We start from the raw sequence: 72,089 nt of genomic DNA on the forward strand, positions 1-72,089 counted from the left end.
TAAATGTTGGGTACTTGTTTACCTTCTACCAGTAAACAATAGTACTTTTACTTTAACAAAGATTCTCAATACCCGTCGGCCGAAGAATTGCCTGCAGCCTATACGGAGGGAATAGCAACCGTGTCAATGTCTCCATTGTAATGCTGTTGCCATGGAAACAAGGGCAAAAACCTAGCGTCAACAAATCCAAATGTTTGACTGATTTAAGTAAAATGTTAAACATCACCAGTGTTAGCATGTTTGTTGTACTACAACTCATGTTAAAGTGGCAATCTCTGAATATTTTCATCAAAACAAATGTCTGTTAAGTAAGTAGTTATCTATCACCAAAGGAGGAAACACGATGGCAATTGAGTCTAAGGCCCACTGATTAAAGTTTTGCAATATTTATATATATATTTGCAAACAGGATGTCTGTGGAATAGCGCTGCATTACAGTTTCTCTCCATTGTACACACAAATTGAACTATGCACACAATTATGAAAACGCCATCAAACAGGACTGGAAATGCCACTTTAGATTCAACGAGTCGTCTCAATTTTGTTAGTTTATGTATAGGCTACTTATTATCGATCTATCCGTTTATGGATTGACTCATCGTTTTAGTATCGTGTGATTAGACTTCACAAGGGGGCAGCGTTTCCCCCTTCTTTTGTTTGATTCTCTCAAAAAGTTGCTGCTCTACCTGATGTTTAAACCTGTAGGGCGGTAGGCCCCCTCCTTTACTGAAGTAAAAGCATCCTTCCACACTGAAAATACTCCACTATACTAACGAGCAAAGCCTGCATTCAAAACCTTGTGTAAGTAAAATTATAGGTGTATAAGTATTATCAGCTAAATGTAAAAAGTAAAAGTATTCATTATGCAGCAAAATGGTCCCTGTCAGTGTTTTATAGTATATATAATGTCTTTGGATTAATATTATTGATGCATTAATGGCTAGTTTTATATTCAGCAATGCATCAATTTCTATCAGGACATTATGTTTGTAGCGTTGCTGTCCTGTGAGAACAACGTGTCTTTTCATGAGCACCAGCTTTCAGCTTTGTGATCCAGCTGATCTGGGGAGGGTTTTGAATAGTTTTTCGAGAATAAAACGTAGGAGTTTTTTTTTTAACACACAGAGGAACACTTTGTCCCTTCAGTTTATCACAATCATTCAACATGTACAGTACTTACTCGACACATCTAGGGATACATGGTTTCCACTGGACAGGAAGGGGTTGGAAAACTAATCTGAAAAGTATAAAGCTGCCAAACTAAAAAATAGAGTAAAAAGTATATTATTTGCATTTGAGATGTAGTGAAGTAAGAGTAAAAAGTTGTATACAGTGGAAATAGTAGGTGAGTAAATAAAGTACCTAAAATGTGTACTTTACAATACATTAGATACATTAGCCTACAATAGATTGAGTAACGTTATAGTTACATTTCACCATTGCCTGCTTCCCTGTTAATTTGTATTTATAAGTTTATGCGTATGTATTTATATCAACAAAGCTAGGCACAACGCATGAAACAAATATTTAGCAAATGTAAACAACAAGGAACAAGGATATGTCCAGTAGCTGAATATGTTTTCAGTATTTACACACCTTTAGCTCAATGTTTCTATGAACAGCCAAATCAATATAACACTGAATACAATCAGCTGTTCTAACAATTATAATGTGATTTCCTCCTTTAAGGGTCTCTGTTAAGTACTTTGAGACGTGACAAAAGGCTATCAAGTGTAATAAGAAAGTCTAAACCAAACATAGGTATTTTAATCTTTAAGTCTTTAATAGTGTCTGGTATAAATTATACATTTTCTGGTGTTTTACATATTAGCCCAATCTTACTCTGTAATATTTTATATTGATATAGAATGGCGGGATGACAGATGACTGTTGTTCAGACCTCACTTTAGCTAACTACTTTGATGTAAGTAACCTCAAGCGTTTTGTAAAAAGATGTACATACTGAACAGTGAACCGTACATTAATAGGCTCACTATATTTACGCTGCACTTCAGGAAATGTTCTCACAGATGGATACTTTTTATCCGAGATGTTTGCTGAGGATAATAGGTCGTCCAATGTTTGGCCTAAAGGAAGTAGATAGCTAAGTTTGAGATATTGCTATTGTTGTTTATCTAAAACAGCAAATGTAGACAAATGATGCACACTATTACAAGATAGATAAAATACTGTTCGTGCAGTTTAGTTAAGTAAATAGGTTAAATCAATAGTGTTTATATTTAGATGCAGAGAGATATAACTGTTTATATAAATGCCGCTGAGGAAAGTTAATTTATTCTCGGAGATTGTTGACAGATTCTATTTTATGTGTCTATTCCGAGGACCAAATGTGAATACATTCCGCGTATTCACTGAGTGTCAGTGCCAAAACAAATAATGAAATGTCCTCGTACTTAACCTGAGGATTTCCATTTTATGTTACTTAATACTACTTCTCCACTACAATATTGTGCATTTTAGCCGACTACATTTATTTGACAGCTTTAGTAACTTTGTAGACTCAGATTATTGATGCAAAATGTTTTTTTACTTTTACTCAAGCAAGAATTTGCATGCAGAATGTTTCACTTGTAACAAAGTATTTCCAAACTGTGGTATTACAACTTTTACTTAAATAGAAGTCTGAGAACTTCTTCCACCGTTGCATATTTCTTCTTAAAATGCATAACAGTGTTATTGAGTGTAAGGTTCATAACGACCAGGCAGCCACAGTGCAGTGAGCTAGGTCATCCGTGACAGGTCAACAAACAGGTATCCAGGTAACAGACAGGTTGGGTATTATTAAAATATTTTTCCTAGCAGATGCCATTTACACCTCAATGCTAACTAGTTTCCACTGAGATAATCATACCAAATTGTTCATAGATTCAAATATATTTTTTCAAGGTGATTCGGTCTTCAGGTACGCCTGACGTCATACCAAGCTTTCCTTGCCTTGTCCCAGGATGTCTCAAACATCTCCCAACGACACTTTAGAAGGAAGTCCCGCCTTCCCACGTCACCGATTGGCTCAAAAGTAACAAAGCCGCGTACGCTTCGGTTTGATTGGTTCCACCGGTCGTCAATCAAAGGGCGAGTAGAAGTTGCGGTTAGGCGTCAGGTGAAACTCGCTCCGTAAAAAAAAGGGGGAAAAGATCAACTTCTCCTGAACTTTCTGGGAAGTTTTTTAATGCTATTTATGAACTTATTAACCAAAGGAAACTTTTAATACTGGAAACCAACGCGTCACAAGATGAAGAGCCTCAAGTATCGATTGAAAAAGCACGAAGTTACCATCACAGTAAGTTGTCTTTTTTTATTATATTTTCTGTACCGACTAGCGAACGTTTAGCGACCATCCCCGGCTCCTACCGCGGAAATTAAAATGTGGCGTTGTGCCCGTAGCCCTCTTGTCCCGAACAGCCACGCTAACCGCAGTCTTGTTCCCACGGCTGTGCGGGGAGGTTGTACGTTTAGGCACCTGCCCCTCCGCTGTGAGAGAGCGGTGGATGTGGCCCGACACCGTTTTATTGCGCCGCATCCGTTCAGTTCGTTGTGGCCTCCATCAGAAGCAGCTGACGGTGTTGTTGTTATATTCACATAACGGGGGGCGGGGGGCAAGAAAGTTAACTAATCAAATCAGTGCAGCAAAGAGCCTCTTCCCTTGCTTGTTATCACACACAAAAACAACCGAGAGTTGGAGTTTCAAATGGGGAATTTTCTTGAATGCAGCATCTCCACCATAGATGTGAGATGCTTGCTGCTTATTTAGGGAAACCGAGCTCAAACTAATACATCATAATACTTCAGTAGTGGAAGCAGTACTACCATCTTTTACTTAAGTACAAGTTGTAATACCACAGTGTAGAAATATACTCTTGATACGAGTAAAAGTTAAGCATAAACATTCAAAAGTACAAAAGTGTTGGCATCCAGAATACACTTAAAGTACCAACAGTAAGTACAGTAAACAGTAAAGTACACATTATACACATTAGCCCATTCATTAATGAGTTAATGTTGCACCTTGTTAAAGGCTGATTTGAATGACTGAATATACATTTCCCAGAGCCTAAAGTGATTTCTTCATATACAACCCAAAAATATGTAGTTCACCATCATACATGTCAGAGAAAAGAAGCAAATCCTCACATTTGTGAAGCTTAAAGCAAAGACTGCATGGCATTTGTGCTTGAAAAATTACTAAATCAATTATAATAATGCTTCCTAATCGATTAATCAGTGAATAATTTCAGCTCAATAATGACCTCAAAGTATATCAACGTCTATCTTCCACCAAAATCTGACCTCAATGAAAGTCAGATTTACTGCATGTTATGTGAGACTAAATTGGTTTTAGCAAGGTGTACCTAATAAACTGACAACTGTATATAAGAGTGTATATCTTCTTTCAAAAAAAATGCAGCTACCCTGCCACAAAACACAAAAGACTTTGAAATATGTCATCCAAACCTCACATTTGTATAGAATGTATTGTGGGTAGCCATCATGGCTCCGTAGATACACCGTAAGTCCCCTCAGGAATGTGACGGTACTTTTGTTGTCAAGATAAGTCTGCATTTGTTGCAGACCAGAATATTGAACGAATAACACAGTATAATCACTTTTTATAATATCCATCAGGTCTATGCTTCTCAGCTCGAGTAACCAGACCATGGACCATAATTGTATATTCATTCTTCACTCCCCAGCAACAGCCTATGAACTTTGCTCAATAGACAGTCATTACAATTCTACACAGTTCTACATGCTGTGGGTGTTTGGCACTTCACTCTGTTTTCAGCTCCTAGCAATTACCATGAGAAAGGCACATAGCCAGAGGAGGAGGAGGAGGAGGTGGTGGTGGGGGAGGAGGTGGAGTTGGAGGTGGTGGTGGTGTGTGTGTGTGTGTGTGTGTGTGTGTGTGTGTGTGTGTGTGTGTGTGTGTGTGTGTGTGTGTGTGTGTGTGTGTGTGTGTGTGTGTGTGTGGTAAACTAAACTAAACTATCTTGCCCTTTTTTTAAAGGGAGAGAAAAAAAGCCATTTGACAATGAAATGGTATTTTAACCAGGATGATGGTTGTCTCACTCCGTCCGTCAGGGGCAGACATTTCAAATTCAAGCTGTTTTTGTTGCCCTGCAGCTTTTGTCTATCCTACTTTGTTGTATAGTTACCTCAAAAGGAGGATGAGGTAAGCCGTGTTGAGGAAACATCCATGACATTTACGCAGGTCTGTCTGAGTGATGATTCTATAACATTCCCATTGCATTCCTCTGTGCAGGCAGTTATACCAATGGGAAAACCTTTGGCGGTCCCTGTGGATGAAAGTTGTAGCGTTTCCGAGCTCATTTTACTGCAGCAGGTTTTGACTCTGCTCCGCTCAGTCCTGGTTTCTCTCCTCCTCCCGCCGGCGCTTCCGACTGCAGGTCGAAGGCGGCAGCAAAGCCAGATCTGGGTCTGTCTGCGGTGGGCTGGTAGCTGCCGAGTCTGAGTTGAAGGACTGTCTGGTGAACTTGCGTGATTTCATCTGATTTCACTCAGAATCCAACCAGGTGCACTGATGACAAACATTGAGAATGACTATACAGAAATAGCAAATCCTCTTGCTGATGGTCTCGTTTACTCATGTGGGTCCTATAGAGGCAGGCAGCAGTATTCAATTGAGACAGTAATAACCAGTTAATAGTTCCTCACAGTAACTTCGGAAGATGGTAGTCCCCTTAAAAACATCACTATAGGTTTAATTTAATTTTATAATTTTGTGCTGCTTAATGTAAAGACGTGGTTAATCATTTGTTCCATATCGGATCATCACCGCCTGAAACTTTTTATGTTCATAAAAAAGATAAATAATATCAGCAACGAGGCATTAGACCGACAGCATCACATCGTACTGTAATGCTTTCCTCATTGCAACATATTGCGCGGGAAGTGAACTCAATCAACTTCCTGGTGGGGTGACTATTAATTAAGAAAAAAACATCAATGTTTTACTTGCTTTTAGTATTTGAACAAACTGTAAGTGAGTTCTGGCCTCTTCCACTCCTTGTATTATCTTTTCTACAACTCCTCAAGTAATAATATATGGATTTAATTTTATTTCCTCAAACAAAGAAGCCCTAAACTGCCTAAACATAGAAGCCAGGAACTGCCTCTTCAGACAGGATATTTTCTTTTTTATGGATTTCTGTCATTATTCATCAATCCAGTGTACCCATCACATATTGATAAGAACTTATTTCAGCCAAGGAATGCAAACTGAACCATTTTAAGGGAGCTGCAAAACAAACTCAGTGACCAGGATACAAGATGCCAAGACATTCCCTCAATACCAGCTGAAGACTAAAGGCAGGCTAAGGTCTTAGTTTTGGCTCAGGGTTGCAGGCAGGGCTCCAGTTTCAGTCATTCTCTTCTCTTCTCTTGAAAACTGGATTCCAAGGCTTCTCATGACGAGCATTATCACGTTGGCTTATAATTACCATTTGTTCTCAATGGCAGGAATACAAATATTTTTTAAGTTTGAAGTCAGAGACATAAATGTATGACTTGGACTTTAAGTAATTATTAATGCATTTGTCATTCAATCTGTTTATTTTCACAAAGAACAAGTAAAGTGTAGATTCCCACAGCCCAAGGAGACTTCCTCAAATCTCTTGTTTTGTTCGACCAGCACTTCAAAACCCGAAGATATACAAATTATAAAACATAAAAGCAAATCTTCACATTAGAGAAGTTGATGTTGAAGTTGAAGCAGATTATTTCCCCATGTTTTTGTTTCACAACGATTAATTGATTATTGAAATAGACACTGATGTATTTTCGATCAACTTATTAATTAACCGTTGCAGCGCTAACATCCCTATTCAACCATCATTAGTTTTTCATACATGTCCTCAAAGATTTTGGCAATAACATATATTGACAGGCTCTATTGACTCTATTGACAGGCAGATCCTTGTCGAAATAAAAGCAATCAAATAAGAAAGCAGAAGTAATTGTCTAAATAAGGATGTCCTCGGCGAGATTAAGATCAAATGCTCGAGTGGATCTAACATTCCGCAAACGCCTTAGCTGGCCACAAATGCAGTTTTTTTAAAAAAGAAATTATGTTGGATAAAAAAAGTTTCAGCTTCAGCAAAATGGTTTGACGGGAGCAGATAAGAGAGCTCCTGGAGGAAAATACGAAACTGGATTTCCAGGTTAGTTTTGAGATTAGCCTAAACTGTCACAGCTTCTTGTCACAGCAAACATCTGCTCTGTAAATTGCAGAACAATACGCTGTGTTTTGTGCGTATTCCCAAAAGACAGTAAAAGGCTGGTTCCTACAATGAAGGAGAGAAACAATGTAGCTTTCATCGACTCTGCAGCCCACATGAACTTTCCGAGGAAGGTTCATCTCTAGCCTTGCCAGACCACAGTGAGAAGAAACCCTGTGGTCTGGCTTTTGCAAAGGCTTGTTATGTCATTTCAGAATGTTTTTCTCATTCTCAAGAGCTTTAGTTGCATTTAGCTCGCTGGAACATGGAAAAGCAGTTCTGTCATGATGTGTTCGGCATCGATTTCCTATGCAGTATTGATTTTGCTCTGTTTGTGTCCTCCTATTTAGGTAATACTCATTTTAAAGTCTAGCTATATATGAGTAGGGTTGGGTACCGAGACACGTCCGGTACCGACCGGACCGAAAAGCAACGCAGATTTCGGTGCTTCCTTCCGGTGCCTGAGCCGATTTAAATACTTTTTTTTTTACACTACTCTGTAAAGTTGCACGGTATATAGATACTAAAAAGTTAGCGCGGTGCCCGCACGCTAAAAACGATTATTAAAATAGCGCGGATCAGAGCACACTCGCTGCTCTGCTCTCTGTCTGCCTGCATGCAGAGCGGGGCTCGAGGGGGCGGGGCTTCCAGCGCTCACACACACACACACACACACACACACACACACACACACACACACACACACACACACACACACACACACACACACACACACACACACACACACACAGTGCGCGCACACAGAGTTCGCTGGAGACACGAGCACGAGCTTTTGAACGTCCGTCCTTGGCTTGATGGAACAAATCTCTCCAGTTGATATTAATGATGACGTGTAGTCCAGTAAAGCAGCAGTTTTAGGATCCAACAGTGTCTGAGTTCTGTTGCACACGGTCCCATCAGGCCACCTGATTGGACTGGTGTCTGTTCTTTTTTTAAATATATATTTTTATATTTTGAAGTTAAAAGGTTTGAAGCTGTAGTTTGAAGTGTGTTTTGTATGTACTTATTTATTTATATCTATAGTATACTTTAAACAGTTAATAATATTGTTCAATTTGAAGAAAAAAAATTGCCTTGGCAATAAAAAAGTATCGGTTCAGGCACCGTTTAGGCACCGGTATCGTTTTAAAAGTATCGGTTTTATGACCGGTATCGGAAAAAACCCAAACGATACCCATCCCTATATATGAGTGGGTTTTGTTTCATTTGTTGCTCATGCACTAATGGAATACACGTTTTACCGCTGGTTAATTTCACTGCCCCAAAATATTTTAGTAAAAAGAAATGTACTCAACATGTTTGTTGGACCTTAAGGATGCTCACAATGCATTTTGGGGCATAACAATGAATGCAAACAAACGTACTTTGTTTACAATAGAACTGCACAACTATGTTATATTATGCTATTATCCTGTAACGTAGTGAAAGTGTAGGGACATTTGTTGACAAAGTCGGCTAATAACGTTGGACGATATGATGACCCGCCGAGAAAATATGAATTTGCATAACATTAATTACTAAACTTAAATTATCTTTTTATTTAACCAGAAAGGTCCCATTTAAATACAATATCTCTTCTGCCTGTGGGCAGATTAAAATTGTTGGAAATATTGCTATAATACTGAATCTTAACAATATTAGGCCTATGGTATATTTATTGAGCTCTGGGTACTTTGGGTCCTGGTTTAATGTTTGGATAAAAGTTGAGTATGTAATGGAAACTATTATCAGGCTAAAATGAAAGTCACAATGTCACACCCCTTATGAACCGCTGGCATTTGAGTTAATCATCAAAGACATGTTTGCTGTAGAGCAAAAAAAACTATTTTTTGTCAGTTGACGTTTTCACACACACGGTGTTTCTGATTATGTTAAACTCACAAAACAAGAAACATTTTATGACATGTTTAATACCTTGGAAATAGCCTGGTATACTGTAAATCTATTTCTATATTATATTAATGCCGAAGCACTTTGCCTGCCAGATGTTTTGTATTAAATTAGCCTGTTAATTGTTGCTCACTGCTTTAATTATTGTCTTCAACAGAGTTGGAGGCGACTGTGTTTTGTAGTAGCGGCTCACAGTGGTGTTGGTTGTTAGGTGTGACTTCTTCATACCACATTCATTTTACCTTTTGGTAAATTACTAGTGGCGTTGTAAATTGTGCCACTGGTATATATTATGGTTCTGTTGCTGTAACTCAATGTGTGTTTTCCATCCCATCGTGTTGTGATATTTTGGGGGAGACAAAGAGCTTGTCGGTATTCTTCTGCAAAAAACCTCTTATATAGTCTGGACACACTTTAAAAGGCAGATTAAGGCTGATCATCAAAGCAACTCGGAAGCCTTCGTCGGTGTCGTGTTGAACCATCACCTAATGAGACGCTTCCTTCAGGCAGACTCAGAAAAGTATGAAGAAGGCGGTGAATCAAGGATAAAGCATGCAGTGAAGTATTCGCAGCCTCTTAGACCGCTTTGTGCTCGTCCGTTGTTATTATATAGCACGTATGACTCACAGCCTTAATGGCAGCAGGGCTGTTTAATATTAAAGGGAGCAGCAAAAATATCAATGTTCATTTATGATACCGATTTAATAGTCAATTGTCAGCTTGTCATTATTTCTGCCTCAATGAGTATTATTATTATTATTATTATTATTATTATTATTATTATTATTATTATTATTATTATCAGCATCCACTTGCATGGTGTCAGGACACAAGATTTGGGATTTATAACTCCCTTTTCATTTGTACAAGAAGTTTGCTCCATATTTTCCTGCTTCATTGGGTACCTGATCACACCTTGTCTTTATTTTGTCTTCACCCCAGTAGGCATCCTTAAGGATGAAACCAGAGAGCCTCCCTCGCCCTTGAAGTGTTGTTATGGGAGTGGTTTATGATGGCATAGTGGAGCCAGATGACGTTCGGCTGTATTGTCGGGAAGTCGTAACAAAAGGAGAGTTGTATGGGGCTGTGAAAAGGGAATATGATTGTTCCAATCCTTTGGCTGAGCTGTTTTGGTTGCGTCTCAGGTGTCAGCCACACTACTACCATTTCATTTTAAAATGGTGCTTTAAAACAAAAATTAACCCCGTCCATACGAGCGTTTTAATGCTATTTCAGAAATAATCCCTGTCCATTCTACCACACCTGAAAACGCACATCACATGACCAGGACTGACAATGCTGCTCGGCACGGGAATTGTTGCAAAGCCCTCAAATTATAGCTTCCCTGCTTCGCATGTAGGCAGTAGTAGAACTGTGACTGATGAGACCCAATCAAGAAGCTTATATGGTTTTCTGCATCATCGTTTTCAGAGGTCTCTAAATACCCCGGGGTGTTCGAACTAAAACAGCTACCATTAAAAAGGTGTGGACGCGAGGGGTAAACATAGCAAAAGTTATGCATTTTTAAACGAGAATTTAGTAGTGTGGATGTAGCCTTTGAGATAAGATCATTAAGTTGCTGAAATATTCCTAAAATGAGCTCAACAAAAGTTTGTTCTTACATCTCTTTTTTTATTTTTTATTATGCTAACGTGTTGTAGAATAAATTACATTGATATCACATGGTTGAAAGTAGGGATGCACTGATCTTGTTTCAGTCCCAATACCAATTACAATACCCAGGTATTGATTCAGTGCCCGTGTTAAATTAATAAGCTGTGTGCCTCACTGTGTGGAAGTGACTGGTATCGTTCCATTATGTGTAAAAAGGCAGCATCAGACTTGACCTAAACACTTTTTTAATTAACTAATTCCCCCCCTAATTCATTAATTCAATTCACATTTCTTAATAAAATAATAATTTATTTAATGCAGCAATACATTTTTCAAAAACTAAAACAGGAATTATAATTCCACTTTATAAACCTAGAACCCTAACCTTAAGTCATAAAAAGTTAAAACATTATGAAAATTAAAAGATTGGGTTCCATGTCCCACTTCCCTGCTATCACATGGTAAGGCTTTTAGTATGTGTGATCTACTGCAGCCCTTTGGAGATGGCCGACTGCTGTAATTTCAACCCCAGGAGTGTACGCTGCCCCAGTTTTCCTGTAAATCCTATTAGAAAAAGGACAGCAGCATAGTAAAAGATATAGTGTGTTCTATCATGTGATTGTTGTCGGACTGCACCAATGTCTGCAGAGACAGAGATTCAGTCTCATTGACATTCATTTTGAACATCGTCACCTTTCAAAAAATAATGGCCTAAGTCATTTTGTGACAAAAAATATTTTCTTGCCTAAATCATCTCCTCATGATACTGGTCACCTCTGGTAAAATCGCCTACATCCTCAGTTGAACAGATCATGTAGTTCTACCCCTTTAGTATAACTATGTATATCTATGTCAAGAGTGTGACTTAGGCCATTTTACAAGCTTTTTAAAAATGCATTTTGAACCTAGTATTTAGCTTTATTTAGTTAGCATTTTTGAGAGCACGTTTGTCAATGAAAATCTCACGCAAACATAATATTAGTAATCATAACATAGCTTGACCGGTATTACAGTGGTTGTTGTGCAGTGTCTAGAGGCAGCTTGTGCACCCCGGTCAAGTTTTTTTGTGTTTTCTGAAAAACCTGAAAAAATGACCATTATTTTAGGAAGGTGACGACATGGATATTGTAACACGTCTATCAGTGTCACACCGATGTCAACCGATGCAGTGATTATATTCTGCTGCATGTAAGACTGCTTTCACATCATCAGAGAAACGACATCTGAACAAGAAGCAGAAGCAGTGTTCTCAAAATTGCAGTGTTATAGAAAGATGAGAAGTTTGTTGATTTTATAATAATAATAACAAACATTCTACCCTGGTGAGGGGACTTGCAGTCTGCTGAACCCCGAAGGAATCTTTCACAAGCCGTTGAGCAGCGTATAAAGCCCAGAGTACCTACTTAACATGATCAAGTAGAAGCCTCCTTCAGCAACTGTAGGCTCCAAATTGGTAAGAACACCCAGCAGGCGTTCTGACCCCTCTGCTGGTGGGGGTGAGAAGGTCTGGGATTTAAGAAAGAAAAAAATCCTCTTTTCCTCGCTCATTTCCAAAGTATGTGTTTAGCTGGCTTTTAGACTGAAGGTTTCATTGTAGTTATTCCTCGGTCAGATGACGAGGCTTTTCAAATCTTCCACTGACAGGCGCCTGTCAGACTAAATTGCTGGTCTGCTGTGCTGCCCTGTCAGGAAGATGTTCAAGCTATACAATGGAGCAAAAGACTACTGTCACACATGAACACAAGGGATCACACACTGTACCCAGTTTGTCATTCAAAAACATTTTCCTATTCATCCACAACAAACAGAAAATTGCTCTTACGTCATGGTACAGAAGCTCAAGATTTAATTTCTGAAATGGCATTACCCAGAATACTTGTGTTGTACTTTTATACCATTTTAATGAGATTTATACTGTCCCTAGTAAACCAAACACTTGAAATAAAGAGAAATTACTGGCTGAGGTGGTGGTAATGCCCCTGTTGCACTACTTGCCTGCTCGCTTGGTAATTACTCCTGACGCGTTTCATTAATGACAATGTCCAGTTGTAGCGTCCATCATGTTTATTCTTTGCAAAACATAAATCATAACCTAATCGGTAGAACTTAGGTGCGTATATTTTAGGTGCGTAAATCATAAAATAAACCATAAACATTTGCCTTACTCTGTGATGGTACTTTCACGTAAAACGGTCAAAAAACAGTTTGCTTCCCAAAACGAGCAACACCTGGCCCTAATGCCACTCCTGATTATATACCAACAGTGGTGGGAGGTCCAACATAAATCAAACACCATACAATGGCTCTTACAGTGGTAAATGATGTTGTCTTAGTATGAATTTGACTACTAGTTCAAAGCTCCACTGGTGGCTCATAGAGGCTGCAATGTTAGTTATACCCCAAAATAACATAGGAAAGACATATTGTTAGGGTTTATTCCTTTCAATGTTTTTTATCTCGTATGAGAAATTGACATTTTGGCCAGATGGTAGTGACAGAGGAAAGCTTGTGGAGTGTCCACATTGAAACTGGTTCATCCTCTAGGGAGCATGAATGTGCTCAGTGAAGCTTGTTTTACTCTTCACCCAAGGGGTTAATAGGAGTCCAACATATCAGTCTGGGTCGTGCTTTTCTTTTATTCCCCACAATGACTATTTATATTCCTTCATTTACGTTGTAATTGGAGCAATTATGGGAAGATTCACCCGGAGACCATTCCATACTGCAGGGGTGGCCAACCAGTCAGAGACTAAGAGCCACATTTTTTACTGTGTTACTGCAAAGAGCCACATCATACCCCCCCGTATTTGCAAAATCAATAAAAAGAAAAAAAAAAAAAAAACTTCAATATGAACGCAAGAGCCGCATGAAACCAGGCAAAGAGCCGCATGCGGCTCGGGAGCCGCGGGTTGGCCAGGCCTGCCATACTGTCACTGTATTGTGTTTCATTCACTCTGATAAAGTAAACAGAATTGGTTGTGGCAGAAATGGCTTTGCTAAATGTGTGTCACTGAAAAAGAGAAGGTAATGAAGACTCTTTTTTTTCAAATTGCTTATGTTTTATTTACTCTGAACAAAACAGCAGGGAGCCTACAGAACCCACGCCTTAGTACAAATAGAGTTTTAATGTCATGGCAATCTGGCTGCGACAGTTGATTTGGATTGTTTTGGGAAATCTTGGCCAGATGAAGGGTTTGATGAATACTTATAATATTCAATTTCATAGCCGTCTGTATAGTACTAGTTGATATGTTCGGAACAGAAGGACCAACGGATATCTCCATTCTTTCAGTTTGTATTTTTCTGTAAAAATAAACGGTCGTCTTCCTTGGTGTTCAGCAGGTTTTCCTGTAATATCTATTGGTTCACGTGGCCATTGTACTTATATTCACAGTTGGAGGCCAACTCTCAGACAGGATCAGCAGAAGTTTGTTTTAGGCTGGACGCTGTGTTGGCTGAAGAGTAGGTGGTAGCGTGACAGTCTGTGTTTTTAGGATTAAAGTCTGGCTCCATAGGGGCAGCCATGAGGTCATCCCAGCAGTGTTACCCGCCTGTGTTCCCATGCAGAGAGGCTCACTCTGTGAAAGACCCCAAGTGTGTGTGGTGGCAATGCATGTCAGTGTTTGTTTGCATCTTGTGCTTTCATCATGTGGGATTACAGGGGGACCATGCAGTCGGCTGACTGTATGTGTGGAATATGAACTGTGTAGGGCAGGCCTGGCCAACCCGCATGCGGCTCTTTGCCTGGTTTCATATACGTTCATATCGAAGTTTATGTTTGTGTTTTTTCTTCTTTTAAAATCTTTTTATTGATTTTGCAAATACTTTAGACAGAGAGGTAGGACAGGATTACCCCTCCAAAAAATTGGGATATACAGAATAGTACATTCAGTTGTAAGTCTCTTGGAGGTAGTGTTTGTGTTTTTGTTTTTTTTATGTGCATGTTCGCATTAGGGAACACGCACATATACGGTCAATACGGTCCAGTTCGCTCTCAAAATGGCAGGGAAAAAATGCACAGCGTGGTCGTCCCGTAACCGAAAGGCAGCCGGTTCGATTCCCAGTCCCCCCATAGCTCACATGTCGAAGTGTCCCTGAGCAAGACACTGAACCCCCAGCTGCTCCCCGGGCGCCCCAAAGGGCAGCCCACTGCTCCCCAACCAGGGATGGGTCAAATGCAGAGAAGAATTTCCCCAAGGGGATTAATAAAGGATAATTTCTTTTTTTATATTTCTAAAATATGAAGATGAACACAGGACGTTTTTAACAGAGTGGGAGAGTTTATATATTTTTTTGTTTAACATAATGGCAGGCCATTCTGCCTTATATGTCAGGCGTCATTAGTGCTTTTCAAAACTTCAAATCTTCAGCGCCACTACAACTCACTCCATGCTAACATCGACCAGGAATTTCCAAAAGGGACTGAACTTTGCAAGCACAAGTTGGTAACTTTGAAAAGTCAGGCAGAAAAGCAGATACAGTTTTTCCAAAAATTTACGAAGCACTCAGAGACCGTAACACTTGCATCGTATCAACTGGCTTGGAACATTGCACGGGCTAAAAAGCCATACAATGAAGGGGAGTTCGTTAAAAAATGCCTCAGTGACGTTGTTGAAATCTTGTCTCCTGAAAACGACAAACTAAAACGAATATGTGTGTGTGTGTGTGTGTGTGTGTGTGTGTGTGTGTGTGTGTGTGTGTGTGTGTGTGTGAGGAAGGGATGGGGTGATGTTCATGTGTGCCCATGTGTATGATGTGACTATTTGCGGTAACACAGTAAAACATGACTGGTTGGCCACCCCTGGTTTAGGGTTAGTGATGGAGAGATTAGCAATGGGGAGGAAGGTTGTCATGTGAGAGTGGGCTGAGCGAACTTTGGGTGGGCTGTAGCTGATTATACACACACACACACACACACACACACACACACACACACACACACACACACACACACACACACACATTAGATTCTGCTGATAAGACAAACTGCTGCGAAACGGCTCAGACTAAGCTTCATCAAGCTGTACTCCGTGTGTGGTTGTATTTGCCTCTCTCTGCAGAATGGACAAATGCCTCGGCTTGATCAGAAAGTAGAAGTCAGTCAAATAAAAGAAAAAACATTTTTGCGAACGTCACAGTGCCCCCAGCGTAATGGTGGAGCTAATGAATTCCTTTTTTTCTTTTTCAACACCACTGCCGGCTTCCACTGTCGAGTGAGTTTTGCCGAGAAACTCAAAGGTCAGCGAACTGTTATAAAGAGGGTGATGTGACTTCTAAGTGTCGAGTTAACCCATTTTGAAGGCATTTTGAGAAGTGGTTTTACAGGGAGACCTGCTCGGTCACAGGAAAGACTGGGTAGAGCGTTTGACTTATCGACGGGGCAAGTCACTACCTGCTCTGCCTCTACCTGATTGTTATCTCTCTCTCTCTTCTTAATCCTTATTACATACATGTAATCCTCTACATATAAGATTTGGCAGATGTGGTCTTATGGACCATATTTACCGATACATGGTGTTGCATAACTAAAGGCACGCTTAGTGGCCTGTGGTTTATTCTTACCACATAGAAAATGAAAGTAGCTTTCAGACGTTGAGCAACCATTGTTTTAACACATTCCATAAAACTATGGGGAAATGTTTTTTTTTGTTGTATTTACATGTTTTTGTGAAGTCTAGTCCATTTGACCAACCCTCCAGTAACATTCCTTGTATGAGGGTGTGTGATGACTTGCGAGTGCCGGCCAAACAAGCATCACCACCACTATTTATGCCCAAGTACCAGCATGCCTAAAGAGCTCCTCAGTTAACCAAATATGGCCATGGAAGACAAAAGACTCCTGCGGTAATTTCCCTAATGTTGCCTCATTTTTATTATTATTTTGAAACAGTCCTCATTCCTTTACAATATTCCCTTCGGCCATATTAACATTAAAGTGCCACTGTCACATGTATAAAAAAGGGTGGTAGACGCACACATTTCTTTGTCTCTTTCACCATAATGTGTATTCTCTTACCGTCTCTCATAGCACTGAAAATGCAGATTTTATTGGTGTTTTTTTTTTTTAGAAAATGACCTTGTTAATCTACACTAGTATTTCTACATTAGTGCTCTAAATGGTTCCTGACAAGCTGATTGGAAATCATTTCATAGCCCCATGGCTCTCTGTCCGCCCTGCTCTCTTCTTTTATCTCTACTTCGTCAGACCAGCTGCAATAATATCAGCCACACTAGCAGCCATCTACAGCCAAAGCCCACAACCCTGCTTGTTTTTAATTCTCTTGCTTTTTGTTGGACATTGTTGTTTCAATGATGGCTATTAAAATATGTCGGCTAAGCTGCTGACATTTGAGAGGAAATTGGTATTTTAAACCGATACAGAACAGGTACAGAGCTGTTGCCTTCAACATTATGTTTGGATGTTTTTGAATTAATACATTTCTTTGAAAAATGCTTCTAGCTTAATGCTAATGACAGAGTGCTAACATGCTCACTTTGGCAACGGTAACATGCTGGAGTTTAACTGGTCTAATGTTGACCATCTTCACCATCTTAGTTGCATCTAACATCTAATGTTTATTTATTTATTCTGTGTTTCTTTTTCATTTCCTGTATATGTTTACTGTTAATTGTATTGGTTATTATTCTTAGGTTTTCTTATTTGTAAGGTTACATGTTCCAAATAAATCTGATCTGATTATTTTTAGAAACTTAACAGCATTCTTCAATAAGCTTTAAAGGTCTGAAAAGCACATCCGTGGTACATCATAATCCTCCAAATCCATTTGGGATAAAGGCAGTAGAGATGAGAAAGCATTACCGTAAGAGGGGCTTTGTCCAGATTCAATAATAGTTTGAGATTTCTGGCATCAATAACACCAATGTCTTTCTAAAACTGTCTTTCAGAAACTATTTTATGGCCTTCTTGTTTTTCATGATCTTTCCTGGGGAGTTGATAGGGGCAAAGTTCACAGGGTTTGGGCAACTGGAAAGCCGCTCTGCCAGCGCGTGTCGGAAGTAGAAGAAAATAGCGAGGAAAGGCTTTGCCCTCTGGGTCATAAGTCATCTAAAATGGTGTGACCCAGCAGCTGAACCAACTATTCTCCATTTTGAATCTCTGGGCAACACAAGTGAAGATATCTTAAGGGGGTCACCAGGAAACTCCCCCTAATCCACTTTACACATGGGTTTTATTGTGTTTTAAACTGGCTCAGGCTTCACTCAAGTGTCATAAAACAGATCTATGTTATCAGTTTTTATCAGTTTTTGAGGGCAGCCTGCTCTTTCTCTACTTCTTTGGAATCAACCTTACTTTACTGTGAGACGTATTCAATGCCTTATATATCTGTATTCTTCTCTAATTGGCACTCTTCAGCAGACTTCTATCATTCATATTAAGCGACAGCATGAAATAGTTGTTTACACTAATGGGGATGATTGAAATTGTTCAAAGTACAGAGACTCTATTCTGGTGCAATCAGTGAATGTGTGCTCTACATATGTACTCATACAATACAATAAATGCACATTTATTGAGATTAATTGCAAGGCATAACACAAGTTTCAGGCGTTAATGCTTTTTTATAGGCGCTTGTCACGAATCACATGATGGATACTTGTTTGTAATTTGTGCCTGCTTTCAGCAGTGGCATTCCCGTGTGTTTGCTGTAGATTTCTTTCAACAGCTCCCACTACATTGTCAGTGAGCAATTAATGGCATCTCCTGCAAGTATTTGCACAGTAATTTGGGCTGGAAGACAAAGCTGCAGAGAGAATAGGACATGCGGACCCCTTAAACTTCATTTTCTTTTTTCATCTTACAAATTTACACTGAACCTGCAAAATACATTTAAAAGTAGGGTTGGGCCGGTGTGAACATTTTCAAGTTTGATATTGAGCTAGACAGCAGATCAGACCATTCTACCGAGTTGTACTTAGGTGCGTATATTTTAGGTGCGTAAATCATAAAATAAACCATAAACATTTGCCTTACTCTGTGATGGTACTTTCACGTAAAACGGTCAAAAAACAGTTTGCTTCCCAAAACGAGCAACACCTGGCCCTAATGCCACTCCTGATTATATACCAACAGTGGTGGGAGGTCCAACATAAATCAAACACCATACAATGGCTCTTACAGTGGTAAATGATGTTGTCTTAGTATGAATTTGACTACTAGTTCAAAGCTCCACTGGTGGCTCATAGAGGCTGCAATGTTAGTTATACCCCAAAATAACATAGGAAAGACATATTGTTAGGGTTTATTCCTTTCAATGTTTTTTATCTCGTATGAGAAATTGACATTTTGGCCAGATGGTAGTGACAGAGGAAAGCTTGTGGAGTGTCCACATTGAAACTGGTTCATCCTCTAGGGAGCATGAATGTGCTCAGTGAAGCTTGTTTTACTCTTCACCCAAGGGGTTAATAGGAGTCCAACATATCAGTCTGGGTCGTGCTTTTCTTTTATTCCCCACAATAACTATTTATATTCCTTCATTTACGTTGTAATTGGAGCAATTATGGGAAGATTCACCCGGAGACCATTCCATACTGCAGGGGTGGCCAACCAGTCAGAGACTAAGAGCCACATTTTTTACTGTGTTACTGCAAAGAGCCACATCATACCCCCCCGTATTTGCAAAATCAATAAAAAGAAAAAAAAAAAAAAAAACTTCAATATGAACGCAAGAGCCGCATGAAACCAGGCAAAGAGCCGCATGCGGCTCGGGAGCCGCGGGTTGGCCAGGCCTGCCATACTGTCACTGTATTGTGTTTCATTCACTCTGATAAAGTAAACAGAATTGGTTGTGGCAGAAATGGCTTTGCTAAATGTGTGTCACTGAAAAAGAGAAGGTAATGAAGACTCTTTTTTTTCAAATTGCTTATGTTTTATTTACTCTGAACAAAACAGCAGGGAGCCTACAGAACCCACGCCTTAGTACAAATAGAGTTTTAATGTCATGGCAATCTGGCTGCGACAGTTGATTTGGATTGTTTTGGGAAATCTTGGCCAGATGAAGGGTTTGATGAATACTTATAATATTCAATTTCATAGCCGTCTGTATAGTACTAGTTGATATGTTCGGAACAGAAGGACCAACGGATATCTCCATTCTTTCAGTTTGTATTTTTCTGTAAAAATAAACGGTCGTCTTCCTTGGTGTTCAGCAGGTTTTCCTGTAATATCTATTGGTTCACGTGGCCATTGTACTTATATTCACAGTTGGAGGCCAACTCTCAGACAGGATCAGCAGAAGTTTGTTTTAGGCTGGACGCTGTGTTGGCTGAAGAGTAGGTGGTAGCGTGACAGTCTGTGTTTTTAGGATTAAAGTCTGGCTCCATAGGGGCAGCCATGAGGTCATCCCAGCAGTGTTACCCGCCTGTGTTCCCATGCAGAGAGGCTCACTCTGTGAAAGACCCCAAGTGTGTGTGGTGGCAATGCATGTCAGTGTTTGTTTGCATCTTGTGCTTTCATCATGTGGGATTACAGGGGGACCATGCAGTCGGCTGACTGTATGTGTGGAATATGAACTGTGTAGGGCAGGCCTGGCCAACCCGCATGCGGCTCTTTGCCTGGTTTCATATACGTTCATATCGAAGTTTATGTTTGTGTTTTTTCTTCTTTTAAAATCTTTTTATTGATTTTGCAAATACTTTAGACAGAGAGGTAGGACAGGATTACCCCTCCAAAAAATTGGGATATACAGAATAGTACATTCAGTTGTAAGTCTCTTGGAGGTAGTGTTTGTGTTTTTGTTTTTTTTATGTGCATGTTCGCATTAGGGAACACGCACATATACGGTCAATACGGTCCAGTTCGCTCTCAAAATGGCAGGGAAAAAATGCACAGCGTGGTCGTCCCGTAACCGAAAGGCAGCCGGTTCGATTCCCAGTCCCCCCATAGCTCACATGTCGAAGTGTCCCTGAGCAAGACACTGAACCCCCAGCTGCTCCCCGGGCGCCCCAAAGGGCAGCCCACTGCTCCCCAACCAGGGATGGGTCAAATGCAGAGAAGAATTTCCCCAAGGGGATTAATAAAGGATAATTTCTTTTTTTATATTTCTAAAATATGAAGATGAACACAGGACGTTTTTAACAGAGTGGGAGAGTTTATATATTTTTTTGTTTAACATAATGGCAGGCCATTCTGCCTTATATGTCAGGCGTCATTAGTGCTTTTCAAAACTTCAAATCTTCAGCGCCACTACAACTCACTCCATGCTAACATCGACCAGGAATTTCCAAAAGGGACTGAACTTTGCAAGCACAAGTTGGTAACTTTGAAAAGTCAGGCAGAAAAGCAGATACAGTTTTTCCAAAAATTTACGAAGCACTCAGAGACCGTAACACTTGCATCGTATCAACTGGCTTGGAACATTGCACGGGCTAAAAAGCCATACAATGAAGGGGAGTTCGTTAAAAAATGCCTCAGTGACGTTGTTGAAATCTTGTCTCCTGAAAACGACAAACTAAAACGAATATGTGTGTGTGTGTGTGTGTGTGTGTGTGTGTGTGTGTGTGTGTGTGTGTGTGTGTGTGAGGAAGGGATGGGGTGATGTTCATGTGTGCCCATGTGTATGATGTGACTATTTGCGGTAACACAGTAAAACATGACTGGTTGGCCACCCCTGGTTTAGGGTTAGTGATGGAGAGATTAGCAATGGGGAGGAAGGTTGTCATGTGAGAGTGGGCTGAGCGAACTTTGGGTGGGCTGTAGCTGATTATACACACACACACACACACACACACACACACACACACACACACACACACACACACACACACACACATTAGATTCTGCTGATAAGACAAACTGCTGCGAAACGGCTCAGACTAAGCTTCATCAAGCTGTACTCCGTGTGTGGTTGTATTTGCCTCTCTCTGCAGAATGGACAAATGCCTCGGCTTGATCAGAAAGTAGAAGTCAGTCAAATAAAAGAAAAAACATTTTTGCGAACGTCACAGTGCCCCCAGCGTAATGGTGGAGCTAATGAATTCCTTTTTTTCTTTTTCAACACCACTGCCGGCTTCCACTGTCGAGTGAGTTTTGCCGAGAAACTCAAAGGTCAGCGAACTGTTATAAAGAGGGTGATGTGACTTCTAAGTGTCGAGTTAACCCATTTTGAAGGCATTTTGAGAAGTGGTTTTACAGGGAGACCTGCTCGGTCACAGGAAAGACTGGGTAGAGCGTTTGACTTATCGACGGGGCAAGTCACTACCTGCTCTGCCTCTACCTGATTGTTATCTCTCTCTCTCTTCTTAATCCTTATTACATACATGTAATCCTCTACATATAAGATTTGGCAGATGTGGTCTTATGGACCATATTTACCGATACATGGTGTTGCATAACTAAAGGCACGCTTAGTGGCCTGTGGTTTATTCTTACCACATAGAAAATGAAAGTAGCTTTCAGACGTTGAGCAACCATTGTTTTAACACATTCCATAAAACTATGGGGAAATGTTTTTTTTTGTTGTATTTACATGTTTTTGTGAAGTCTAGTCCATTTGACCAACCCTCCAGTAACATTCCTTGTATGAGGGTGTGTGATGACTTGCGAGTGCCGGCCAAACAAGCATCACCACCACTATTTATGCCCAAGTACCAGCATGCCTAAAGAGCTCCTCAGTTAACCAAATATGGCCATGGAAGACAAAAGACTCCTGCGGTAATTTCCCTAATGTTGCCTCATTTTTATTATTATTTTGAAACAGTCCTCATTCCTTTACAATATTCCCTTCGGCCATATTAACATTAAAGTGCCACTGTCACATGTATAAAAAAGGGTGGTAGACGCACACATTTCTTTGTCTCTTTCACCATAATGTGTATTCTCTTACCGTCTCTCATAGCACTGAAAATGCAGATTTTATTGGTGTTTTTTTTTTTTAGAAAATGACCTTGTTAATCTACACTAGTATTTCTACATTAGTGCTCTAAATGGTTCCTGACAAGCTGATTGGAAATCATTTCATAGCCCCATGGCTCTCTGTCCGCCCTGCTCTCTTCTTTTATCTCTACTTCGTCAGACCAGCTGCAATAATATCAGCCACACTAGCAGCCATCTACAGCCAAAGCCCACAACCCTGCTTGTTTTTAATTCTCTTGCTTTTTGTTGGACATTGTTGTTTCAATGATGGCTATTAAAATATGTCGGCTAAGCTGCTGACATTTGAGAGGAAATTGGTATTTTAAACCGATACAGAACAGGTACAGAGCTGTTGCCTTCAACATTATGTTTGGATGTTTTTGAATTAATACATTTCTTTGAAAAATGCTTCTAGCTTAATGCTAATGACAGAGTGCTAACATGCTCACTTTGGCAACGGTAACATGCTGGAGTTTAACTGGTCTAATGTTGACCATCTTCACCATCTTAGTTGCATCTAACATCTAATGTTTATTTATTTATTCTGTGTTTCTTTTTCATTTCCTGTATATGTTTACTGTTAATTGTATTGGTTATTATTCTTAGGTTTTCTTATTTGTAAGGTTACATGTTCCAAATAAATCTGATCTGATTATTTTTAGAAACTTAACAGCATTCTTCAATAAGCTTTAAAGGTCTGAAAAGCACATCCGTGGTACATCATAATCCTCCAAATCCATTTGGGATAAAGGCAGTAGAGATGAGAAAGCATTACCGTAAGAGGGGCTTTGTCCAGATTCAATAATAGTTTGAGATTTCTGGCATCAATAACACCAATGTCTTTCTAAAACTGTCTTTCAGAAACTATTTTATGGCCTTCTTGTTTTTCATGATCTTTCCTGGGGAGTTGATAGGGGCAAAGTTCACAGGGTTTGGGCAACTGGAAAGCCGCTCTGCCAGCGCGTGTCGGAAGTAGAAGAAAATAGCGAGGAAAGGCTTTGCCCTCTGGGTCATAAGTCATCTAAAATGGTGTGACCCAGCAGCTGAACCAACTATTCTCCATTTTGAATCTCTGGGCAACACAAGTGAAGATATCTTAAGGGGGTCACCAGGAAACTCCCCCTAATCCACTTTACACATGGGTTTTATTGTGTTTTAAACTGGCTCAGGCTTCACTCAAGTGTCATAAAACAGATCTATGTTATCAGTTTTTATCAGTTTTTGAGGGCAGCCTGCTCTTTCTCTACTTCTTTGGAATCAACCTTACTTTACTGTGAGACGTATTCAATGCCTTATATATCTGTATTCTTCTCTAATTGGCACTCTTCAGCAGACTTCTATCATTCATATTAAGCGACAGCATGAAATAGTTGTTTACACTAATGGGGATGATTGAAATTGTTCAAAGTACAGAGACTCTATTCTGGTGCAATCAGTGAATGTGTGCTCTACATATGTACTCATACAATACAATAAATGCACATTTATTGAGATTAATTGCAAGGCATAACACAAGTTTCAGGCGTTAATGCTTTTTTATAGGCGCTTGTCACGAATCACATGATGGATACTTGTTTGTAATTTGTGCCTGCTTTCAGCAGTGGCATTCCCGTGTGTTTGCTGTAGATTTCTTTCAACAGCTCCCACTACATTGTCAGTGAGCAATTAATGGCATCTCCTGCAAGTATTTGCACAGTAATTTGGGCTGGAAGACAAAGCTGCAGAGAGAATAGGACATGCGGACCCCTTAAACTTCATTTTCTTTTTTCATCTTACAAATTTACACTGAACCTGCAAAATACATTTAAAAGTAGGGTTGGGCCGGTGTGAACATTTTCAAGTTTGATATTGAGCTAGACAGCAGATCAGACCATTCTACCGAGTTGTTTCTCAGCAGCCGCTCCCGAGTGAAGTGATACTGAGCATTCTTTCAGACTAACTATGTCCGTCTGTCTCGTCACCCCAAAATACACATGAGCCTTTGAGTTAACAACACGACGTTCCCCATGTGTGTCCTCATGTGTGCTCATAGTAGCCAGCATTATTCATGATGCGTATCACTCGTTTTTGTAACAAAACTGTTGAATTTATAGATGTTTTAAAAGTTGACCCCCACACCTCCACACAATAAGATGAATATGGAAGTATAAGTCAGCAATCAATTATATACAAGGCCTTAGAAGTTATTACATTTATACAGTATTGCTATCGACTTTAACATTTTACTATTTATATATTCAATATGTTGTCTCCATGTTACTTTATGATCAATCACAACCCTGAGGAATTTTGTCTCAAAAACTCTTTTAATTTTGTCATCACAGAATTTTAGTTCAGTATCCCCCTCTAATTCCATTTGATTTCTAAAAAAACATGAATTTTGTTTTCTTTATATTAAGAGATAATGTATTAACGTCGAACCATCATGAATAATGCTGGCTACTATGAGCGCACACATCCTTTGTTTTACAGATCACATGTTATGAAATTTAATGATTTGGTATATTATAAAATAATGCAGACAATGTACAGAGCTAAAGCAAAGTCTCTGCCAGACTGTGTACAAAGGTTGTTTTCAATACATGAGTGTTAATATGATTTGAGAGCTGTTTGTAAGTTTATTGTACAAAAAGCTAAAAAGGGGATTAAAAGAAGATTTACTGTAGGAGTTCAGTTATGGAAAAAATGGATGTAAGAACGGTCAACTCATTTTTGGTTTTCAAAAGGATTATTTATTTAAAAAAAAAGTAGGGTTACAAGTGTGAATGAAATGTATGTATATGGAAGATGTATGTATATATTTATGTAATTCTTTCTTTATTTCAAATTAATTATCTGATTTAATTGATGATAATAATTTAGGATAGGAATATATATATAAGCATTTTTTGCTTCTACCTATACTTTTTCAGTCTTTCTGTTTTGTATATTATATAGAGTATTGTAATGATTGACTGAATAAAACACACAAACAAACATGTGCGTCCTCACCCTCCTCTCTTTGCTCACTGCCTGTCAGACACCAGAGGCTCCTGTTTATCACGTTGTCGTATGTTTTTATTACTAATGCAATACAAGTTTGATTTAAAGCCGTCAGCACAGGTTGCTGATACAGGTTACTCTTGAATATGGGGACAAATGCCGGTTCGGCTGGTTTGCAGAAAAACAAATCGGTTTCAGCTGAGATACCTGGCCAGACCAGAAAAACACAAGTCAACCCAACTCTATTCATCAGAAACATTGGCTTCAAACCCTTTTGATATCATAAGGCAGTTTGACTACTACAGTATTGACAATGCTTAGAGACAAAGGATTACCTTGTATAGCAAGCATCAACAGTGAAGGTGAACATTAGTCACCCTTTCCTCTGTGTCCAGGATACGAATAGACTTTAGTGAATTGTTTTTCTGTACACCACCAGGGGGCGTATTTGTCTGTCTGTCCTGCTGCATCCAGTCCATACTCTGCCCAGCAAGAGTGGTCCTGTGTTTAGCAGCTACGCAGATATGCAGCGAGTGCCTCGTGTACATACCAAAAACAGAGCGCCGCTTTCCTCTTGACACCTGGCCTGAACCATCAGCGGGGGTCTTGGCTCGATTCAAGCGGGGCTTTCCATCTGAAGCACGAGTTTACCTGTCCCATAACGACAGATCGACTGCAAGCATGCCACATTTCTGCTCCCTGAGGTTTCTTTGTACTTGCACTCGTGATGATTTGTTCGTCGTGGTTGAATTAATCTCCATTCTTGTGAAACGGTTCTGACTCCCGTAACTTCGACATATTTCCATGGCAGAGTTTCTGGAATTTGAGCTCTGTTCTCATTGATGCAGCTCAAGTTTTGACTTTTCACTGCCAGGGTATGTTAGACCAATAGATCAGCTTGTCACTGAGATATTCACACAGCATGCAATTGTAATGTCACAAACGGTTATCTCTGGGGATAAATGGTAAATAAATACAAAAAAAAAAACATCAGTATGTTAGCAAGCTGTGGTTAGCATTTAGCTCAAAGCACTAATATATCCAAGTACAGAGTGTGGCTGCAGACTCTTATTCGTCTCTGGTTAAACAGGTAATATTGTTTGTATTGCCTCACTATCTCACACTATGAACACGGGTAAACTCTGCTAAGAGAGGCTAACAGATAACAGTTATCTGCCGTGTTCTGCACCTGATTTCGTAGTTTTACAGTAGGAGGATACAAGATATGAATTGAATTAGATAGTAGTAGCATGCTTTGTCATTTGCAGTTCTGAGAATTTTGATTTTAGATTTATTCCATATTAGCTTTAGATTTGTGTATGCATGTTTGTTCACAGGAGCAGGACTTGTTTTTCTCCTGTTATCTCAGAAAGCATTCCTTAATAGCTAGTATTAACTGAAGGAATGAGTTCTGCAACCAATTACATAACTTGTCCTTCAGGCAACTAGGGTTTCATCCCTAATTTAAAATACTAATAGATTAGAAAATGTTAGGTCTGTACTTCCAGATAGCTATCCACTTCGCCCCTAAAATGTCAACGGTTTACATTTCATGACATAACGTCTCTGCACAGATGTCTACTGCGATCACGATCATCCCCATAATCACAATCCTATAAAACCACTCGAGTAACTGCCGTTTGGCATCTGACACCACTATCGCTTGACATATTGGCATACAGCTTTATGTTTTGCTCTTGGCTTCGGTCTGTTATCAGATGACCAGTTAGATATTTCTTGCTCGTGATTTCATCTGTGAGGACATCAGAGACCCATTAGTCCGGCAGGGAGCCGAGAGGCAGGAAACCGAGGTGTTGGAAGGAATTACAGTCTGGAGACAGTGATGGAAAACCTAAAATGAAGATGACAACAGCCTCCAACTGACACCCAGAATAATCTGTGTGGACAGGTAGAAGGCTGAACTGGCTCGTCCACTGTTTTGTCCTCAAGGTCACTGTGTTTAAATAGAAGCTTTAGCTAATGTGTTTGTTTCAGTTGCATGCAACACGGGTTGAATATCGTTTCAGCAACAACATCACAGTGAACGAAGCAATCAGGGGACGCAAACAGTTCAATCCAGTTTCTCCTTTTTGCCTCTTAGTGCCAGCATGAGTGCACAAATTGAGAGTATTACATATTATAAGGTAATACTTTACTGTATGTTGCCCATCAGTGGTGTGCTTCAACGGATGGAAATGTTAGTCGGTTGGTCGTTCCACCACTTTGAACATTTTAAATGTTTCTATCGGATGGATTCTCATGAAATCTGGTACAATAATTGTTTTCCCTCTCAGGATGAATTATAATCCCACAAGTTTTCATCATCAATACTTTGGTTTATGACCAAATACTCGCAAGATCAATACCATTTCCATAAACCTCAGCTGTACTCGGCTGAAAAAAAAGAGTCTTATGTCTGATATGACATATATTTCTTTCTAATTGTGACATTTATAAAATTATAAACATGACATGTTATTTCTTCTTTTTTAATTAACATGACATGGAGCAAAACTGGATATTTTTTTTCTATTTTACCAAATGATTACAATTTTTTTTTATATTTTATATGTACAGCTTAAGAAATCTCTAGAAACATTTTTTGTTTTTATAAAATGTTCCCCCCAATATCTTTGATCCCTAACCACACAGCCCTCAGATCAAATGTCGTCGAGCTCAGTCGTTTAAAAATAACCATTTCACATATTCATATGCTTGACTTCGTCGTCACCATTCCAACGTATGAAAGTAAAGCAGGGACATAACATTGACATCATATTCACGACATGATATGAAACTAGATATTGTCATGCGCTCTTCCGTCGTCATCTTTCCCAGGTCTTTAAAGGCTGCAGTCAAGTGATTCAAGTTTAGGTAATTTCACTGCTCTGGGTGAAAAGAAAACGGGCATTCTATTGCATAAAACGTTTAACTTTTTAAACTACTTTAATTAAGACGGCACCAACAATAAAAATACCTTTAAAACATCAAGCCATGCTTTTAAAGCCAATCATGTAAGTAGTCAGTAAGTGAGTGACTAATGCAGTGGCAATTTTAGCTTGCTAACCGCCCTATCATTAACTAGTACATTAACAGATTCACACACACACACACACACACACACACACACACACACACACACACACACACACACACACACACACACACACACACACCAGCACGCCCATGTAAGATATTTACGTCACCAGTATGCTGCGGGGCCGGGTGCCATTTTGGCGCCTTTGTCTCTATGCTAGGCTGAGCAGCTTTCGTAAGTTGACACCTACTTCTTCATATGACATGTCATGCGGAGGAGGTTATTTTGCATGTTTGTGGACATCAGCGCCGCTCTGTTAACGCCAGTCTGGCAGTGGGCAGTAACACGAGGCCACAAGGAGCTGATGCAGTGTGTAAATTAAACGGGTCCTTAGGTTGCCGTCTCTGTACCCTCTCTGCTTTTTACCTAGTAACAGTGAAGCTTATGTTTTTGCTGTGTTTTTTTTTTTTTTTTTAGTGTGAGTGAAGAGGCAATGTAGTTGTGGTTGGGGCTGCAGTCTCAGGCAGTTGGTTGTAAAAAAGGCTGACATCTAACCTCGCCACCGTGCAGCTCGGTTCAGAGGGCTTTGGAGCCACACCACCCTCTTTAGATGGATGGGTTAACAGCAGCTCTGGGGCCGGTAGTGTCCTGTGAGGGTCAGTGCCAAGACCACTTCAAATGTGCAAACCATAATCCCCCTCTGACATTAATATTTTCAGATGGAGGCAAGCGGGGAGCATGGTGGGGGGTGGCGGTGTAAGCAAGGTCTTTTTGGCTGGCCTTGTTTCATGCTGGCAGTGGTGATAGACGCTAAAGCCATTACTCACAGTGCAGGCATGTCCAGAATGTATTCTTAGCCCCTGTCTTCCTATCAGTCACTACAGAAAGGTTGGAGGGTCAAAAAATAAAGAGGTAACCAGTCTGCAGCGCTGTCTGCACCAAGGCTGTTTACCAGGGAGGGGGTGATATTTTAAACCTGGGAGAGCTCACATATTTACCCCGCTGAGCCGGACCGACCTGCCATTTGGTGGGGTGAAGACGCTGGAGACCACTGATAGAGGAGAGAAGAGGCGAAGAAGAGAGAAGCTCTTTAGTTACAACTTGTTCAGCAAGTAGCTTGCCGCTTTTGTAGATAGGAAAAACAACCCAGAGAAGAAGAGGAAGAGTATCAAAACGGAAGGAGACTAAGCTGAACAGAAGGTTGGAGGATAAAGGCGAGAATAGAGGGGGAGGCACTTAGGGGAGGCGAGAGGTAGCCAGGCTGAGCTGACTTTACACCCGAGGAGGAGTTGCAGTTGCCGTCCAGGGCAGGTCCCAGGGCTGGCAGGGCTGGTCCTACTGCTTCTCCACCTCCATTCCTTCCTCCTCTTGCTCCTCTTACTCCTCCTTCTCCAACCTTTTTCACAATCAACTAAACTGCTGTGCAGTGATGAACTTACGGGCTGAGCCTGTGAGCAACACCGGATTGCTGAGAAAATCCAGCCAAATAAGCTCCTCTGCCTCAAGTGAGGGAAACTCGACAGGTTGAGCCGTCCATAAGAGGACCACCACTACAGTATAGACTGTCGTCTCATCCGTTTTTGTTGTTGCACTCACTGGTTGAGTGCACCGAGAGCCGAGGGGATTTTCTTTTATACACTTTTCTCTCAGCTTTTGTTTTTGTAAACCGGAACCGTGGCAGCCTTTTCAGTAGCACGGTGCAAGGACCAGCTCCACTCACCAAAGATGAGCCGCTGGCTGAAATGCACCTCCATGCACTTTGTAGGTATTCATTGGTTTCAGTTTGTCACCACAGTCTGTTTTGTATGGTGGCTGTTCTGTTGGTATTTAACAAAGTGGCAGTGAAGGAATTATTGAGGCAAATTGGGAGAATTATCAATTGAGTGGCTCATTAAAAGATTCACAACTGCAGTATAGTGTCCATGATGTTGTCAATATGATGTATGTATGGTTTCATTATGTTCCTATTGTGTAGTTGTAGTGCATTGCTGCTGTCTAAATACACATTGCTTGTGTGTGAAACTCAGTTAAGGTTGTACCGTGTGCTTGTGTTCTCTGTTCGTTGTTGACATGCAGTATAAAACATGCCACTTAAAATTTGCTTCCCCGAAGCCTTAACAGTCCTCTGTTCCCATGCTTTGTAGCTATCACTTATGAGGGGGTGGGGTTAGTGAAACTGCAGCACAGCACATTCTTGGCACATTCGTCCTTAACTTACGTCTATTATTGTACTACAAAAGGACAAACAACATTGCCAGTGTGTCATATGCAAATGTCACTGTTACTTTTATTCGTCAGCAAGAAGAACTGGAAACTACATTGTAGGCATTACACACTACTTTTAAACTAAGAAGGTGTTAAATATGTGTTTAGCTATTTGTTTGTTTTGGTAAATGCTGTCAAACATACTGCATGTCTGAAAGTTCCCCGTCTTCATTGTCAGAACACAGACTGGAACAAGTATGATGACCGGCTGATGAAGGCCGTGGAGCGGAGCGAGGTGGACAAGGTGGCTGCCGTTCTCAGCAAGAAGGGCATCATCCCCACCAAGCTCGACGTGGAAGGACGCTCGGCGTGAGTAAACCTAACCTCTACAGACTTACACGCATCCATATTCACTGTGTTACACATACATAGTTTTCTCTTGATTGTTACTAAATGCCTTTTTTAACATTCAATTCTAAAAGTACTGAGCATCACACATTTCAAACATTGTTGTGGTCTCGCAACCACACATTCCTAACCCTGTTTCCCAGATAAAGCATCTATTGATAGGAATTTCTACACAACTAAGTCACTCTTACTAAAGAATTGTTGTATCACGTGCCTCCAAGTCTCCTTGCATGACCCTTAAATAAAAAAATCCCACCCACTCACAATATTTCCCATTACTATGGTGACCCTGTCGAACCTTTTTTAACCTTAAAACTTCCCCCATCTGCCCAGCGTACGCATTTTCCGTTGCATGTTATTGTTATGAGTCCAGTTTTATATCCAGAAATGTCTGTTTTAGTGTCCATCTGACTGGAGGTCATTGTGGGAGTTGGTACAAGAAATGTTTGTGGCCACATTGGCTTGACCACATTGGCTGGAGGCTGTTTATCTAGTCCCCACAGGAAATGACTCCCTGTAAATTCAGATCAGAGCCACTGTGGTGCTTGCAAGACGCAGTAATACACTTTGCCCCAGCTGCAGGCTATTATCAGGATCAGTTGACATCTTTAAGGACAATGTTTTGTTTTGTTTTTCAGTGGGAACCTCAGGTTTTGGTTGTTTTTGTTTACAAAGAGCTGAATTTACACCCTTCACAAGGGTTCATTAGACAGAATGAAAGATAGAACAGGAAGTAAATGGAAGGTGCATGGGAGGAAAGTAGGTCAACTCAACTGAAACATGTACAAGGAGTTGCGTTTGCTGTTGCATGACCACAGATATTTCAGGTATTGCACACACAGGCCTTTTTGTTTTGGTCTGTAATGGCATAATGGAAAACAAAGCATTGAGCTGTTTATAAAAGCAGGTACTTTTATTTTATTGCTAACTGTAACCAGATTCCAACACCAGCATTTTGGGAGGCCCGGCGCCCTCAGTTTAATCCTAGATATATGAAGAAGTCTCTGGTTTCTGGCTTGTGCTTGAGGTTTATTTTGATAAAGGCTTTGTTAAGGCATAAAACTATGGAGCCACAAATCCCAGCAGCAAAGGTGACGAGTATTTTCAGCAGTGTGTGAAAATCTCTAATGGCACCATTGCACAGACCAACAATTTCATACATGCATGCTTGTAAATAAGCGTAATTATGCACACAACCTGATAAATGCCTGGTCTCAGGTGGTAGAATTTGTCCAGTGACTGCAGAGGTTGTTGTTCACAAACACAGTCCCGCTCATCATTCGGTGTTCCCCTGCAGGGCGGACAGACCACAGCTGGTTCGCTATAAAATCAACACATTGAACATTTATAGAAACGGGTCACACTTTTGCTCGTGTAGTCTAGCCCAAACAAAAGTGAACCACAAGCAGGTCTACTTTTAGTTCAGTGGGCCACACACAGACTCACACGTGTCCACGGCTTTCTGGCCTCTGCAAAAGTTTAGCAGAGGAATTTTTGATGGCGATGTCTTGTAATCATGGACCTCTGTGGGGAAACTAATTACAAACCGTTAACCCCGATGTGTTTTCTTTAAAGCAGCATGTCCACTGGCTTGCCTCTGTCCAATAGAGAGTGCTGCAGGGATGATGAATGAAGGCCACCCCCAGAAGTTATTATCGCACTGCTTCTCTGGACAAAAAGCCAGTGGGACATTTCCTATGGATTATTGCAGAAAATAATACTTCCATGTTTTGTTCAGCAAGATAATCTTTACAAACGAACACCGCTTTTATGATTTTTGAAGCGAGAGTGCAATTGGCGGAGGTAAAAATCTATAAATGAGCTATAAACAAGCTTTAAACAAGCTATAAACGAACGACACCACGGTCACATGAGGGCGATGTCGAGGCTATGAAGGCGGACTAGTCATCGTGACAACGTTTTGTAGTCCCATTTAGCCACTTTTTGGCAATACGCTTAATAGCTCCAAAATTCTTGAGAGGGGTATTTACTGACATATTTTATATCTTAGAACAGAATGTTAAAATCCTCTTAAGCTTGTGAACCACAGAGCTTATTTCAGACATCTAACCAAAATCCTATTTCAAGAAAAACATTGACTTTGAGACGAGGGGAGAGGAAGTGCAACAATGCTCACTCATATCTGGGTTTCAATTGGATGAGAAGTCGTTGTGTTCATTGTGAGTGACCACTTTGATTATGCACATAGTCACTAATAAAATCAAATAATGCAGCTTTAAGAGTTTCACTTTGATATTTTGAATGTTGTTCTCAGTGGCACATAATTGCACCAGCAGGTATGTAGACTTCTTCAAACTATGTGCAGCAATGATTGAGTAGAATTTGAAGCTGCCAGCGGCCACAGTATGTTGACTGCTGTGCCTTTTTAGAGACGCACATTATCATACGCTGTATATGGTTCAGCGCCCAGCGTATACTCTCTGGTTAACTCTTCCCCTGTCTACTCGCTAAAAATAGCAACCGTATCCTGTAGACCGTCGACCTGAACACCGCCCAAGGAGCAGGTGTGAACGATGAAATGCCATGTGCTCTCAAAGCCAGACCCATTAGTTCTAAAAATGGTTAAAAGTACATTTTTGTTGAGGTCTCCAGCTGGGGAAGCAATACGTATCTCCACAATTCAAACCAGTACATTCTTTATGTTTGGTCATTGTCCAACATTTAGCTTTTTTTGGGGTTTCTTATATTTTGTTATCAGTCTTAGGCTAATTAATCACAACCATTTTAAGGGATTCAAAGCTCCTCAATTCTAAACTGTCTGTTTGGTTTCTTGCATTTAGTCATAACATAGTTGCAAATACATGATTTTCAGTCTTGGTAGCTGTTTGTGGCGCTTACGGTCACACGACTCTATTCTTTATTCATCACAAAGTCTAGAGGAAATCCACTAGCAGTTCAAGCTTGCAATTATGTATTTTTGACTGTTAAGAAGCATTCCTTCAGTTATCTTCTGGAAAATGCTGTGGCTCATGAATTTGGGAGTTCACAATACTTATATCCCCCTAACTTGGATAGGTTTGGTCTGCTCCCAGTCTGCCAGTACCCTCCACTGCTCCCCAGAGAACCTGCATCTCCAGGCCATCAACACGGCTTTTAATACCCGCAGCAGTGTTGAGGTGACAGCCTCGCTGTCTCCTTGGCAGATACCTAAGGGTTAGTGTATAAACAGGCTCATGTGGCCTGATGGGTGACAGACTGAGATTGGTTTACACACGGGTCCTCTGCAGACCTTCGTGGCTGGTGGCGGCAGTGCTGCTGCGAGTTAAATCAGAGAAGGGGAACAGAAATGTTTCCAGTCAAAAGTGATGATTAAAGACGTGTTGGCAACCAAATTCAGTGGAAAACTGCTTAATTGAGTCGGCAATTAAACATGAATACAAATTTAACAAAATGTATTCTCCCTGGTGGCTTAAAAGTTGAAAGCTTGCCACCTCCAAGTTCTAGAAAATCACGATAAATAACATTTTAGGTCAGTTGTTTACCATCCAGGCCGTTCAAACTAGACGGTGAACATGGAGGCAAAACTCATGAACATTGCCATTGTGTAATTAAACTTCAATATGAACATAATTATCCCTCAATTATAATGGTGCCAGAGGTGATGCCTTCACAGACAAACTAGAACATAGGACACGGAAATCAAAAAGAGAAGCTGCAGTTTTATTTTTTATATGGTACTGCTCGCCTATACAACAATGAAGCTGATACAGTGGGGAAACATTGTTTCTGTTGCTCTTGATTGCCTTGGAGACATGACAGACCCTGAGGTTTCTTGTTATTTGACTCAAGAATGCTGATCTGGCTGATATCGAGGAGCCAGGCGTCAGTTTGCAGTCCCTCGCTTGTCCTTAAATTTCACCCTGACCCCCTTCTCTTTACACCCTATAGCTTTTTTCACTTGCCCTTCTCTACTCCGTGCTGGCTGCTCTTTGACTTCTCCCGCCGTCAGTTTTCCTCTCTTAATCTTTTCTCGATTTCTCTCTTTTTTGTTTTCCAGATTTCATTTGGCTGCAACGCGAGGACACCTAGACTGTCTCAATCTCATCCTGGGACACAGTGTTGATGTCACTGCAACTGATGCCACTGGTGAGTTCAGGTTGGATGAAAGCAGGATCCTGGAGCTGTAGTCCTATACTCGGATGTGTTTCTAATATTTTGTCCACCCCCATCATGTCAATGAAAGTAGACCTAATTAGATTAGATCTTCCTTTATTTGTCCCGCAGTGGGGACATTTGCAGGATTACAGCAGAAGTGCACACACAGACATAGTAAAAACTCAAAACAAGTAATATAAATAATAAATGGTAAAAATCTACAATACTGAATAATATATATATATATATATATATATAGAGAGAGAGATCTATATCTATATATATAGATATATATATATCTATATATATATAGATATAGATCTCTCTCTCTATATATATATATATATATATATATATATATATATATATATATATATATATATATATATATATATATATATATATATATATATATATATATATCTATAGATATATATCTATATATATATATATATATATCTATAGATATCTATATATATATATATATATATATATATCTATAGATATATATCTATATATATATATCTATATATAGATATATATCTATATATATATATATATATATAGATATATATATATATATATATGTATGTGTGTCTATAAATACATGTAACTATTATGAACAGTGTATTATTATTGTACAGTCTTAATACTAAAAACACCTTGTTTACTTCATCAGTGTGTGACTGACACATGCACTTACACCTGTAGGGGCTTCAGGGTTGATGTTTTTAAATATTTAATTGACTGATCCAACACGCTTTATGCTGTATGAAAGATTCTCCCTCAGTTCATGAAATCACTGCAGCATCTGATGGCGGCCGGACTGATACATCTGCAGCGCTTCGCTATGTACGGCCACTCACTGCGTTTACTTCATTAAATCGCCTGAAGACTGTATATCTGTACAGATCTCTTCACATCAAACTGTTGGGATACAGCTGACGTTACGACCTTATATGTCATTAGGGGCCTCTCATGTCAAGTTTGCACGCTTTCTCACAGCGTCCCTGAGTAATTGTGATTTCATGTCCACATTATCACATTTTAAATTAAGGCAGATGAAGTCACTTGTGCCAGACCAAGTTTCCTGTTTTCAGAAGGAAGATGAGGATGTGTTAGGCAGAACATTGCTCTTATTCCGTGTAGTTGATTAGTCGAAGCAGAGTGCTGCTCGGCATTATCATCTTAAATTGGAATGTGAAATTAGGCTGAATAATGAGCTGGAGACGTGAACCAAGCAAGTTTACTTTCAAAAGCTATTTAGACAAAATATTCATTTAGCAAGGCAAAGATGATTGCATCTAATTATAATTAGGTTACTTGTTGCAGTGATGACGCAGCTTTCTGCCATTAAAAAAAACAGACCAAAAAAAACATGAATATGTTTTGCACTTGCCACAATTTCAATCTCATCCATTTCAGGGCGCATATATTGTAGGTTGGCTAACCGATGAATGATATATATTGGTCAAAAATGTTTAAATATGTCAATAAAAATGAAAGTATTCAACGTCCACAGTCGGTTTGCAAAGAAAAGATTTCAAAGTAGTTTAAGAAGTTGATTTTTATTCCAGCAAGTGTACTTTCAACAAAGTAGACGGATCAATACCAAAGTAGAATATTGGACACTTATCCCACTCTTTCAGATTAAGATAACTAGCATTGTAGGCCACTCTAGAAAACTTAATTGAATATATTTTGTCCTTGTCACTGGACTATTAAATCCTACTGACCGAATAATATGTTTGATTAATGGCACCGTCATGATGAAGTGATGCAACTTTAGCTTGTGGACATAAAAGTTCCATCTATCGTTGAGTGATAATTGCACACTGAATTTGGCTCTAAAAATACATTCAATGCAAACCCTTGATTGTGATTGTTCTTAATTTTCTGTTTTCTGCATTTATTGCTTGCAGGAAAAAATGCTCTTCATCAGGCTTCAAGAAATGGGCATTCTCTGTGTGTGCAGAAACTCTTGCAGGTAAAGTGCTTTTATCCTCCATTTGTTCCTCCAACAATATTTTTACCTGAATGAAATATCTAATCCTTTTAAGAAAACATGCCAAACTACAAGATAAGATGTCAAATTTTAGCTATGCTTTTTTGGGGGGGGGGTTGTCACTTTTCTTGCTCCTCATGTTGGTGTGTTGTGCATCGACGCACTCCCCTGCATGAATGCTCCACAGACCTGCTTCCCAGTCACTGGCCAGTCAGAGCAGTTTCCTTCTTTAAATAATTATTGCCAAACAGCTCTGGCAGCTGAGCCCACTCCGTATCGGTCAACAGAAGGCCCTGTTGAGTCACCGTGTCCCGCTGGGGGGATTTATGTGTTTACAATCAGGGGGCTATCTCTGCAATATTGTGCTCTCATAGTGTCGTAGGCCCTCCCTCCTGCCCCCACCTCTCTCATGGCAGTGATCTAACTGAGGTCGCGGCTGTTGGCAGGGGGTTGTCAGTGGTGTTGACAAGCCTACCCTCCTGCAAACCTGCCGTCCATTCTTGGTGCCGTCATCACACCAGACATAGCAGCTGGACGCCAACACCCACCAACCCCACCGCCTCCACTATCTCCCTCGTCAGCCCAAACCCTCAAGGTATAGGATATCCCTCCCCAACCCCCTCTCCGTGCTCCACCGTCAGCTCCCATTGCCGGTTCCACCCCCCTCCACCACCACACCTACAACCTCCACCCCCTTCGCTTTGTCATTTGAGCGTGCTGCTAATTTTTGGCCCTTGTTGCTAGAGAGAGTTGGGTTTTTATAGTGGGGCTCGCTGGCAAGCTTACCCAGCAACATCAGTCCCCTGTTAGCATTGAGTCCTCAAGGCTTTCATAGCAGGCCCTCATCGCCACAGTGGTACACTCCAACCAGCTGACTGCCTGGGTAGAGATGTCACAAGCATATCAGCACAGCGCCACTTAGCCTAATATGACCTGCCTGCTGTTGCTCTCAGGTTCCACTGCCCAACCAATGGAAATTAATAAGTTTATTCTACCGCTATTAAAACACAATTAAACTATTATATATAAAATACGTACTTGAACCCAGGGAAGGGTTTGAGGTGAAACAAACTGTGGACTCTGTTGGAGTAATTGTCAACATGTGAAATCTTTGTGAAATAAGCCTCTTTTGATTCTTTTGAGTTCTTCTGGCTTTGAATGACGAAAAATCCAAACTCAGGTCAAATACTCTTTAGCTAACTTTATCAACTTAGAAAAACATTGAGTTGGCTTCAAAAGCTACAGTGAAGAAAGGCAACCACTAGTTAGTCCTGGTGACTCAACAGCATCATATCACGTAACTTTTACAGAGACTGGCCATAGAGAGAAAATATATATTGAGGCTACCATTTATTAATTTGTGCACATGAGATGTAATTTGTGGCCTCAGTTTAATTCAATCGTTTCCATGTTTTGGTTCATTCTTGTTTCGATTCTGTTGTTTTGCAGCACAACAGTCCAGTTGGAAATGTGGACCTACAAGGAAGAACAGCTCTACATGATGCTGGTAAGACTCTACTCTAGTACTGACTCTACTCTACTCTAGTACTGATTCTATCTAGTACTGACTCTACTCTAGTACTGACTCTACTCTACTCTAGTACTGACTCTACTCTAGTACTAGTACTGTACTGTATCTAGTACTGACTCTAGTCTAGTCTACTCTACTCTAGTACTGACTCTACTCTAGTACTGACTCTACTCCAGTCTAATACTGACTCTAGTCTAGTCTACTCTAGTACTTACTACTCTGGTACTGACTCTACTCTTGTACTGACTCTATCTAGTACTGACTCTACTCTACTCTAGTACTGACTCTACTCTACTCTAGTACTTGTACTGTACTGTATCTAGTACTGACTAGTCTACTCTACTCTAGTACTGACTCTACACTAGTACTGACTCTACTCCAGTCTAATACTGACTCTAGTCTAGTCTACTCTAGTACTTACTACTCTAGTACTGACTCTACTCTAGTACTGACTCTACTCTAGTCTACTCTAGTACTTACTTCTCTGGTACTGACTCTACTGTAATCTACGCTAGTCCTAACTACTTTATTCTACTTTACCTCAGCAAAGACTTTATTCTGCTCTACTCTACTTTATTCTTCTTAACCTTAGACTCTACTCTACTGTATTATACTTTATCTTAGTAACTACTCGACTCTATTCTACTATGTTCTACTTTTCCTTAATAATGTCTTTAATCTTCTCGACCCGTCACTATTCTATTCTACTCAATTTTACTTTACCTTTGTACCTGCGTCTACTCCACTATATTCTACATTTTCTTCGTCACTGCTTTACTGTACTCTATTGTGTTTTAAATACATGAAAACTCTGATGAGCACATGATCATTAATATGACTCATGTTACATAAAAGATCAAGAGTAAAGAGAGTGCTTGTATATCTAAAAAGCTCCATGCTGCTGCTGGCTGAGATCGATGCACATGTGTATTTCAGTGATAAATGTGATGAAATGAATGCAGTTGTTTCTACTCTTTTTCTCCAGTCATGGCCGGCTGCTCCTCGAGCGTGAAACTTCTCTGTGACAGTGGGGGTTCTGTGAATGCCACTGATTTCGTGAGAATCATTTTTCTTTTTCACTTCATTTCACACAGTGTATTGTAATGGTCACTTCTAAGATATTTCTTTTGTTCAGTTACCATTGTAGAAAAGTGTATTGATTGTCTTCGTCAATGACGGTTATTCATTTCATGAACGGTTAGTTAGAGCGGCACAAACGGGTGGTCAAGTTGGATATGAATTGTTCTGTGGACTGGAATTGAAGTGATCTGTTTCATTCTGAAAAGTCAGCTTTTTAAAAACCAACGTGGCTCAGTTTCAAAGTTTCAAAACTAACTTCTTCATCTCATAACTGTGGTTTTGGATGTAAATGTGTGTATTTATGTGTTCTCCAGGATGGCAGGACACCTCTGGTGCTGGCAACCCAGATGTGTCATCCACGCATCTGTCAGCTGCTGCTAGAGCGAGGGGCTGACATCACCATCCGGGACAAACAAAACAAGTAAGACACATCGCCCCATCATGGTGTTTATCTTTGCTTGGCTTGTTGTCATACATATGTTTTAAGAATTGGAAGTCTGTGTTGCTTACAAAAGGCAGCTTTTGACAGATGGCATAGATTATTAACCTGAAACAAGTCACTCTATTTGAATTTCTGTAGATTTCTTTGCAGGGAAAGAATTTCTGACATTTAGTCACAGAATATACTGTAAATTCTGTTCTAGTCAAGAACATTTATCATATAATGAAAAAGATATTTCTGAAAGGATATTTGCTGAAATTACTTTGCAAAAAGAATCATAGAAACCTTGTAGCAAAATCTAGGTTAGCAGGTGATGAATATCAGTAAAAGTTGAAATTTAAATAAACTGAATATGGGAAAATGGGAGATGTAGAACATTTCAACAGTAGTTAGATGCTGTATACTTTTAATAGAACATTTTCCTCGCTAGCTAGACAAACCCTCTTTCTGTTTATGTTGGTTGGAGTTATAAGAATAAACAAATCACATGACTTAAATGTAGTGTCACAATATCATATATTTTAGATGCATAAAAAATGAACTGCCTCAAAACGTCTTGCATTTCTATTTTCAGTTTAGTATAACTTTTAACGTCACATTAATGCTTTACACATTTACCTGACTCATTTTACCGTGGTTTCTGAGGAGCAAAACACAAAGAAAACAAAGTTCTTAAAAATGTAATAAAAAACTAGGATGTGTTGACACGAAAAGGACAAATCACTCTGCTCACCTCCCACAGCTCTGAATTATTCCGCAGCAGTGGAACTACATGCACAGTGAATTGTTTCTTGCACCACATGCTTTTGATTTGACATCCTCATATTCAGACACAGTTGTTCCACAGATAGTTGGTGCGTGTTTTTGCTCATAAACTGTGTTTGTTGCCGCCCGCAGGACGGCGCTGATTCTGGGCTGCGAGTACGGCTGTAAGGATGCAGTGGAGGTGTTGCTGAAGAGCGGCACCGACGTGAAGGCCGTGGACGGCCTGGGTCACGATGCGTTTCACTACGCTCGCCTCAGCAAGAACCTGGAGCTCGTTTCGATGGTCAAAAGTCACCTCGACAAAGCCACCAGAGGTCAGCTGGCCAAAACGACACTAGAGACATGAAAGAATTCTGTTGCAGTTTGTTTGAAATAAATAGAAGAGCATAATGTGCATGGCATGAAGTTAAGAGTCACCTTACCTATTCTTTAAGAAAAAAATATAATCTACAATTTTTCTCGGTGAAAGATGATTTAGATGAAGAGCATCTCTAGAGTTATGTTGCTCTGTTTTAGCTCTGTGACAATATTATACGTATTAAGTCAGTGATTCTCTGCCTCTCATCGGCAACAACAGCAACGTGTTTTGCACATTCCGGCTACATTTGGGAAAATATGTCAAAAGCATAATACAACAACAGCAGGATGCTGTTTGTTGACATATTTTACACTGTTTTAGATCAGCTATATAATATAGAATTATGTCATTGCAGAATGTAAATATTCTGTATGATTTGTATTCTTTTTGGTCAATATGTCTTTTAACACATAGCTCACTATCTTTAGCCAGAATATTAACTAATATTCCCTGATTCTGTGTTTCTCTGATATATTTTCCTGCAATCCTTTGTTTTGAAGAAACACTGTCCCGTAAACACACCTGTTTTATCAAATCGATGTGTGTCTGATCTTGCTTTTTTCTGGTTTTGTTCCAGACAAAGAGGCCGCGAAGATGGAGCAGTGGAAGAGACAGGTAATCCTGCAGCATTCAATTCCCTGGCTCATCCCATCCATTAAACCCAGCTACAGTGAGGAGAAGCCGTTATTCTCCACACTACTTACTACCATCCTGACATTTGGTGTTGCCATTTTTTCGGCAAGTCTCTTCGTTAAAAGATTGTAAAGGTGAAGGCCATTCAATTGCCAAGACACTTTGAATCCTTTAGAGTGTGCATTATCTTCCAGTGGGTCCACACTTCAAAGCATTTTCTTTGGCTCACTCACTGCCACTCAGATGTGCATGACTGCCATCTAGTGATCATACCTGAGAGTTGTTCTGTACACTTTTATAACCTATGGTAACATTATATCTTCAAAACATGGTTGTACAAACTGTCTCATCTTCAGCATTCAGTGGAGAGATCAGAGGCAGCTGAGGTTACCAGAAGGGATCAGATCATACATGTAAGTGCTGTTTAACTTCAGCCTCCTATTTCACACAAACACACACGCAACTTACCTGACATTTAATTAAAGGAGTGTTTGCTTGAATTCACTGCATCCAAAGTAAAGTTCAGTCATCAAGACAGCCTTATCCATAAAGCAGTGAAAACATATTAGCTGTTTTTAGCATTCAGTAATTGTGTTTTGGTTGATTGAAGTTTTGAAACTTTATCGTTGTGGGTGTTTGTTTCAGGACTTGGAGAGGCAGAACGAGACCCTGCAGGAAAGTCTGAGGCAGTACAACCAGGACCAGAGAGCTCTGTTAGATAAAGTCAACGTGCTGCAGCAACAGCTCACACAGGTAAACAGCACAACAAGAGCTACATAGCTAAAGAATAGCTAAGCAGCTAGAGTTACTCTCCAAACAGGCTTTTGCTTTACTGCTGGCTTGTGTTTTCAGTGTGTGGGTACATCTGAGAGTCCAGAGCTTTGAGTGACAAAAAGCTGCAAATATAATATTAAAAGCTGATTTGAGTCCAGCTCTCTTGTTTTAATATCATCATCCTAATATCAAGGAGTGTGAAATAAGTTTCTAAACACATAGCAGGCTTTGATATTTGTGATTGCTGATGTAAAACAGTGATGACTTACTTCATTCAGTGAGCGTAATGGATTACTCACATTTAGCTGCCAGAATAATAACGAGGACATTCAATCAATAATAATTTAGTGGTTTGTTGTTGGTTATTGATCCCTTAATTGACTACACATATACATTTTTTTTCATTCATCTGCAGGAAAAGATCACTGTGGAAGACGCTCAAAAAGAGGTATGAAACTGAAATGCTTAATTGGATATTGTGGGCCTCATTCACAATTGTTTTCTTGGTTACATTTGTTTGAAAGGATCTTATTATTCAGCAGTTGTCGCCACGAGTGCAGCGTGGAGACGTCTTAAGTTACTGTGTGACCTCTGAATCCTAAAAATAAGAGCAAATGAAAGAGGTTGAGGATGTTGGTGTAGTGTTATCGACACAGAAGTGTACATGTTGAGGTGAAGGGGAAAGGGAGGTAGCACAGTCCAACATTCAGCATTCAAGGTCAAGTGCTGTAGCAAGTCAGCGTTTTGTAATTTCCAGAAAATATAGATCAACAAAAATAAATCTATAAATCCCACAAAAGGCAGTGTGCATGTACACAAAAGAATGTGTGTGCTCTTTAATATTTCATGAATGAGGCTCAATCTTCTAGAAGTTGGTGCTTATTAATATTATTATTATTATTATTGATTGTGTGCAGTAAGATCTGTGAGTCAGATGTTACTATCAAAAAACACTTCTCTTCATAATCTATCAACAATAAAGTAAAAACATATGATTGGAACAATTTTGCTCCAAACATGTTCATTGAGCCCATTTGATCATGTTTTTAATAATAGTCTTATAACCAGGGTTCTTACAGTCATGGAAAACCTGGAAAAGTCATGGAATTTTATAAACTGTTATTTCCAGGCCTGGAAAAGTCCTTGAAAAAAATAAAATCCCAAAAGTTTAGGAAAAGTCATGGAAATGTGTTTTATTCATGTGTTCATGACGTTCATTTACGCTGAGTTTTGAAATAATAAATATGCTTTTAAAAGAAAGACGCTCAAAATATAAGCAGGCATACAGGCATCTATATAAATGTTTATTCTTTTAATCAAACTATTGTCTCTCATTCATTTGTGTCATTTAAGGTGTACTGTATGCTTTGGAATTCTCATTGTTAGTTTAAATACTACATTTCCTCACTTTTTCATGTATACACCGAGATTTCACGAAATGTTTGTTCATGGACATTTGATTTAAAGTCATGGAAAAGTCACGGAAAAGTCATGAAAATCCATTGGTCAAAATGTGTATGAACCCTGTATAACAGTCCCACAAGCCCTGTGTCTGCTGTTTCCTCTCAAGCAATTTATATTTATCGCTGTACTCGGTGATCAGACACGTCAGCCCACTTGTCAGGGTCCACTGATTGCATCAGAGCAGTATTCAGCCCTCATTCAGAGCCTTCACCTGCTGAGCCTCTATACCTAATGAGCCTCTAATAATGAGCTGCATTAGAAGCCATGAACAAATCGTGTGTGGCAGATATTTTTTGGACATTTCTTAAAGATGAAAAAATATTTATCTAAATGTATTTTTGAGTAGTGGGTATCAATTAGTGTATATATTCCCTTTGATAAATAATATTATTAAGTATTCTCATTCAATAATCAGTCCTTTTATTGATCTTTGTGTTTCTTTCCCTTGAATCAGAAGGATCAGTTGAAGATGTTACTGAGTTCCAAGGAGAGAGAGGAAGGGGCTCGAGGCCAGGAGACCGTCAAGGTTCAGCTCCGGAGTACTTTGGTCAGTGACTTAATCCCACTTTTACTTTGATCATTTAATCCTCAACGAAATGAATGCAGTGAAGATTTATTTTCATTTGTAATCAGACTTTATGCATGTATTTGGTCTTACGCTGTGATTTCCTTTTCTTTTTTTTTTGCATTCAGTTCCATATTTGAGTGTTGGTGCAAAATAAATCAGTGCTGATAAAACAATTTATAGCTAGCGACAGTTGCCTTAATTAAGTAACAAACACGTGACCAAGATGCGCCCTGGTAAATGCACTATATTATGTAATGTATATTTTTTGTCGTCTCTATTGTTGCTATGTGAACTTGTCCTGGCAGCGTCTTACTTGTAAAAGAGGTTTTGATCTCAATGTCACATCCTGGTATCTATAAAGGGTTGAAATACAAGCCTCAGACCGTTTGTAATGAGAATGTGTTTCTGTGTGTATTCACAGGGGGACTACTCTGGACAGTCTGTTATCAAAGGTAAGCTTCATCTCTTGAATCATAAAGAAACATTTGATACCATTATTTCAACATTCACCTTCAGAGTATGACGAGGTCTGAGTTTGTACACTGTTTTTCTCGCAGGTAAAGAAAACATTTTGGTGAAACAAGCTTACAGCCTGGACTCTGAACATGTAAGTTTTTATGTGTGGAACAGTTTCACATTACTTTCAAATGTCTAAAGTACAGTGTTGGTAGTTTGCATTTGAGCAGTCTGTGTTAACAATGGTGGGCTGGCAGTAGGACCTGCATACAAGTATATAGTTTATACAGAATCCTGTTTTCATTTTTTCTTGCCCTCAGTAATCGAGAAGTATAACTGACAAATGTATACATCTGTAAAATTACCAATCAAAGGATGCTGTGGAGCCTTCTTTTGTGAATGTATTACAAAGCAATCAACATCTGTTCTCTACGCTTTAATAAATGATAATGACAATTCTAAAATTATTTTCCTCATTCTCTGCAGAAGCTCCAGAATCCTGCCATGTCGCGCTCGCTGTCTCGACCTCCAGAGCAGAGTCATCCTGCTGCAGCCTGGGACGTCTCTGGTGAACTGGATGCCCACCGACGTGAACTTGAGGCGGTGAAGAGGAGACAACAGGCAGCGGATGAAGAGACGGGGCGGCTTCAGACGGCCCTGAACCGTAAGAACCGAGAGTGCCAAGAGCTTGTTCTTAGCCGAGACACCGTCCAGAAACAGGCCGACCGGCAGATTCAAGAACTGGAGGACGCCCTGAGGGACGTCCAGAAGAGGATGCTGGATTCTGAGTGTAAGGTCAAACAGCTGCAGGCCCATGTCGTCGCTGTTAAGGAACATTTAGGGGGCCAGGCGGCAGAAGAGCTGCGAGCCCAGCTCCAGGACATCAAAGCCAAGTATGAAGGAGCTTCGGCCGAAGTGTGTCGCGTTCGCAACCGCCTCAAACACAGCGAGAAGGCCTTGGAGGAGTACAAGAGCAGCGAGAACCAGCTGGCGACGGAGGCAGAAAAGCTGAACCAAGAGCTGAGCGCTGCGAACGCAGACAGAGACGAACTAGCGGAAACCCTTCTAGAAATGGAAACCCACTTAAAGGAGACCCGGACTAAACACAGCAACACGGTGCCAGCTGAGAAGTTTGACAACATGAAAAACCTGCTGAGCAACGCAGTCGACGAGAAGGAGCGGCAGATCGCCGAGCTGAGGGAAGACTACGATCGCGTGCTGGAGGAGGTGTCGGAGCTCCATCGAAAGCTGGACAGTCCGTCCTCCCAGGGAGGACCGGGGGCGATAGAGGAGCAACAGAGGATACGGGCAGCCCTCGAAGAGCAGAATGCCTCTTTGAAAAGGAAACTTGTCGATGTAACTGCCAGAAGCCAGGGTCTGATTCAGGATGTGGAGGAGAGCGAGGAGGAGAGAGATATACTGCGAGAGCAGCTGGATGAGCTCAACAGCAGGATCGACGTCGACTACATTCCCATGAAGGCGCACGATGATGCCCGTAGGAACATGGTGACGGCGTTGGAGGAGCTGGAGGACAGACTAGTGGAAGCCAGCGAACGTTACGGAAAAGCAGAGGCCCAAGTCCAGCAGCTTCGATCCGAGAAGCCAGCGCTGCAGGAGAACATCAGCAGTCTCCAAAGCGCCGGTGAGAGACACCTGAGGGAAATGGACGCTCTGAGATCTCAGAACGCCGACCTGATGAAGAAAGTTGAACTTTTGCAGAGGAGATGTGACGACCGGGACAAAGAGTGCGTGCAGCTGGCCACGCAGAGCCAGACTCTGAAGCAGAGCTTGGAGGGAGAGTATGTTCCCAGACAGCAGCACGAGCAAGTGAAGATGGAGTTGAGTTCCACCGTAGAGAGCGTTCAAGCGGAGAGGTTGAAGTCTGAGACCAAGGGTAAAGAAAGTGGGGAAGAATTGAAAAATGTGAAAGAGAGGAATGAAAAGTTAAAAGAAAAGTTGGAAAAAGTCCAGTCGGAGATGGAAAAAGACTATGTGAGCGTAAAAGACCACAGAGCTATCACAGACGAGTTGAATGCTGCTGTGCTCGAGGCGGAGAATAGAGCAAACCAAGTGTCGGGGAATTATGTGTTGGCTCAGGAGGAAACGGTTAAGCTTACCCAAGAACTGGAAGCACAGAAGAAAGAACTTGATACCATACAGGAGGCTATCCAGTCCAAGTTTATTCCACTGACGGCAGCTGAGGAGAAAGATCACTCTCACAGTGCTCAGGTCAAGGAGCTGACGGTCAAGCTGTTGGCGACGGAAGAGAAGTATAACAGAGAAATGTCTGCAAGAGAGAGCATCAAACGGGAGAACCAGAAACTAAAAGTAGAGATGGAGTCTGCTCAACAGAGACTAGACTCTGCTGTAGTTACCAGTGAAAAGCACAAGAATGTGGAGGAGGAGTTCATGGGTAAATTTGAGGGATTAACTCAGAAGTTGGTCAAGTTGGAGCAGCAGCACGAGGAGGTAACGCTTCAGAAAGAGGATCTTCAGGAGCAGAACGCCCTCGGCAGCGCTCAGATCCAGAACCTCCAGGAGCGTCTGAAATCGGAGTTGACTCGGATTGCAACATACGACACGGAGCTTAAAGCGCTCCATGACGCCATGCAGCAAACCCAGGCCGACTGCAAGAAAGCGAGAGAGGCTCAGCAGGAGGAGGCCCACAGGGTTTGCGCCTTGCAGAAAGAGGTTCAGGAGCGCCGCGGGGATCAGACGTCTCTGCTGCAACAACAAGCCAAGGCCAATGAAGCCCTGGAGGCTGAGGTCGCTAAGCTCCGTCTGGCTCTCCGTGAAGAGGAGGAGAACGGCGCCCAGAGGGCCGAAGATGTGTCCGCCCTGCAATCGGAGCTTCTTCAGGCCACACAGGCTCTCGAGGAAATTAACTATAAAGAAGACCAAATGAACCAGCTGAAGACGGAGAAGCAGCAGCTGGAGGAGGAGGCTGCCAACCTGAGCAACAAGCTTCTGAGCTTAGCGGAGGAGAGCGAAGGGGCCCATCGGGAGGCGAGACAGGCGAGGGAGGGCGAGAGCAGAGCTCGGACGGAGATGGAGGCCGTCCAGGAGAAGGGACGCGCCGTCGAGAGAGAAATCAGCGAGCTGAAAGAGAGATACGACAAGTCGCTCACCACCATCTGTGAGCTTCAAAGGGGAATTCAGAAATCGGCTCTGCAGACTGAAACCAAAGACAAAAAGGTAACGAAACATGAAAACTTTACTGTCAGACATTGTTTTATTATTCAAACTATATTTGGTATGTGTGTGTTTTGACTTTAGCTAAATGTAATAATTATAATAATGCAAACTATGATAAGAATTTGTCTGTTTTGACACTAAGAAAAAAAAATGTATGTGCATTTTAAAATAATTAGATTTGTTTCTGTTTCTAGGGATGAAATCATTCATCCAGTTCCGTTGCCTGGTTGATAAAGTAACGATAAATGGATGAACATTAACGTGTGTGTGCGTGTGTGTGTCAGATCACAGAGTTGCTGACAGATGTTGAGCGATTGAAGCAGGCACTAAACAGTCTGTCCCAGCTGGCATACGCGAGCAACGCACCCAATAAGAGACAGACGCAGAACATCGACACACTCCACGGCCAGATCAAGATCCTGCAGCAACAGCTGGCTGTGAGTGGACACGCAGGAAATGACATCAGCATGTGCACATTCTGCTTTATATTCCATTCACTGCACAGAGACTGTCTGGAAAACACCATCATCTTTGCTTAAAAACATTTTACAGTGATGTTTTAAAAAACCTTCCTTGAGATAATTAATTATATTTTAATGTTTGTACTGCAACATTTCGGCTTCACAATCCATGTGTTATATCCTCGATATTTTGGTTTAAAATAAAACATGGAAACTACGTTAAGTGATTTTACAGATACCTAATTTAGTAGAAAAATAGTTGCCACCAAGAAACACAAATAAGAAACTTCAACAATACATAATGCAGTTTGGATTCAAGACAAATTATTTAATTAATTAATAATAACTGGAAGTGAAATAGCAATGAAATTACAGATTTAAATTGCCCTCAAGATAAAGTGAGGTAAGCTTGTTACACCGTGTACTTTACTGGATGAATAAAGATTAAAAAATACAAATTCAACATCCATCCCACAAACATCACGACAAAAATCAGTAGAAAAAAATAAATGTTATCGTAACATTTAGCTGTCCAATAACCATTGAATGCTTTTCTCTTCTGCTCCATCAGGATGCTGAGAGGCAACACAGAGAGGTGGTTTCCATTTACCGGACTCATCTTCTCAGTGCAGCTCAGGTACGTTTCTCTCATGGATCTCTAGCGAGGGGGAGAGTTGTCTGATCATCTTTATGAATAATCTCAGGAGCTGTTGTTCAGACTCATAAGAGGAGCTTGTTGAGAACAGGAACAATGTAACTTGTTTTGGAGAAGAGATTAATCATTTTTATCAAAACTCTTAATTGCATAAAAGGCAGAACGATGCAGTGAGCCTTTAGCATTTTAAGGACACTAGTGTCGATCATTAGTCATTCCCAGCAACACTTTTCTTTTTGTGATCACATTTTTATTGATTTTCTAGATATGCATATAAAGAAAAGATGTGCACAATACATGTACATAAAGATACACATGCACATAACCATACAAATAATACATGCATATGCATATACATACACATATGTATATACGCACATACATACATATACACCCTTATATATATAAATAAACATACACACTATTAACGACACCCACCCCCCCTCATACATCTTCAAATATTATACAAGGGGAATGTATTATATTAAGATACAGTTGCATACTTTGTTGAATTTGGCTTAAAGCCGTAGGCAGCTAAACTTCACAGATGTTATTTGCGAGTCATAACTCTACCATCCGTATAGCAAAAAAGAAGAAATGGACAGAAATTGGGAGCGGTCGCAACAGCTGCTGCACGGCTCTAGTTAGCACGCAGTCGACATTTTAGAGAGGCGGAAAAAAATCCCCGACGGCTCGTTCGACACACTGGCAGCTCACATTTGAACACTAAACGACCACCGCAATCACGGAATGATCTGCACACGAGCAGTAAAAGATGTTATAAAATCTGTTTTATTAATTCGTGGTTTAGCTTTTGTTAAATGTCGATCAGTCAGCTTTCAGTACTTTGTCACCATTCAAGTGAAGAGACGCTTCCTCATATGTTTACACTCCTGGAAAATGTGTGAAAGGCTGCTGATTATTCGAGGCAGCCATTGCAGACGGTTTGGAGGACATGTGACGTCAAGTCCATTAAAACAAGAAAAAATTATCAAAACATACGAAGGTGTGAGAGCACCACAGCTGTCGGGAGACGAGCGCAGAATGATTTGTTATGTGAGTGAGGGAATGAGGGAGGGAGGGAGGAAGGGAGGGAGAGAGTGAGTGAATGACGACTTTTAGTGAGAAATGTGAACGGATTAACTGAAGCTGGTTTCTGACTTTCTCTCTCAGGGCCACATGGATGAAGACGTGCAGGCCGCCTTACTGCAGATCATCCGCATGAGGCAGGAGTTTGTGTGTTAAAGCTTCCGGCGACGAAAAGAAATGCTGCCTGCTGACTCCAATCCACCATGTTCACGTCTCCTACTGCTGAGTTCACCTGCTGTGGCCCCTGTGGGTGCCCTGTGCGTGCGCGTGCGTGCGTGCGCGTGCGTGCGTGCGTGTGCGTGTGTGTGTGTGTGTGTGTGTGTGTGTGTGTGTGTGCGTGTGTGCGTGTGTGTGTGTGCGTGTGTGTGTTTGTCATTTGGCAAAATTTCCAAAACAGGCTTCTTCTTCTTCTTTTTTTTTGTAGTATGGCTGCACTTTGGTTCCCAAACATCAATGTTGTGGGTAAAAGTGAATAACCGTAGAATAAGAAACAAATTATTTCAACTTGCGAATTAAAAACTTTACTTAAAATGGTTATTGTATCAATTTCAAACTGACCTGTGAAATAGGGGTATGTTTTTACAGTTTTCTTGTTTCTCCGTCATCTCGACTGCAAAAGGCTACCCTGCGTCATCTTTCAAGTGTTTTTTTTTTTTTTTTTTTTTTTTTTTTTTTTTTTTGGGGAAGAGTGAAAGTAGGCGGGAAAAATTATACTGAGAATCGCCGATCCTGCTTTTGATTTCGAAGGTCGGAATCATAAAATGTATTTCAATCACTTTTTGATCTAGAATTTAAATCGTGACACTTCCGCGTTACTGTGAAATAATTTTGACATACATGCAGGAACATTTTTCACTTCATCTCACAGAGCGGTTGGTGAAAATGAGATTCCGTACATTTCAGTGGGATCTGTTGATGCATGACATCGTTCGATGCATGACATCGTTCTGCAGCTTTAACGCTGATATGGGGAGTTATTCGCCATGGAGGACGCTTTCTTAGATTACGCACTCTTGACACGCTCAGCCGAAACGTAAAACGGACACAAAGACCACTTTCCACATTCCCACCTGACCGTCAGCTCTCATGCAGTTTGTTTTCGCGTTGGACAGCAGTGTTTGCTAGAATTTGAGGGATACGTTCACACATTTTTCAAGTGAACCGTTAAAGGCAGAACGGGTTGGATTTTCATAAAATAAAGAACCCCCCTCTTAATATTCACGGTGTCTGCTAGCAAGCGACACATTCTACTCATTGTTAATTTTAAAGGATATTTTCACAAGTCTGAACACTGAAATCGGTTTAATTTGCTGAAATTATTCCTCCTGTTCATACTGGATGCTAAAAGATCTCTTTAAAAAGGTGTGAACCTGTCCTTTCAGTCAATACTCACCTGCCTCATACAGGATGCATATCAGAAGTTCTTAGTCGCTGTAATCTGAAATGATTTCTTCATTACACCATTAGACTGTAAGAGATGGAGGCGCTGTGCAAAAATACTTTTCAAAGTTTAACCATTGCTAATATGAGGCTTTATCATCATGAAGTATTCATACAAGTGTGCTACAGTCTTTTTAGTTTAAAATTCCCTCTTTGACAGGAAATCGCTAAAAAATAAGTTAATTTTGCTCTAAAATCTCTTTAATTTCAGAAGTTGCCCTCATGATTTGACGAACTGTCTCACAGAAAGAAGACAGTGGATGTTGACTTAACAGCAGTTTTATAAGGACATCCCCTCACATGCGGTATGGACAGAAGGATCGATAACGGCATCCAATAACTTTTTTTTTTTACTGCACGTGTTGGCAGAATTGTGAACCTGTCCTTTGACCTTGTTCATGTCAGCTACTTTCTCGAGGCTTTCGAGTCTCTCTTTACACATTTTGTGGCGCAGTTATCGTCTCCTGGAGGTCCAAACTAGCACTCGTGATTTCAGAATAATCCAAAGACCCGAAGAGGGTAAATAAATCCAAAACTACACTCATCATTTTGTTTTTGCAATACAGTAAATATTAATGTAAGACAGATTTGTGAGTCATGTCGCACTCACAGCTTCAGTCTGGACATGGTTTGTGCTGGATTTGAGTCATGGAGGGAGTGGAGATCTCGTGTTGTGTCCGACAGTTTGCAGTGGCACGTCGTCCTTTTTGTTGAACCCAGAGTGTCCTCTAGTGGAGAGACTTGGCAGGCCAAGTTGTTAGAAGTTGTATTAATCGGTGTGGCCCAGGGGTAGGCAGCCGCTGCTTTTGGAAGCTGGAATATCTGCAAATGTGTTTTTAAATCTCACGGATAACTGAGAGAATATGAAATGTGAATGCAACACTAAAATGACGCAGCTTTGTCTTTGAATATCTATTGCTTTGCATTACTACATTTATACCACACCCACTTTTTGTTTTTTTAAGCACAGCAGATGTCCCAGTTGAAGCTTGACTTGATACAAAACCCTGATGTAAAGGCTGCGTACCCCTGAGCCAGCTCTTTGTGACTCTTGATGGTGTGGTGTTGTGATTGCTGAGCGAGTCTCTTATGCCTTTACACTGATATATTTTTCATAGCTTTGTACTACTTTTAATTACTGTACGACAGTGTGACATTTCTGATATTCAGCAGGTCTGGAAGTAGAGCGGCACAAAACACGTTCAGGGTAACATTTACTATAGTGTGATCCCAATAGAGCAGATCCCTTTTATTTATGTCCGTACCGGTTATTTCTTTGAAGCACTTCTGTCTTTACCTTCCAGCTTTATCGAGTTAAAATTCTCGCTCTCTGTTTTTATATTTTGGCCAAAAATGTACACAAACAGATAGTTTAGTAAACGCAATGTTCTGAATCATTACTTACTGTCTTCCATCGACTGTTAACATAGACTGTTAATTGAATCCAGTTAAATCTCTCAACGATGTTACTGTGTACCAGTCTTTGTCTTTAACAATAATCTTTGTGTTTGTGACTCAGTAATACAAAATCAATAAAAGTGCCTAACATAGAAAACCACATTTGTGTCCAGTGTTTCTGTGTTTCCAGACTTAAATGCCTCAACAACTATTGGTGGATGGAGGGATGGCCTTGACGGTCCCTACTGACCTTCATGGTCCCCAGATGATGTATTTGAATGACTTTGGTGATCCACCGACTTTCCATGTAGCGCCATCTTCTGGTCAAACTTTAAACTATCCAATATTTTGGTTTATGACCAAATACCTTCGAAGCTAACTACATTTAGAAATAGCAATAAGGTGCAAATCCAAAATATAAACATTGTCTTAAACATACACAGGTTGACGTTGATGATCATTGTTGGTGGGTTGCATAAATATGTGTATGAGAAGTGTCATAAAGTTCTGTGTGTACAATATTGATTCTGAAGTACAAGTTGGTGTTTATGGTTAATTAGAAGTGTTCAATGATGTCATGTCCCAAAACGGCTGTAATGTTTCTAATCCATGTGAGGCGGAATGTTTAATGTTACAGAGAAATATTGAGTGTCCGGGGGCTTTAGGGCGGTCCGTAAATGTGAGCTTTTAGCTCCACACACTTTTACTTCCCTTGAAACGGCTCAGTTCATGTGGTTTCACTTTAAGTACAATCAACCCAGGAATGAGAGCGAGTAGCTCTTTGGCACACGGCGCTCACTTTTATCTTCGAGCCCGTGCTTCTATTTATTTGTCTGTTGTTTTTTTTTCTTTTATTATTTTTCTTTCTCTTCACAAGATTTATTTTTCATTAAAGCTCTTTTCGACGGAATGCTGAGAACGGAGGGCAAGGCTATTTCAGTTATCTCATTTCAGACGTATTCACGGCATGCACAGGGGAACGCTCCATTTAAAGTACAGTCGGATTGGCCTAAAAATAAGCAAGCTTACTAATACCCCCTCCCCAAGAATATAAATCATTCCTACAAGCTGAACTTTCTGAGTAAAGAGCTAATCCATCCCTCATCCCATCCTCTGTTCATATAAACGCAACATGCACACACCCCCTAATTGATACAAGACATGTCCTGGGTTTGATTTCTTTGAGTAAAGCTTGCTGGTTTCAAGTGGCAGCCCTCTCCTCCTCCTTCCTTGGGTTTATGATTCTCTTTTTTGCGGTCTGCACTAAATAAGCTGTTCTCAGCAATTATGGCAAATACAATTCAATCTGTTGGTAGATCTCTCTTTAATCTCATTTCCAGGGTCCTAATCAGTCCCATACATCCACTTGCGGCCGTTCGGTTTACCATCGTAACCCCTTTCCCGGCCACAAAGAATTCATCTTTATAAATATTCGTCATCCCGCGAAGGATCAGAGACTTTTATTTATGTTGGAATGAGCCCCGGTTGTCCACCGCATGCCTCATGAGTGGTAGCCTGGCAGAGGAAGCAGGTTGGTTGGTTATATACACACATCAGACACACGCCCACGTGTCTGCTTCCAGCGCTTTGAGCTGTCACGAACGTTTGTTATCTCACACAGCAGTCTGCCACCTCTGCTGCCCTCGGGGGCCCTCGGGGGCCCCCGGAGGAGCCGCTCCGCTGAGAGGCCTTCTTCTGTCTGACGGGGAGTTGTGACAACTTATTGTTTTTGACCACCTGACGCATGACACAGCGTTCTCACTCGTACCACCTGTGTGTTCGTTCTCACCCTTTCTCTCCTCCACGGTCAGATTAACCGGCTCGGGCCCCTTTGTCGATACTCCAGCTCCATAGCACTCCTGACTCATGATGGACATGAGGATTACACATCTGCGCATCACAACCAGAGATGTCATCTTGTTTTTATTATTCCACATCTTTCTCTGGGCCTACGCTACCCACAATACAGCTCGACCGCACAACATTTCTGTCTGAGACTCTGGTGTGCTAGTTCAGCTCATGTGACCTCCATCTGCTATATCACAAGCTGAGATGAGGTCTGCATAGTGAACTCGCTTCTTTTTTAACTCCACACCTCCAGGTTTTGTTTCATCTTCATCCTCGTAGTCTTCGGCCTCGACCAACACTGCCACACGCGTCATCTCCTGAGACTATTTTTTGTACTTTATAGCTCCCTCTGGATCCACAAAAGGCTTCATTCCCACACACGTGGGAGTTCTCCTCATCACCTGGAAACAGACTGATGTAGTAGAGTATGAAGTACAGGTCACACAGCGCTCTGTAGATGGCAGTTTCATTATGTTTTTCAACCAAACAGTACTCTTATACTGGAGTACTATCTGACTCAGAGTTTCTGTGTTTGTGATAATTTAGGCAACTTCATTTAGGAAAATGCACCATGTGAGCACATTTATAAACTGAAAGTTGATCTTCAGTGATGCAAATTCTCCCCCTGAAATATGCAAGTAATCAAACGACTAAAGAAAAAGGACACAGATGCCTCTTTCCCCAGTTATTCAGCCTCGCTGTCGTTTCCTCTATTTTCTTTGCCTCCTTCTCCCCACTGCCTCCTTCCTTCCTGCTGTTTTACCTGTTGTCTGTCATCCTTCCTTCCTGGTTAATTCCACAGGTCAGGTCAGTTAAGAGGTCTGTGCCATATTTGTCTCCCTGGAGTAATTGCTAACTATTTCTCTGTCACTAATAGGCCATTACTCAGGCGGTGCTGGCTGGCCAGCTCGCGAGGCTACACTGGGGGCAGTGAACACGAGGCCAGGGGCCCCTCTTTTTTTCATTAGTCCCCTGAGGAATCGAACCACTCTTGGCTCCAGGCCGAGACAGGCGAGGCCCCTTTAATGTTTTTGCAGAGCTCCGAAGCACTTTGTTGCCTCAATAAAGTTCATTTATGGGATAATAAGGCTCTGGAGGACACATGGTGCTGATTTGAGTCGAATGGTTTCAGCATGGCTCACATTCCCAAAAGCAAGCGCTGTCTCTTCCTTCTCTTTCCTGTATTTCATCTAGTTTCTTTTTCTCCCTCCACTCCTCACCTTTCGTCTTGCTCCTCTCCTCACATCCCCCTGAACTCTTTATCCGCCGCCATTTATTATTCCTCCCTCCAACGTTTTGGCAGCGTAACTGTCTGATCCTGGGTTGACCTGGGGTTTGCACACCTGGGAATGAGTAGCAGCGAGGGGGCAGGAGGCCCTCTCATTTCCCAGGATTTATTCCAGAGCTCGGAGAGGGGAAGGCAGTGGGGGTAGATGAGGGAAGAGAGGCGATCAGAGGAATGAAAAACCCTCAAGCCTCAAACCCTGGCAGGAGGATCAAGCTTTACATGCCAAGGCTACACCAGAGCCGAGTGCCACGGACATTTGCTGTATCAAAGGTGTGGAAGTACATGTATGGGATACATACGTTAAACAGATCCCTGTTCTCAGAGGATGGTTTTAAAACACACGGGCACAGATCGATTAGAAACAGGCCCAATCTCCATTCCTTTTCTCTTTTTTTTCATCCCTTTGGTTATTGCACATGAGGCTTACATGAGTGTTGGCCATCTTTCCCTGAAACCCGGTAAGGACATTGCACACCACTGTATGCTAAATGGTTTCATCTGAGTTCAATGTTTTTCTTTTTCCCCTCATTAGTAGTTGGTTAACCACTAATGCTTAGAGTATCTGCTCAGCTTTTCTTCCTCCCTTCATTGACTTAGCAAGAAACAGATGGGGCCCAAACCGCCACATCTCCCTCTCCCTCCTGACTGTCATCCTTCCCACCACTTCTTTCACAATAATCCCTCCCTCTCAAACGGAAAATAGCCTCAGTTTTGCATGTCTGCTCGTGGCGCAACACATGAGATGGTGTATGTGGTTTAATGGGATGAGGCTTTTGGGGTTGCTTGGTGCTTGGAAACATGGCTGAGGCTACCTCTGGCTGCTTCAATCATCTTAAAGACGTTGGGTTAGGCCTGAGGGTGTGAGCTTGAGCTTGTTAGTGCGGTTGGAAAAGGCTGTGTTTGATTCCATGATGACGGAGGGATGAAAAGCTGTGAGTCTGGAGGACTGACGTTGATTTGATGTTGGCGTTTGGGAGCCGCTCCAGTTTCAGTTGTGGTATCTTGGGATGGCATGTTGGCTGGGTAGCCAGTTCAGCCGAAACAGACCGCTGACACGAAGGGTGGCTCAGTGATGCAGTGAGGACTAACTGTTACACATTACTCCGGCTTAAGATAGTGACAGAGACAGAGTATGGAGTGGTGGGGATATTTGGCGTTCTGCAGCAGTGCTCTATTTGGGAGAAGCTCCAGCAATAAGAAAGCAAATATGCCTGCTTCCTTAAGGAGCACAGTGGGTTTAATGAGTGGCATGTCACACAGGTAAAGGTACTTAAAACACTTACATTTTGGGAAATATATTGAGCTTTCTTGCAAAGTTAGAATACTAGGGATACTAGTATTTTTATAATGTTTTTCCCTGACCAGCCATAACCGATAATTAACCAATAACCGACAAGATTAACGAAAAAATCACCTCTTAACCTCACAAACACAATATATATTGGGTTTATCCCACAAGAAAAAAAGTCAAGTTGCAGTTTCACAATGACTATTTCTTTGCCATCACCAGGTGGAAGCAGGGGCGCTACGCTAATCACCTCCTGGCAAACACACACATCGATTTTCTTGACTAACTTTCAGGAATAAAGCAATTGAGCATATTTCCCCACGTGTCAAACGATTACTTTAAATGATCAAAAGGTCCACAGTGGGTGTAATGAGAAAAAGGAACACTTTCTTACTTCCTCTACTTACTAGCATAAATAAGGTCTTTCTACTCTTAGCTTAGAGTAAAGACAGCAAACATGGAGAAACTTCTCGCCTGGCTCTGAAACTAAGTCCACTTACTACAATACACAGTGTATTTTAGTTTGATCCGGCATGTTGTGGCGTCTCGGTTGCATACTGAACTATTTCTTTGCAACAGCTGGAAGTCAGACCACTCTTGGCTTCAGTTTTGTACTAAACGCACATATAAGTGATCAATTTTCATATAAAACTCCCGGAACAAAGCACATGATGGTCTTAAAGAGCTACAGTAAGTACTTAAGAGATACCAGAATAACAAAAAGCCCCTTTCCCTCATACATCACTTCATAATTAAACAGATGATTTGTGTTTTGAAGGATTTACAAAGAGTACAGAAGTTCAGTGTTCTTGGACTGAGCAACAAACTCATTTACAGTGTCCAGCTCTTTGCCTAATTTGCAGCTTCTTGCCCGACGTGAATTAACTCTTAGCTTTGCTTTGTAGTGGCTTGATGATGATAAAGTGGTTCAGGAGGTTCATTTCCTCAACAGAGCTGGGATTTCAGTAGCGAGGAGGTCAAAAGGTCAAACACTCAAAGCCTCTCTCCCGCCTCGGCCGCGGCTTCAGTTGCTGAGTTATCGTGGATCGTAGATATAAACTCAGTCTGACTTCAAATCAACTTCATAGGACGGAGCCGGTGGTTGAGAGCTAAACGAGTTACACAAGGCTATATTGTCACACCATCTCATTACACACATAAAAGGAAACTCTTTTCTTTGGGTAGGAGTTCACAAGATGTAAACAGGCTGTAAAAACGGACACATCTGTATTCATTTTTTCCCCCTTTCTTCCACATTTGGTAATCTTTAGTCAACATGGCTCAGAATCAAGAACTCTCCAGGGTACATTTTGCCAAATAAATGTTTAAATCATCTGCTGTAAAGGTTGAAAGGAAAGCCAAGTTTTGATTGGAATTGATCAAGTTTAAAGCATGTTCCTAAAAAATAATAAGCCTGCATTCGTGCGCCTTTAACATCATATACTCTTCATATGGTTTAATGTTCAAAGTGCTTTGAGGTTTTCAGTGGTGGCAAGTATACAACTATATATTTATGGTATAGGTACCTCAGGTACCTATACCATAAATATGTCTATGATAGGTTACTTCATACTTGTGCTCCACTAAATTTGACTTCACTGCAGTTATTTGACAGTTTTGTTACTTTGCAGATTAAGATTTGACATGCAACCCGAATATAAAACAATGCATTGTTATAGATCTGATTCATAAAGTATTTGAATTTAACATCAGTCATCAACACAAATATTCTGGGTACCACTTTTGCACCAAGTGCACTTCAGATGGCTTCATAAATACCCATTAAAGGATTTGTAACTTTGCCTTTATTACTGACTATTTTAGGCTGGTCAGGTTGTAACAAATGAATACTTTTGATGCCTAAAGTACATTTTGCAGATGGTACTTACATACTTTTACCAATGAAAGAATTGGAATAATTACCTTTTACTTGTGAGCATTTCTACATTGTTACTTGTACTTTAGTTATAGATCTGTGTCCCTCTTCAGCCTAGACATTTATAGTCTTAGTTGATTCAAGTTGGAAAGTGTCTATATCTTTAAAATACTGCGTTTGTAAATTAGAATGGTTTTGTTCATGATGCAGTCCAGACATTTTTTATAATGTTCATCCCCTTTTGCCTTTATTTACCTATAATTATTTTTTTCTTGGTGATTATGCACCTACAGTAGTCAACCAAATATGAGAACCAGTTTTTCTCCTTTTCTGTAATACTACCTTAAAAAAAAAGAAATCCTAATTGGTTGTTGTGATGTTCTCCATCAACATGACATGAGTAGCATCCTCTTTTAATCACTGACTCTAACCTTCTGATATTCAGGCAGAAAAGACTCCCCCCGTCACTCTCCCCTCCTGACGGCCGACCCCGTTGTGCAGTAACTTGATTTAATTGCAGCCCTTTTTTTTCTTCTCCTCCTCATTAGACGCAGGTTTAAACACAGAGTGTTGTCTTCAGATGGTTGGCGTGTCAAAGCGTTTGCCTCTCTGTGATCTCAGCCGTGTTGGGCGATGACTGCCTCTTTGTGTCTTTGATGCAAATTCACAATGATTGGACGTTTCCGGCATTCCAGTTTTTAATCTCATGGGGAGTGCTCCTGTTCACCTGATCAGAGTTATTTGGCTTTGACAAGCTGCAGAGGTGTGTGTGTGTGTGTGAGAAAGAGAGAGAGAGAGAGAGAGAGAGAGAGAGAGAGAGAGAGAGAGAGAGAGAGAGAGAGAGAAGTGTGTGTGTTTTTCTCACAAAACTGACTTTCTTGGCTTTACTTCAGAGAGAGCTTTCCCTTGGCAAGATATCTTGCCCTTGGCGAGACCAAAGGGAAATATTTATAAATCATCCGCACAACAAATATTGAATTTGACCTGCAAGGTCAAAGCCATTCGGATGGACACCCTTGCCAGAAATGTGCAAACACACCTCCGAGTCCGCCTGCTGATCCACCAGCGCGACCCTGGAACCGCATCTCTGACCCACTTATACATCTCACACACACACCATTCGGGCCTATTAATACCAACATGCTCTCTCCGGGATGGTGAACTGCTGCTTGCCGGAAGATCAAATGTAAACATCTGGTACTTGAGCGATAAAAACCACTTCCAGCAGACATTCTTCCCCACGCAGCAGCATCTGCTTTTTGTTGTTGCCGTCTGACCCATTTGGTTCGATTGTCACTTGTGTGTAAGTTCTACTTGCTTGAAATTCTACTTTTAACATGCCAGAGATGACTTTATAGTCACAGAAGCAGAAAGAAAGAATATAATGTGCTCAGGGTTGTAAAGCAGCAGGTGAATGCAGAGTGCTCTTGGAGTCAAAGTGGTCAACAATAGAAAAAGCCCCATAGGATAACTTCAGGCACACCTGCACAGATACTTTATATTCCCCTTAATCCGTTAAAGCAGCCCCTCAAAGACATATCCAAATATATTGGAATTGAGTATTTTTGTCAAGGTGAAAGGGAGATTGACTGAAGTTTTAGATTTCTCTAAGCTGTCAGTCATGAAATGAGGAACTAGACTTCAAGCCATTTTCAGATTCAAATTGACTTTGAAACAACTTTAGGGTCATCCGTAACGTATTTTTTAAAGAGATGGAAGCAATGCAAGTCTACTGTGTTTTGACATATGAGATGGAATGTGTTGCTTTGTATTGACAAATAAAGATTGTCTCTTTACTCATCGAGTGTGTTTACATAAACTAAAATCTGATCATTAATGAAATACTTGTGTCCAAGTATCCAGTTTATGTGTTGCAGCATATATTCATTGTATCCCGAATACACACTGATGGACTGAGAATGGACCTCCAATCACCAGCTGAAGACGTTTGCCAAGGTTCACGACGCTGCACCTGAACACCATCTTGTATTTTCAGCGTATTATTCCTCTTTGTGCAAGACAAACTTAACACACAGTTACAGCTGGTGAGCTACAGAGACGTGCACGCTGAGGACTCTCAGGCTGGTTCATGTGCAGCTTGACGAGGCCAATGGGCACATGTGGGAGGAATTGTTCTGCACTCCTGACTGTATGGCTGTCTGTGTGGACTTTGACCTGTTTGAGATATAATTGTATTGCTTTCAGTGCAACAACATCGAAATAGTGGAGTGAATATATTCAGATTACACTCATGAATACAATATGTGGGAAAACAGAGGGAACATATTTCAACCGTATAAACAGAACAAGTTCAGAGAAAAAGTCTCAAACTTTCTTCAGTTTTGTCTTTTTTACTTATTAGCTTGAGGACTACTGTCGGTTAACAACATTACATAACTCGTAAATGTGCCAACACTGATTATCACAGTTTGTTTTAAATTCTACAATGTAATTCAACATTTTGAGAGATACTTAATACATCAGGTTGAATATTAAAATGCAGTCACAACATAGTTTTTTAGTACCATACAAAATACTGATCTGGCAAATTATAGCAACTTTGAAACCGTTTAAGGGAACATTAACATGTTTACATAAAGTTTGCTTGCTTGACCAAACACCAAACGCCAAACTAGCATCATTCATAAGTAAAATATATGTGACATATTTTAATGTTTATTATTGACGTTTTATATGTATTTGTCAGAACTGAAGTTTACATTTTCAAATGGTGGAAACTTCGACTGTGAACCTTAAACGATTGAATAGCATTTTTTGTTTCTTTTTTTTTGCACAAGCAATGCAGCGTTTAAGTATGATGATAGTTCTGTTGTGTCTGTGCTCTTGGATTCAAAATAAAACAGTGACAGTGAGGAAAAAGTGGCGATTTACGGCTTAAATTCCAGGCTGTCCACAATCCAAATCCACATGCGACGAACAATGGAGAAAAAGTAGCACATTTAAGTAGTTTAATTCCACATATGTGGGTTGAGTTTTGTGTTTTGTCGAGTTTAAGTACATGTGCTTTTTGTAGATATTGTATTGTAGCTGCAGCATCAGTGTGAACCAGCAGAGGACAGCATATCCCCATCTGTTCAGTGCTGATGGAGGCGAGGTCCCTTTTTACAGCAACACAATGACTTCACCAACAGTATCGCTCCCCTCAGAGACGCTCGTGTTTTAACTTGAGTGAGTCGAGATCAGGGGAAACACCACCCGTCAGTGCTGCTGTAGGCACTACCCCCCTTCATTTATTTATCACATTTTTCATAGATTTCATCATCTTTGTGCAACGCATCCTGCTTCTTGCATGAGTGCCGTTTCAAAATCCATGACTCTTTGCTTAATTTCAAAAATTCTTTCAGATGACGGGTTGTTTTTGACCTTTTTTTTTTTTTTGTAAGGCTTCAGACAGAGATCAGACAGCATGAGGATGATACAGACGTGCGCGGAGGGTGAACATAACAAGGCCACCTCTGTGACGAATTCAGTGAAAAATGCGATTACTGGTTACAGGAAGGAAAGGAGAGGGGCTGTGGGTAGAATAAAAAAGAGGTAGTCGCCGAAGAGAAAATGAAAAGAGAGTTCTCGTTTGCTGCGTTCTTGTTATTGCAGCCTGTCAGAGGACCTGACTGAACCCTGACCTCTCTGCCAGCAGCATGAGGAAGTGGTTAGACAGACTCATAACAAGACGCAGTGCAGCTGAGTACTGAGAAACCGAGGCCAAGGGTAGAGAGAAGTGTACGCTCCCCTTTGAGTTTGTCTTAGTTTTTTTGGCACGGCACCTTCCGGCCACAACTTGCACCTCTTGTGTCTCACAAACTCCCAATTGTCATGTCGACGACCGGGCCACATGTTCTGTGTGTCGGACTAAAAACCGCATCTCCTCCTTCTCGAATAGCGAGAGTTGGGCCCCCGTTCTCTGTCTGAAAGCTGTGCTCTCGTGAGACAAAGCGGCCCTCGGCCTCCATTAATTCAACCGCTCTCCGCTGACCATGTGGGTGAAGTGCAGATGGATAAACCAGGCTGCTGCGCCACTGCACTCGAGCAGTTTCACGCTCATAAACGCAGTCAGGGCTCAGTGGAAGCACACTCATCGTTGAACTCCCGCCCTTCCAATCCCTTCATGTTGTTGTACCAAAGTCTCCCTCTTGCTCTGTTTGTGTTTCACACACACACACACACACACACACACACACACACACACACACACACACACACACACACACACACACACACACACACACACGGCAGTCTGGAGAGGGCATACCAGATGTCAGTGCTTCGTCTTGGAGCAATTAAACCAGTTGTTATGATGAAAGAATTTATTTGCCATTTGTTTCTCCTGCTCGAGTCTAATTGAGTGATTGAGGTCTTAATTAGATTGGCTCTCTTTTTTTCACCACCTTTGTTTCTCAGCCTCTTTTAATCCCTCATTTGTGTCTCTCAGTTGTTGAAGTTATACCTCTGTGTTTAAAGATTTCTGTCCAAAGCTGAAAAACAGCTAATTACTGTAAAACCACTTCAGTTTTATTTATTTTTATGTCTTAATTTTTTTTGTACCATTTACACTTTCTGCACTTTGAACATTTTACTATTTTAATTTGTATTAATGCAGCAACTATCAATAGTTTTACAACAACAATGGCTCACATATGCTAACTGTATGTGAAAGGGGTCACTAACCCACAGAGAATTATCACCAGACTCTCCGTTCCTCTCAGCATCTTTCACCGCGGCGTTTTGGTTTTCCGGCCTGTGACTTCACTGTCTCGGTTCAGTTTCACTGCTCTGAACCAGTTCTTATCTGATGATTAATCTGCCAAGCACCAAACGGCAGGCAGACAAAGTTAGCAAGTTAAGAGATTGTGATCAGTTTGAGTACTTCTGTGAAGATCATTCATATTTATGTATATGCATTTTCTGCGAGATCCTTCATCAGAAACGTGACTTAAAATGTATACTAAGGATGTTCAGCATTTGATGGATTTGAAAACAGGCAATTTTTTTTCAAACAAGTCCGCCATATAGACTAAAAAGCTGATATATATCAGTGTTGTGTCTGTACTGCCCCCAGGCGGCAAAACAATCAGCTACTGTTATTTTTTTTTAATAGTTTTTAACTTTTTAACTTGCAATATTTTAATGTTATGTACAGTAGAACGCAATGATTTTCAGTTAGATAGTGAGAATCTCCATCTGTGACGAAGAGCGATATTGTGTGGAAAATGTAAGATTAATGCCTAACATCCTGATTCATTTGTTCACTAGAAATAGAAACATTTCCCCTAAGTTAACGTTAACTTGTGGAAGGATTGAATATTAACTTGTTTTCTTGGCCTAAATTCATCCATCTGTGAAAAGTGAGGGACCCTGGACAAGAGACAACATCCGACTGCCTGTTACACATCAGTCTAAAACAGGTTACAGGACTGGGAAGGGGTCAAAGGTCACCGAGACAACCCCATGTGCACAATTTACTGACACGTACTAATCATTGTTTGGGATTTGAGGTGACTGATGATTCACCAGCACCGTGTTGCGTCAGCCTTTGCAAAAAAATCATGTCCATAAAATCAGTGCACAAAGCCTCAGCTTCCTGTCCCACAACATCTGCTCAAATGATTGTTAAAAAAAAGAACACTCACAATACCAGGTGGATTAGAGCGTCCATATGTGGAAGTAAACACTGTTTGTGAGAAGAAGCTGCCCTCCCTGAGATGGCCATCAGAAAGTCTTTCCAGCTTGAGCCTCTAAAAAAGAAAAGTGATAATGATGCAGTCTTTTCGTGACCGTGGCAGATTATTCGATGGTTAAAATTGTCTCAGTACAAATTTGTTTTCTCGCTCTTGTAGTCTGTAAACAGCTCCCTGTTCCAGAGCCTTGCAGAGACTCGCCAAGTTGTTTTGCATTCTTGCTCTTGGCAGCAGTTGGGTAAAAGCTATAAATTATTTATCCATTGGTTGTTAGCAGAGATACTCTGGATGCTAATAAACTTCTGCGATGTGTGATCTCCTCAGTACCTCCGTGCTGAAAATAGTTAATTGTGACTGTACTGAACCATAGCTGCATTTTAAAGGAGCTTCTTTATTTTCTGTCTGTCTATTGGTATTTAGGCAACTGGTGCGTGTTTGGTTTGTTTGAAAGTTAATAAAAACTTCAGATGTGAGCGATGAATGAGTAAAACTTCGTGATATTATAGGTTTATGGGTTTGAAAATGCGCGTGTGTTCATGAATACTGATTTATACTAGTTACCAGGTGTTTGCCTAAAGACTGCTCATTATCAAACCAATCATAGATAAAGGGAGCGAGAGGCTGTTTTCTATTGGAATTTGCTCCTGCAAACACTATTTAAATATCGCATGATGTTGCACATCTTCTTTTATTGCATCTTTTCTCAATCCAGGTGCATGCATGTTGTCCTACTACACATTAAATAAATCATAATCTAACTCAGTTGCCCTCCACTTTGGTCTCTTGGCTATCCCATGTGAGTTCAGCTGCAGAGGCGTTTTTCTTTTGGAAGCCAGCCGGCGATTTTAGCTGCAACAGGCCGATGAGAGCAGTGCAGAGCGGCCGTTAGCTTACCAGTTGGGCTTATATACACAAACATGCACGAAAACAAGCGTGGCTGGCCCGGCGATGACAACAAAACAATAAGATGAGATAACAACACATAGGCTAAAGAGGGAGAGCGACTTCATTCTCTGCTCAGGTAGACGTTACTCCACTCCACATATTTACATGGACAATAGTTTTATCACAATGGTGATTACGTTTTGATGAACAGACAAGCTTTAAATAATCACAGATAACTGCATGTATGCTTTGATAGGACGTAAATACCTCGGAACTAGTACGTGTGCCGGTCCAGAAGAAGCCGAGGTAGAGACATAGCTAACGTAGCGAACGTTCGCAGAATGTAGCAAACGTTCGTAAAATGTAGCAAACGTTCGCAGAATGTAGCTAACGTTCGCAGAATGTAGCAAACGTTCACAGAATGTAGCAAACGTTCACAGAATGTAGCAAATGTTCGCAGAATGTAGCTAACGTGATGCATCTAACTTTCGCAGGAGTGACGCAGCTAATGTTCGCTTAGTGTGTTCGCCAAGGTATCAAGCTAATTAGTCCTCGCCTGTCAAGGGCACGAAACCCAGCGGGAAGTTATTGTAACGCTACACAGTCACCGGACTTTCTCCCGCCTTCAAATACCGGTAGGTGTTGTGAAGAATACACCTCTGTTATTCTCTCTTTACTCTGTTTTATATCGCTATACTCAAGTACTGCACTTAAGTACCATTTAGAGGTATTGCACTTTTATTATTTTAATATGCTGCTACTTCACACTTGTTTTCCACTAGTTCAGTGGTAAATAGTGTACATGCTACTCCTAGATTTATTTTAAAACAAAAGTTTCCAAGTTAGCTAACTACTGCAACATTTAAGTAATGTACGCACAATCTACACCTTAATAATTATAATCCAATAACATACATTAATTTGAAATGGGCCATTCTTAAATTGAGTATTTTGGCTTTTAGTACTTTATTACTTCTTAATTCTTTTCACACTCAACCTTTAACTTCAGCCTGTACTGCTCAAGTACGGCAACCAAACACATGTCATGAGTTCGAGACTTTCAATTTGTGAAAGCAAATACATGTTAGAGCTGCAACAACGAGTCAACAGACAGAACAAATAGTGTCAGTTGTTTTGATAATCTATAAATCCTTTCAGTAGTTTTTCAAGCAAATCATTTGAAGGTTCCAGTTTTACAAATTTTACAATTTACTCCTTTTCCTTGTCTTACATTGTAGCAAATGCATCTAATATGTTTTTTGGGGGAAAAGTTTAACAGTAATGGTCACTGCCAGATCTGTTGAGGTCAGAGCCGAGATTTCCAGAGCTTGTAATGTACGGTGAAACATTTCACACTTTAACGTTCATGTTAATGTCACAGTGGGCCAGGAGTTAGAAATGACTCGTTGCCGCAGGAAGGTGGGCTGTGGATGGATTCTTCAGTGGAAACCACCTGCTTAGCAGAGCAGCTCTTTATAATTGCCCACTGACACGGTGTCTGTTGATGAACTCTATGCGCCGACCGCAAGATTTTTAATGGGAAACAGAAATGCAATGGAAATGAACAAAGTTTAGCTAAGTCACTTTAACACTCAAACACATATTAGGAGGAGGGGGCGGGGGACAGCATTATATTGTGAGGGAATGCCAAGTATTTTCAGCATCTAATTAATTGTTATTGTAATCATGTCAACACATAAACACCCCGCCCACACACACACACACACACACACACACACACACACACACACACACACACACACACGCACATGCACATGCACACGCACTCCCACCATCTGCATCCCCCAGTCTCAATCTAACAAACATTCATAGTCAGATTGGTTTTAACACATCCAACTCCGGGGGGAAATTACATGCAAGTTAATTTTCTTCAGCTGGGTGTTGGCAGGCCTCCATGAATAGTATTTTCCCCTTAAAGACGTATTACTTATGAATCATAGGGGGGAATTACCATTATTAGAAAGAGTGAAAGTTATTAGTAAAAGTGAAACATTACCGCTGTGAAGGGGTGCTAAGAGACTTATAAAAACTATTGAGCTTTCTCACCGAGGTCGGAGGTTTTTTCACAGCGTACCACGGACAGTAGCACAGGCTGTGCCACCGCCACTACACTCCATGTTAACAGCTCTGCTAACACATGATGGAACACAATGCTATTTCTGTGTATGTTCTGTTTTGTGTCAGAGTTTCATGAGGTGTGGCGAGGTTTCTGCTTCCTGCTCTGAAAAACATTATACAAAGGCACTGAAGGCCTCCGAGGCGCCTGCGAACATTATTATAATTAGGTAGTATCATAGTGGTGTGAAGTAGTAGTAATAACATTAGTAGTAGTAGTAGTAATGTTGGAAAATGTAAGTGTTGGAAATAAATTAACAAGGCTGTTTTATGGCAATATTGTGTTTTCATATGAATTTTACATCAATGTGTACTTTGATATTTCAGGCTTTTGATTTTCTGGTTTAGTCAAAAAACAGACATTCATATCTCGTTATTTTAAATTTTAGCAAATTCTAAATTGATGTACAACATAATGTTGTTTCTAAAGTCTTCAATTACATTTATATGCCTTCCTCCTCGGATAACATGTGGTTGTATATATTTGTCTGGTTAAAATTATTTTAAGTGTTATGTAATTCCCATTGTGGGAAATAAAACATTTTTATATAAATAAATATGCTTTATTGCTGACATCCAAGTCACTCATCAGTACAGTTTGTTCACAACTCCAAACAAAAGCATGACTGTATGAATCACATTGCATAAACTTTACGGGGCAGGCTCCTCCCCTTACACATGTAAGCCTTACATTCTTTATTCTTATTGTTGAATAGTTTTTCTTTCTGAAGATGTGTTCCCTTACATTGCCAATGGAGTGAACATTTGTAGAATCATGTTTTAGGTGGACCATTGGTTTTCACTTTATAATAGCGTAATAGAATACAGACACCACAAAACGCCCCAAAATACTCTGATATAAATTTTAGGCTGTGTTTCCCTGTTTTGGTGTTCATTTAGTCTCTACAGAACTATCTACAGAACTATCTACAGAACGGTCGCCAGCACGCTATATAACATTCTCTCTTGCTTGTCTACATCTGTCTACAGTATAGGACATATGTTTCTGTAATACCTTCTCTGGATCTCTGTGTCTGCAGTGAACAAGTATAGCCTGGGGAAGCCCCTGACGAAAACTGACCTGACCCGTTGTGACCCACAAGTAAATTACAGATGCAAAACTAGCAAAAATAACTGGAAAAAACAGGAAGTGGAATAGTTTTATTCTCTCAAGACATCCTCTCAACTATGAGGGAAAGTACTTCATATCGAGGTACAACAATGCTCTGTAACGAAGCATTGTCTAATCATCTCAATGCAAACTCGTATACTGGCAAACCGTTAACTTGCACGCAACTGGATCGCGCGAGAATTGCGAGATCACATATTGCGCAAAAATCCATCCTGAAAGGCTTCAAGGAGTGCATTTGTGTCTGGTAAGCCAGAGCAAGGGCCAATCATCATCCTGTGAGGAGCTACTAGCTACTAGCTACTAGCGGCGACTGTTCGTTCAAAACAATCAACGAGGTTAGCGTAGATGCTGCAGTAGCATGAGTTATACTAGAACTCGAGTATTTCTTCATTTAAAGAAGAGCAAAGAAGGGCACTGAATGCTTTTATCAGGGGAAATTTTTTTTTCTGCTCTTCTCCCATCTTGCTTCGGCAAGAGTTTGATTGACAGATGGTTCATCCAATCACTTGCCAGGTATACTTTTTTTTGCAAAAGCCTGCCCCTTTGCAAAGAGTTTCCAATGACAGTTTCTCAGATGGTTCTGTGCAACAAACCATTAGGTGGGTTGGGTTAGCTAACTGCTGACCTGTCATTTTGGCACAAACTCTGTGTTCATCATTTTCCCCTGTAAAACCACAACATGTCTCGATTTTAACAAAGAAAAACGTATGCACACTCTTTGAATGACATTTGAAGTCCGAAGTCAGGAGTTCCCTATCTACAAATAATAACAACAACAAAAAGGCAGACATATTCAGAGTTACTTCTTTCATAATGATTGATGTTAAAGCAACAATTACAAAGTTTGCATTGAGTATCGGCGACAGTATACGTGCAACTTAACATTTCGCTAAACTTTAAGGTCATATGGTGCTGAGAGGCTCAGATTTAACTGTATTTAAGAGATCAGAAGCATATTAAAGGTAATGCTGAGCAGCGACTACATTTTAATCGTGTCGACGTCGACAGATACTAGCAGGCTTTCATCTTAGTAATTTGACTTAAATGGCTGTTTTGGCACTGAACCGTGTAGGAAGTTGGACTTCCGAATAAGATCTGATGAGGAGTAGATTCAGCCTGAAGGGATTTTTACTACCTGTCAACTCTTTGTTTGATTAAAAGACTTCAGCTTGATTAAAGTCAGGAAGCCCGGGCAGCAGCAGCCATGAGAGCCTGAGCTGCTGACAGCTGGAGAGGTTGCGTTATGCTCGTGCTATGGATTTGAATAAACTCTGATATGTTACTCCTTTCGTGCCGCAGGGGGCCGTTTTGTTTATGACCCGAGCCGAGCAGACCACCACGTCTGTATTCGCAAGCTCTTTTCAGCATGAGGGCTGGAGCAGGCGAGAGAAGTTTCTGTCGTGTGTTGAGCCCCAGACAGAAAACGGCACTCTGGGGAACCACAGGCATCCATAAATATTCAAGCCCAGAGAAGTTTATAGAGTTTGTCGTTAAGGATTTATGGTGGGCTGCAGAAGTGGTCATGGAGAGGGGGGGGCAGGGTATGAATCGTGTGTTAAACACTCTATACTCCGCAGAGGGCCAGTGCTGGTGCTGTGAAACGGAAACGAGTGTTAAGATTCACTGATGCAAACATCACACCCCACCAGTGTGAAAGCAATTAAGTTTGTTGTTAGGATTAATATTCCTGTTGAGTTGTTGCATCATGGCGTGGGCCAATTTCCCCGAGCTACATTGCGTTCTCTCTCGTGAGCGAAACAATTTAGTGGATTGCCATCTGTTTAGTGGTTTAAAGGGTTTGGAGGAAAACCCCAGGACAATGCGTTGTCATGTCTATCCAGTCCAAGATATATAGATGCATTTGGGCTTCATGAGTTAAGATATGCTCACTTTACATCATGGGACCCCAAAAGCATTCGTTGACTCCCAAATATAAGTGTAATGCTTTTGTAATGAGTTTAATTTAAGAAGAATACAGATGCTTTAAGAGAAGAAAACAAACAAATGAAATACAGGCACTGCACATACCCATTCTCTGACGTTAAAAAAAGGAACATAAGTTAGCCAATGTGAATTTTTCAGCTCTTGCTCTTGTGTGAACATGAAACCGCTCTTAACTTTTGCGGAACACGATGGGTTTGGGTCAGCATATTTGTCTTTCACAACCTGCTTTCCATACGGCTGGACGGATGCCCGTCTGTCCTCACCACAACCACATGATGCTT

The 72,089-nt window shown here is 40.7% G+C and overlaps 1 protein-coding gene across 1 annotated transcript; it reads left to right on the forward strand.

The window, feature by feature from the left end:
• Positions 1-29,720: 29,720 nt before the first annotated feature.
• On the forward strand, positions 29,721-51,512 carry uacab (uveal autoantigen with coiled-coil domains and ankyrin repeats b). Its single transcript, XM_079216540.1, has 19 exons — positions 29,721-30,433; positions 31,116-31,246; positions 35,304-35,392; positions 37,324-37,388; positions 38,856-38,913; positions 39,923-39,993; positions 40,332-40,438; positions 41,357-41,538; positions 42,160-42,197; positions 42,572-42,628; positions 42,861-42,968; positions 43,405-43,437; positions 44,908-45,000; positions 45,443-45,473; positions 45,579-45,628; positions 45,964-48,672; positions 48,957-49,109; positions 49,705-49,770; positions 50,962-51,512. Exons 1-19 carry the CDS (start codon positions 30,398-30,400, stop codon positions 51,031-51,033), a joined length of 4,149 nt encoding a protein of 1,382 aa, XP_079072666.1. The 5' UTR covers positions 29,721-30,397; the 3' UTR covers positions 51,034-51,512.
• Positions 51,513-72,089: the final 20,577 nt, after the last annotated feature.

The sequence above is a fragment of the Taurulus bubalis genome, assembly GCF_910589615.1.
Source record: "Taurulus bubalis genome assembly, chromosome: 4".
NCBI lineage: Eukaryota > Metazoa > Chordata > Actinopteri > Perciformes > Cottidae > Taurulus > Taurulus bubalis.

Excerpts from the sequence above, each read along its gene's own strand:
- uacab (XM_079216540.1), top strand. The coding sequence starts at position 30,398 with ATGAGCCGCTGGCTGAAATGCACCTCCATGCACTTT. Across the intron at positions 40,439-41,356 it reads ATCCGGGACAAACAAAACAA|GACGGCGCTGATTCTGGGCT; the intron begins GTAAGACACATC and ends TGCCGCCCGCAG. Across the intron at positions 42,198-42,571 it reads TGGAGCAGTGGAAGAGACAG|CATTCAGTGGAGAGATCAGA; the intron begins GTAATCCTGCAG and ends TCTCATCTTCAG.